The sequence below is a fragment of the Mustelus asterias genome, unplaced genomic scaffold (assembly GCF_964213995.1).
Source record: "Mustelus asterias unplaced genomic scaffold, sMusAst1.hap1.1 HAP1_SCAFFOLD_1870, whole genome shotgun sequence".
NCBI lineage: Eukaryota > Metazoa > Chordata > Chondrichthyes > Carcharhiniformes > Triakidae > Mustelus > Mustelus asterias.
In genome coordinates this window covers 490-71,993 of record NW_027591815.1, presented here as the reverse complement: position 1 = coordinate 71,993, position 71,504 = coordinate 490, and the positions used below count along the sequence as shown (strand labels likewise).

Below are 71,504 nucleotides of genomic sequence, written 5' to 3'. Positions count from 1 at the left end.
TTTGGGGGGGGTGCGGCGGCGGGGGGGGGCACAGTTTCCAACGTGACAAACTATTTCCTAGATTTTTGTTTTAAAAAAATTTAAATTTGAAAAAAAAAAACCTCCTTGGGCATTTGAACTTCTGCGGGCTGGACAGCAGAAGCTTGGGGGAACAGGCTGGGCGTCAGAAGCCTGAGGAGCAGGCCAGACAGCAGACGCCTGAGGAGCAAGTCACACAGTGGAAGCTTGAGGAACGGGCCTGGGCGCCAGAAGCCTGAGGAACGGGCCTGGGTGCCAGAAGCCTGAGGAACGGGCCTAGAAGCCTGAGGAACGGGCCTGGGCGCCAGAAGCCTGAGGAACGGGCCTGGGCGCCAGAAGCCTGAGGAACAGGCCGAGCACCAGAAGCCTGAGGAACAGGCCGAGCACCAGAAGCCTGGCATGGGCCGGAACAACAGAACACTTCACGCTGGATGTTTCCTCTTTTACCGGGGGCGAGGAAAGGGGGCACACGACAATGAAATATCGTACCCATGTAGCCAGCAGAAGCGCACCCATCCACGGGGCACGCACACAAGCACCACAGCAAGATTTAAAACGACTTGAGTTCCTCGGAAACCCTGTGCTCGGGAATGCATGCCAACTGCAGGGAAACTTAAAACTTGTACAGTGTGTGAATTGCTTGGCGCGAGGGGGGATTGTACATGAATGGGGTGGGCAGGGGAAGAAGAGACTGGGATCACTTGAATCTTTTAACATCTGTCTGATCTGGGGCAGAAAAAATAAGTACTGCTGACGTAGGGGAGAGCCTGTATGGGGGGGGGGGGGAACGGCAGGTCCAACACGAAGATCGGGGCACCCACGGGATTACCCAGTTACGCCCCTCCGGACTTTGTGGTGGTTGGGTCAACCCTTGCGGATCTGTCATCTGGGGCCAGAGCTTGGCACGCTTTGGTTAAATGATCTGTGTGTATCCCCCCCCCTCCAACGTGTACGGCCGGCAACCCACTGCACACCGGCTCGCATCTTTTCTCTGACCACTTGTTTTTGTTTTCACACTGCTGCTTGTCGCCTGTGTAAAAAAAAAAACTTTTGTTGCTACTTGTCACCTCTTATTAAATCTGTATTTTAAAAGACAGGGAATTTTGAGCTTCCAGTGTGAGTGGAGAAAATGTCAAACTATCAAAGCATCGACCCAACAAGAGCGACTGAGCTTGGAACGCGGTTAGATTTGGCCTGTCACATGCAGGAGGCTGAGCGTTGCGTGTGGGGGGGCGTTGCAGGGGGGGGGTGGGGATATTGGTTGGGGTCGTTCTGGTTGACGAGGCATTTTCCAGATGACATATTTCATAGAGCATCCCCACAGTGCGGAAGGAGGCCATTTGGCTCATCAGGTCTGCACCGACCGCAGTCCCACCCAAGCCCCATTCCAGTAGCCGCTCATATTTGGAATCATAGAATCCCTGTCGTGCAGAAGGAAGCCATTCGGCCCATCGCGTCTGCCCCGACCACAATCCCACCCAGGCCCTATCCCCACAACTCCATGTATTTACCCTTTACATCTTTGGACACTAAGGGGCAATTTAGCATGGCCAATCCACCTAACCTACACATCTTTGGACACTAAGGGGCAATTTAGCATAACCAATCCACCTAGCCTACACATCTTTGGACACTAAGGGGCAATTTAGCATGGCCAATCCACCTAACCTGCACATCTTTGGACACTAAGGGGCAATTTAGCATGGCCAATCCACCTAACCCGCACATCTTTGGACACTAAGGGGCAATTTAGCATGGCCAATCCACCTAACCCGCACATCTTTGGACACTAAGGGGCAATTTAGCATGGCCAATCCACCTAACCCGCACATCTTTGGACACTAAGGGGCAATTTAGCATGGCCAATCCACCTAACCCGCACATCTTTGGACACTAAGGGGCAATTTAGCATGGCCAATCCACCTAACCTGCGCATCTTTGGACACTAAGGGGCAATTTAGCATGGCCAATCCACCTAACCTACACATCTTTGGACACTAAGGGACAATTTAGCACGGCCAATCCACCTAACCTACACATCTTTGGACACTAAGGGACAATTTAGCACGGCCAATCCACCTAACCTACACATCTTTGGACACTAAGGGACAATTTAGCACGGCCAATCCACCTAACCTACACATCTTTGGACACTAAGGGACAATTTAGCACGGCCAATCCACCTAACCTACACATCTTTGGACACTAAGGGACAATTTAGCACGGCCAATCCACCTAACCTACACATCTTTGGACACTAAGGGACAATTTAGCACGGCCAATCCACCTAACCTACACATCTTTTAACCCACTAATTCCCCCTGACACTAGAGTTAATGGAACGTGGCCAATCAAACCTAACCAGCTCACCTTTGTTCTGTGGGAAGAAACCAGAGCAACTGGAGAAAATCCACGCAGACACGGGGAGAACGCGCAGACTCCTCACAAACCCACCCAAGCTGGGAATCGAACCCGGGTCCCTGGCGCTGTGAGGCAGCAGTGCTAACCCACCGTGCCCCCCACGCGTTCCACAGGCAGGATGAAGCGATGCAGGGTGGGTAAATCACCTGTCCAAACACACGAGAGCTATGGCGGCACGGTAGCACAGTGGTTAGCACTGCTGCTTCACAGCTCCAGGGAGCCGGGTTCGATTTCCGGCTTGGGTCACTGTCTGTGTGGAGTTTACACGTTCTCCCTGTGTCTGCGTGGGTTTCCTCCGGGTGCTCCGGTTTCCTCCCACAGTCCAAAGATGTGCGGGTTAGGTCGATTGGCCACGCTAAAATTGCCCCTTAGTGTCCTGGGATGCGTAGATTAGAGGGATTAACGGGTAAAATATGTAGGGATATGGGGGTAGGGTCTGGGTGGGATTGTGGTCGGTGCAGACTCGATGGGCCGAATGGCCTCTTTCTGTACTGTAGGGATTCTATGATGACCACAAGCCCGCGTGGTTAAATGCAACCAAATAAAGGTCATCACCCACTGGGGGAGGACACACAGGCACTGAAAGCGGGACTGTTACCTCACGACCAAAGCATTCCATGAGGCATCCGATTCCATGACACTTGAACTCAACCAGACACCCCTGCAGGTGCGCACAGGGATAGTGCAGATCGCTCCTCGTGGTTAGCACTGCTGCCTCACAGCACCAGGGACCCGGGTTCGATTCCCAGCTCGGGGTCACTGTCTGTGCGGAGTCTGCACGTTCTCCCCGTGTCTGCGTGGGTTTCCTCCGGGTGCTCCGGTTTCCTCCCACAGTGCGAAAGACGTGTTGGTTAGGGTGTATTGGCCGTGCTAAATTCTCCCTCAGTGTTACCCGAACAGGCGCCGGAGTGTGGCCACTAGGGGGATTTTCACAGTAACTTCATTGCAGCGTTAATGTAAGTCTTACTTGTGACACTAATAAATAAACTTTGAAAACTTGGCTAATTTATCCTTGCGAAGCATCTGGGAAAAAGAGAATCCTAACTGGGGACAGCAGTTCAGAGAAAGGGAGTTGGCGTTTATCGTAATTGCTGTCTGTAGGTATATTGGAGTTTAAAGCAAATCCGTATTACCCTTTGTTATAAAGCGGAGGCGGATTCCCCCCTCCGAGAATGAACACAAAGAACAATACAGCACAGGAACAGGCCCTTCGGCCCTCCAAGCCCGTGCCGCTCCCTGGTCCAAACTAGACCATTCTTTTGTATCCCTCCATTCCCACTCCGTTCATATGGCTGTCTAGATAAGTTTTAAACGTTCCCAGTGTGTCCGCCTCCACCACCTTGTCCGGCAGCGCATTCCAGGCCCCCACCACCCTCTGTGTAAAATACGTCCTTCTGATATCCGTGTTAAACCTCCCCCCCCCCCCCCTTCACCTTGAACCTATGACCCCTCGTGAACGTCACCACCAACCTGGGTAAAAAGCTTCCCACCGTTCACCCTATCTATGCCTTTCATAATTTTATACACCTCTATTCGGTCACCCCTCATCCTCCGTCTTTCCAGTGAGAACCACCCCAGTTTACCCCAATCTCTCCTCGTAACTAAGCCCTTCCATACCAGGCAACATCCTGGTAAACCTCCTCTGCACTCTCTCCAAAGCCTCCACGTCCTTCTGGTACCTAACCACTCTGAGGAGTACCTCACCCTATAATCTGTTAAAGTGAGAAGGGGTAATATCTGCTCTTTAGCAACTTGTCATGGTTAAATCAAAATAACTGGGACTTGTTCTGTAAAATCAACACTCTATTTATCTAACTAACAGTGAACAAGTCCACTAAACTATTAAAAAAACGGATAAAACACAATTCTAATGAAATGTTGTTCCGATAAATAGAATTCCCACTTATTAACAAAAAAAAATAGAATTTTAGTCGCTCTCTAAATTACAACCAGGTTTTGTCTCTTTTCTGGAATATTCTGGGCCTTCTCTGTTGATTCTTCTTTGGTACCTTCGCTACGGAGATGGCGCTTTCTCTTAAGACTTAAATGAAGCTAAGAGCTGTTAGTCATGCAGTTGCTCTCTGCTTTTTGTCCCATTGCCCCCTTTTATACCTGTGATGACATATCAATATCTCCCCCCCCCCCCCCCCCCCCCACAATAGGATTGGCCCTCTGTTGCCAATGCCGTCAAATTTAAATTTAATAGGTTCTTGGTATCCAAGTGTCTAATCCAAATTGATCGGCTGAATTTTTTTTTTTAATGGGAGGGCTGTTGCCCTGGTCACACTGCTGCTTAGCCTTTCAATACAAATGTTTCAGTCTATATCCAGTTGGAATATAGTGTTCAATTCTGGTCGCCACACCACCAGAAGGATGTGGAGGCTTTGGAGAGGGTACAGAAAAGATTTACCAGGATGTTACCCGGTATGGAGGGCATAAGCTATGGAGAGGTTGAAGAAACTCGGTTTGTTCTCACTGGAACGACGGAGGTTGAGGAGCGACTTAATAGAAGTCTACAAGATTAATGAGAGGCATGGACAGAGTGGATAGTCAGAAGCTCTTTCCCCAGAGTAGAAGAGTGAATGACTAGGGGGCGCAGGTTTAAAGTGTGAGGGGCACAGGTTTAAAGGAGATATACGAGGCAAGTTTTTTTTACACAGAGGGTGGTGGGTGCCTGGAACTCGCTGCCGGGGGAGGTAGTGGAAGCGGATACGGTAGTGACTTTTAAGGTGTGTCTTGACAAATACATGAATGGGATGGGAATGGAGGGATATGGTCCCCGGAAGGGTAGGGGGGTTTTAGTTCAGACGGGCAGCATGGTTGGTCCAGGCTTGGAGGGCCGAAGGGCCTGTTCCTGTGCTGTAATTTTCTTTGTTCTTTGACTGAGTTCTCTATATGTACTTGCATTTGTTTAACTTTCGAAGCACGAAAAAAGTCCCACCTTTCAAAGGGACCATGCTTTCTCCCTAGCATTTTGTAATTTTACAAAGACCAACCTACAATTACTCTGCTCAACTTTGCAACACCTTTGCGAGGACCATAAGACATTGGAGCAGAATTAGGCCACTCGGCCCATCGAGCCTGCTCCCCCATTCAATCATGGCTGATGTTTTTCTCATCCCCATTCTCCTGCCTTTTCCCTTGATCCCCTTATTAATCAAGAACCTATCTATCTCTGTCTTAAAGACACTCAATGACCCGGCCTCCACAGCCTTCTGCGGCAAAGAGTTCCACAGATTCACCACTCTCTGGCTGAAGAAATTCCTCCTCATCTCTGTTTTAAAGGATCGTCCCTTTAGCCTGAGGTTGCGCCTGGTTCTAGTTTTTCCGACGAGTGGAAACATCCTCTCCACGTCCACTCTATCCAGGCCTCGCAGTATCCTGTAAGTTTCAATAAGATCCCCCCCCTCATCCTTCTGAACTCCAGCGAGTATAGACCCAGAGTCCTCAACCGTTCCTCATACGACAAGCTCTTCATTCCAGGGATTGTTCTTGTGAACCTCCTCTGGACCCTTTCCAAGGCCAGCACATCCTTCCTTAGATTCAGGGTCCAAAACTGCTCCCAATACTCCAAATGGGGTCTGACCAGAGCCTTAGACAGCCTCAGAAGTACACCCCTGCGCTTGTATTCCAGCCCTCTCGACATGAATGCTAACATTGCATTTGCCTTCCTAACTGCCGACTGAACCTGCACGTTAACCTTAAGAGAATCTTGAATCCCAACTCCCTTTGTGTTTCTGATTTCCTCAGCATTTTCCCATTTAGAAAATAGTCTAAGCCTCCATTCCTCCTTCCAAAGTGCCATAACCTCACACTTTCCCACATTGTATTCCATCTGCCATTTCTTTGCCCACTCTCCTAACCTGTCCTAGTCCTTCTGCAGCCCCCCTGCTTCCTCAATACTATCTGTTCCTCTGCAGGTAGTCTAGGAAATCTAAGACTGCAGCTTTGAATGATAACGTGAGATTTACTGTCTGTATCGCTTCCACCGTTCTGTGGCCCGCTGGCTGCCAAAACAGGTACCCCCCTGCCCCTGTACCACTGAGCATGATGCACAGCCCAGTCTGCTCACCCCAATGCGCCATCCTCCATCCAAGTTTATTTTTAAAGGTGTTTCTCTCTGCCCCCTCCTCCGTGTCTACCTTGTCTTGGTAAGCAGTGAGGGGATGGGGAGAGCGCAAACGGAGCTCTGACTGGTGGAGCGCTGCAATGGATGGCGAGACACTGAATTCTTTTAGAAAAAGCAGAATATGCTGCAAACACTCGGCCGGGCAGGTAGCGTCTGTGGAGAGAGAAAAGCAGAGTTAAAAGTTTCAGATCAAATCAAGAACAGCTTAACTCTTGTTTCACCCTCCACAGATGGTGCCAGCCCAGCTCAGCATGTTTTCAGACTTCATCGAATCCCTACCGTGCAGAAGGAGGCCATTCGGCCCATCGGGTCTGCTCCGCCCACAATCCCACCCAGTCCATAACCCCATGCATTTACCCGAGCTAGTCCCCCTGACTTGAAGTGGCAATTTAGCATAGCCAATCCACCTAACCCGCACATCTTTGGACACTCGGGCAATTTAGCACGGCCAATTCACCTAACCCGCACATCTTTGGACACGAAGGGGCAATTTAGCATGGCCAATCCACCTAACCCACACATCTTTGGACACGAAGGGGCAATTTAGCTCGGCCAATCCACCTAACCCACACATCTTTGGACACGAAGGGGCAATTTAGCACGGCCAATCCACCTAACCCACACATCTTTGGACACGAAGGGGCAATTTAGCACGGCCAATCCACCTAACCTGCACATCTTTGGACACTCGGACAATTTAGCACGGCCAATCCACCTAACCCGCACATCTTTGGACACTAAGGGGCAATTTAGCATGGCCAATCCACCTAACCCACACATCTTTGGACACGAAGGGGCAATTTAGCACGGCCAATCCACCTAACCCACACATCTTTGGACACGAAGGGGCAATTTAGCACGGCCAATCCACCTAACCTGCACATCTTTGGACACTCAGACAATTTAGCACGGCCAATCCACCTAACCTGCGCATCTTTGGACACTGTTGTAGGTAAATAATACCTCTGAGACTAGTCGTGAGTCAAAGCACAGTGGTTTATTTTCACAAGCTTGTGGGAGAAGTCCGATTCCTGAAGCGGTTCTCCAGACTTCTCGCCGAATACAAGTTAAGAGCAAATATTTATACATATATTTTCGCCCCTGGTCACGTCCGCATTTTCTCGCGATTATTGCTGCCTCGGCGGTTCCGTCCTTCACGTAGTCCGTGTAATCGTAGCCATCTCAAGGCTGCGACTATCTGTTCTGTCGCCTCTATGTGGCGGACATCTGTGGTTTGTTTATCCAGCACACAAGATTATAAATTTGCACAAACAAGTTAACTCAAGTACAGGGGCCTATATAACAATTTATATCGGTAAGGAAAAATAGTATATAATATATATGAATATTATTATACGATGACAGAAGGCACGCATGTAAGCTCCACGTGTTAAACAGAAGTACATAATATAAAAGAACACAAAATGGCTACCAGCCGGGTTAGCCACATTCCTGAACACAACTAGCTGGGAAAATCATAAGCTTGTGTACAGCAGCAGGGACAGCTGATTCTCTTATCTGCTTTTGGATACACGAAAACAAGTTCTACAAAGCTTTTTACAAATCTCTAAGTTATTACAAAGTTCATTAACCCGTTCCCGTCTTCAACACTAAGGGGCAATTTAGCATGGCCAATCCACCTAACCTGCACATCTTTGGACACTAAAGGGCAATTTAGCATGGCCAATCCATCTACCCTGCACATCTTTGGACACTAAAGGGCAATTTAGCATGGCCAATCCACCTAACCTGCACATCTTTGGACACTAAAGGGCAATTTAGCATGGCCAATCCACCTACCCTGCACATCATTGGTCACTAAAGGGCAATTTAGCATAGCCAATCCACCTAACCTGCACATCTTTGGACACTAAGGGGAGTTTTGGAATGGCCAATCCACCTAAACTACACATCTTTGGACACTAAGGGGCAATTTAGCTTGGCCAATCCACCTAACCAACACATCTTTGGACACTAAAGGGCAATTTAGCATGGCCAATCCACCTACCCTGCACATCTTTGGACACTGAGGGGCAATTTAGCATAGCCAATCCACCTAATCTGCACATCATTGGTCACTAAAGGGCAATTTAGCACAGCCAATCCACCTAACCTGCACATCTTTGGACTGTGGGAGGAAACCCATGCAGACACAGGGAGAACGCGCAGGCTCTGCACAGGAGGTGACCCAAGCCGGGAATCGAACCCGGGTCCCTGATGCTGTGAGGCAGCAGTGCTAACCACTGTGCCACCGTGCCGCCCATCTGTGGCGCTAACCACCAGCACGGTGGCACAGTGGTTAGCACTGCTGCCTCACAGCACCATGGACCAGGGTTCAATTATGGTCTCGGGTCACTGTCTGTGTGGAGTTTGCACGTTCTCCCCGTGTCTGCGTGGGTTTCCTCCGGGTGCTCCGATTTCCTCCCACAGTCCAAAGATGTGCAGGTTAGCTGGATTGGCCATGCTAAATTGCCCCCTAGTGTCCAAAGATGTGCGGGTTAGGTGGATTTGCCATGCTAAATTGCCCCTTAGTGTCCAAAGATGTGCAGGTTAGGTGGATTGGCCATGCTAAATTGCCCCTTAGTTTCAGTGGGACGAGCTAGGGTAAACGCATGGATTATGGAGATAGGGCCTGGGTGGGATTGTGGTCGGTGCAAACTCGATAGGCTGAATGGCCTCCTTCTGCACTGTAGAGTTTCTGTGCAGTTTAATTGTGCTTTTCTTCCCTTTTCTGTTTCCGACGAGAGACTATTTTGGGGAAGAAAAAGAACAAGTGACACTAGATGAGAGACTGTTACTTGTTATACATCATTCTCTTTCACATTCATAAAACGTTACCACAAACAAAAGTGTCACGTCCGAAGGTCTGTTTTCTTTCTAGGTCAGTGAGTGCCGGGAACTGCGATCGAGACTTGCATGTGTGAGGAGAGAGGTTGTCGGACCCACCTTGTCACCGAGTATTATCACCGCAGCCACCCAAGGAGCACATCTTCTCCCCCAAACCCCTTACCACTTCTACAGACGTGAAAGGAATGGACAATTAAAGATAGGCAGTGGCGCAGCAGTACTGCCTCTGGACTAGTAATCCAGAGAGGGAGGCACAATGGTTAGTGCCAGCGACTCTGGTTCAGTTCCAGCTTGGGTGACTGCGGAGTCTGCACATTCTCCCCGTGTCCGCATGGGTTTCCTCCGGATACTCCAACTTCCTCCCACAGTCATGGCCAATCCACCTAACCCGCACATCTTTAGACTGTGGGAGGAAACCGGAGCACCCGGAGGAAACCCGCGCAGACACGGGGAGAACGTACAAACTCCACACAGACAGTGACCCGAGCCGGGAATCGAACCCGGGTGCCTGGCGCTGTGAGATAGCAGTGCTAACCACTGTGCCACAGTGCTGCCCGGTAAGGGTGCGTAGATTTCCTCTGGGTGCTCCAGTTTCCTCCCACAGTCCAAAGACGCATAGGTTAAGTGGATTGGCCATGCTAAATTGCCCCTTATTATCCCAGGATGTGCAGGTTAGGCGGATTGGCCATGTTAAATTCTCCCCGAGTGTACCCAAACGGGCACCGGAGTGTGGCGACTGGGGGATTTCATAGAATCATGGAATCCCTACAGTGCAGAAGGAGGCCATTCGACCCATCGAGCCTGCACCGACCACAATCCCACCCAGGCACTGTTCCCGTAACCCCGCATATTTCCTGTTCTAATCTCCCTGATAGTCGCGTCGATTTAGCATGGCCAACTCACCTAACCCACACATCTGGAGTGTGGGAGGAAACCCACGCAGACATGGGGAGAATGTGCAAACTCCACATAGACAGACCCGAGGCTGGGAATCGAACCCGGATCCTTGGTGTTATGAGGCAACGATGCTAACAACTGTGCTACCGCGCTGCCCCTATTTTCACAGTAACTTCTTTGCAGTGTTAATGTAAGCCTACTTGGGACACAGGCAGTGTGGAGTGACTCAATAGATAGAGGTTGCTGCAATTAACTTTTATGGGATGTAATGGCACAGAAAGGTTCTTATTTGAGTTCTCCTTTGTATTACACGTACTTACTAACTTGGGAGAATGGCACAGGTGGGGATATCTCTGGTCATCTTTTTCTCGATCTATGATTTAGATACAGTAAGAAGTCTCACAACACCAGGTTAAAGTCCAACAGGTTTAGTTGGTAGCACGAGCTTTTGGAGCGCTGGTCCTTCATCAGATGAATCAAAGTGGAGAGGATCTCCAAGAAGAACGCGCTCCGAAAGCTCGTGATTCCAAATAAACCTGTTGGACTTTGACCTGGTGTAGTGAGACTTCTTACTCTGCCTACCCCAGTCCAACGCCGGCAACTCCACATTATAATTTCGGTGAATGGGGTCTGATATAGAACCTTAAAGCTACAGGCTGGTTGAAAAGCCTAGTTTAACAGAAGCAGCCTGCCAGTGGCCCTTATGAATAGAACAGAATCCCCACAGTGCGGAAGGAGGCCATTCAGCCCATCAAGTCTGCACCGACCACAATCCCACCCAGGCCCTATCCCCGTAACCCCACGTATATCCCCTGCTAATCCCCCAAACACTAAGGGACAAATCAACCTAACCCACACATAGAAACATAGAAAAACTACAGCACAAAACAGGCCCTTCGGCCCCACAAGTTGTGCCGAACACATCCCTACCTTCTAGGCCTACCTATAACCCTCCATCCTATTAAGTCCCATGTACTCATCCAGGAGTCTCTTCAAAGACCCTATTGAGTTTGCCTCCACCACCACTGACGGCAGCTGATTCCACTCGCCCACCACCCTCTGTGTGAAAAACTTCCCCCTAACATTTCCCCTGTACCTACCCCCCAGCACCTTAAACCTGTGTCCTCTCGTAGCAGACATTTCCACCCTGGGAAAAAGCCTCTGAGAGTCCACCCGATCTATGTCATGCTAAATTGCCCCTTAGTGTCCAAAGATCTGTAGGTGAGATGGATTGGCCATGCTAAATTGCCCCTTAGTGTCCAAAGATGCGCGGGTTAGGGGGATTGGCCATGCTAAATTGTCCCTTAGTGCCCAAAGATGTACAGGTTAGGTGGATTGGCCATGATAAATTGCCCCTTAGTGCCCAAAGATGTACAGGTTAGGTGGATTGGCCATGATAAATTGCCCCTTAGTGCCCAAAGATGTGCAGGTTAGGTGAATTAGCCGTGCTAAATTGCCGCTTAGTGTCCAAAGATGTGCTGGTTAGTTGGATTGGCCGTGCTAAATTGCCCCTTAGTGTCCAAAGATGTGCGGGTTAGGGGGATTGGCCATGCTAAATTGCCCCTTAGTGTCCAAAGATGTGCGGGTTAGGGGGATTGGTCATGATAAATTGTCCCTTAGTGTCCAGAGATGTGCAGATTAAGTGGATTGGCCATGCTAAATTGCCCCTTAGTGCCCAAAGATGTGCATGTTAGGTGGATTGGCCATGATAAATTGCCCCTTAGTGTCCAAAGATGTGCAGGTTAGGTGAATTAGCCGTGCTAAATTGCCCCTTAGTGCCCAAAGATGTGTAGGTTAGGGGGATTGGCCATGCTAAATTGTCCCTTAGTGTCCAAAGATTTGCAGGTCAGTGGATTGGCCATGGCAAATGTGTAGGGTTACGGAGATAGGCCTGCGTAGGATGCACTGCCAGAGAGTTGGTGTAGACTCGATTGGCCGAGTAGCCTCTTCTGCACTGTAGGGTTTCTATGATTCGATGAAACCTGCTGTCCTTACCCGGCCTGGCCTGCATGTGACTCCAGACTCACAGCAACGTGGTTGAGTCTGAAATGGCTGAGCGAGACACGCAGTTGTATTCAACCACTACCAATGGAACAAAAAAGGAATGAAATGGGACCGACTATCCGGCATCAACCTCGGCATCGGAAACGACAATGGCAAACTCAGCCCTGTAAAGTCCTCCTTACTAACGTCAGGGACTTTTGTCAGAATTTGAAGAACTGTCTCACAGGCACACAGTCAAGCAACTCATGGAATCATACCTTCCCCCTTCAGGTTTTTAGGTGTCCAAATCACCAACAGCCTGTCCTAGGGCGGCACGGTGGCACAGTTGTTCAACCCGGGTTCGACCCCTGGCCTTGGGTCACTGTGTGGAGTTTACAGAATTCTCCCCCGTGTCTGCGCGGGTTTCCTCCGGGTGCTCCGGTTTCCTCCCACAGTCCAAAGATGTGCGGGTTAGGTGGATTGGCCATGCTAAATTGCCCCTTAGTGTCCAATGATGTGCGGCTTAGGTGGATTGGCCATGCTAAATTGCCCCTTAGTGTCCAAAGATGTGCAGGTTAGGTGGATTGGCCATGCTAAATTGCCCCTTAGTGTCCAAAGATGTGTAGGTTAGGTGGATTGGCCATGCTAAATTGCCCCTTAGTGTCCAAAGATGTGCAGGTTAGGTGCATTGGCCATGCTAAATTGTCCCTTAGTGTCCAAAGATGTGCAGGTTAGGTGCATTGGCCATGCTAAATTGTCCCTTAGTGTCCAAAGATGTGCAGGTTAGGTGGATTGGCCATGCTAAATTGCCCCTTAGTGTCCAAGGATGTGCAGGTTAGGTGGATTAGCCATGCTAAATTGCCCCTTAGTGTCTAAAGATGTGCAGGTTAGGTGGATTAGCCATGCTAAATTGCCCCTTAGTGTCCAAAGATGTGCAGGTTAGGTGGATTGGCCATGCTAAATTGCCCCTTAATGTCCAAAGATGTGCAGGTTAGTTGGTTTGGTCATGCTAAATTGCCCCTTAGTGTCCAAAGATGTGCAGGTTAGGTGCATTGGCCATGCTAAACTGTCCCTTAGTGTCCAAAGATGTGCAGGTTAGGTGGATTGGCCATGCTAAATTGCCCCTTAGTGTCCAAAGATGTGCAGGTTAGGTGGGTTAGCCATGCTAAATTGCCCCTTAGTGTCCAAAGATGTGTAGGTTAGGTGGATTGGCCATGCCAAATTGCCCCTTAGTGTCCCGGAATCTGTAGGTTAGAGGGATTAGCGGGGTAAATATGTGGGGTTACGGGGATAAGGGCTGGGTGGGTTTGTTGTCCATGCAGACTTGATGGGCCGAATGGCCTCCGGCACAGTAGGGATTCTTTGATGACGCCCCAGACACCACCATTACCATTCCTGGATATATCCTGTCCCAACGGCAAGACAGTTCCAGAAGAGGTGGCGGCACAGTGCTCTACAGTCGGGACGGAGTTGCCCTGGGAGTCCTCAACGTTTATTCTAGACCCCATGAAGCCTCATGGCACCAGGTCAAAAAAGGGGTAAGGAAATCTGTTGCTGATTATCAGCTACCGTTTCGCTCTCGCTCGCTCGCTCGCTTTCTCGCTCTCTCCCTTGCTTTCTCTCTCTCTTGGTCTTCCCCCCCCCCACAACCCCCCACCCCCGCCCCTCCCCCTTCCTGCCTCCTCACTGCCTGGGGAGAATCAGTGTTTCTCTATGTTGAACACCACTTGGAGGAAGCATTGGGGGTTGTAAGAGCGCTGAATGTACTCTGAGCAGGGTGTCTTCAATGTCCGTCACCAGGAGTGGCTCAGTAGCACCAATACTGCCCAAACTTACTGGGTCCTGAAGGACATTGCTGCTAACCTGGGACTGCGGCAGGGGGTGAGGGAGGGGCACTCAGCAACAACCTGCTCAAGGACGCCTAGTTTGTGTTTCGCCAGAGTCACCCAGCTCCTAACCTCATTACAGCCTTGGTTCTGTGGTGGACTTCAGTTGTGCCTTTGTCCTGCCTGGACCACCGTTGTGTGTTTGTCATGCCTGGACACACCCCCTGCCGGCTCGGCTCCTCCCCTTGTCACCTAGTATAAAGGTGGCTGTTCCCTCCCCCTTGTTCAGTTCGGGTCGGTTACCTGTTGGGATGTGCTCCTGGTTCTGTTATGAATAAAAGCCTACAGTTGTATTGGCACACAAGTAGTCTTTTGACTAATTGATAGCGCATCAGTGGGCGGGACGGTAGCACAGTGGTTAGCACTGCTGCTTCATAGCTCCAGGGTCCCGGGTTCGATTCCCGGCTCGGGTCACTGTCTGTGTGGAGTTTGCACATTCTCCTCGTGTCTGCGTGGGTTTCCTCCGGGTGCTCCGGTTTCCTCCCACAGTCCAAAGATGTGCGGGTTAGGTTGATTGGCCAGGTTAAAAATTGCCCCTTAGAGTCCTGGGATGCGTAGGTTAGAGGGATTAGCGGGTAAATATGTGGGGGTAGGGCCTGGGTGGGATTGTGGTCGGTGCAGACTCGATGGGCCGAATGGCCTCCTTCTGCACTGTCAGGTTTCTATGAATTCTTCTATGAATCAGGTTCAAACATGGACAAAAGAGCTGAATGCCAGAGGGTGAGGTGAGAGTGACAGCCCTTGACATCAAGGCCATGTTCGACCGAGTGTGGCTTCAAGGAGCCTTAGCGAAACTGGAATCAATGGGTATCGGGGGACAAACCCTCCGCTGTTTGGAGTCATACCTGGCACATCGGAAGATGACCGTGGTGGTTGAATCATTTCAGTTCCGGGAGATCTCTGCAGGAATTCCTCAGGGTTAGTGTCCGAGGCCCAGCGATCTCCAGCTGCTTCATCAATGATCTTCCTTCCATCATAAGGTCAGGAGTGGGGATGTTCGCCGATGATTGCACAATGTCCAGTACCATTCGCGACTCCTCAGATACTGAAACAGTCCATGTCCAAACGCAGCGAGACCGGGACAATATCCAGGCTCGGGCAAGTAACATTCGCTCTGCACAAGTGTCATACAATGACCATCACCAACAAGAGGGAATCTAACTATCAGGCGTTGACATTTAATGACATAACCATCACAGAATGAGTTGAGGCCAAAACGTCTGATTTGAAGAAGGAATTAGACATAGGATATATTGGCCTTGGAGGGAGTACAGAGAAGGTTCACCAGGTTGATACCGGAGATGAGGGGGCTAGCTTATGAGGAGGGATTGAGTAGACTGGGCCTGTACTCATTGGAGTTTAGAAGGCTGAGGGGAGATCTTATAGAGACCTATAAGATAATGAAGGGGCTAGACAGGGTAGAAGCAGAGAGATTCTTTCCACTTAGAAAGGAAACAAGAACTAGAGGACACAGCCTCAAAATAAGGGGGAATCAGTTTAGGACAGAGTTGAGGAGGAACTTCTTCTCTCAGAGGGTAGTGAATCTCTGGAATTCTCTGCCCATTGAAGCAGTGGAGGCTACCTCGTTAAATATGTTTAAGTCACAGATAGATAGATTTAAGAACATAAGAACATAAGAAATAGGAGCAGGAGTAGGCCATCTAGCCCCGCCATTCAATAAGATCATGGCTGATCTGACGTGGATCAGTACCACTTACCCGCCTGATCCCCATAACCCTTAATTCCCTTACCGATCAGGAATCCATCCATCCGCGCTTTAAACATATTCAGCGAGGTAGCCTCCACCACCTCAGTGGGCAGAGAATTCCAGAGATTCACCACCCTCTGGGAGAAGAAGTTCCTCCTCAACTCTGTCTTAAACCGACCCCCCTTTATTTTGAGGCTGTGTCCTCTAGTTTTAACTTCCTTACTAAGTGGAAAGAATCTCTCCGCCTCCACCCTATCCAGCCCCCGCATTATCTTATAAGTCTCCATAAGATCCCCCCTCATTTCTGATCAATAAGGGAATTAAGGGTTATGAGGAGCGGGCGGGTAAGTGGAACTGAACCCACTATCAGATCAGCCATGATCTTATTGAATGGCGGGGCAGGCTCGAGGAGCTAGATGGCCTACTCCTGCTCCTATTTCTTATGTTCTTATAGCTCTTGGGGCGAAAGGGATCGAGGGATATGGGGGAAAGAGGGGATCAGGATATTGAATTTGATGATCAACCATGATCAAAATGAATGGTGGAGCAGGCTCGAAGGGCCGAATGGCCTACTCCTGCTTCTAGTTTCTATGAATCCCCCCACTATCAACATCCTGGGGGTTACCATTGACCAAAAACTGAACTGGACTAGTTATGTAAATTTATTAGTGTCACAAGTAGGATTACATTAACACTGCAATGAAGTTACAGTGAAAATCCCCTAGTCGCCACACTCCGGCGCCTGTTCGGGTCACACTGAGGGAGAATTTAGCAGGGCCAATGCCCCCTAACCAGCGCGTCTTTCAGATTGTGTGAGGAAACCGGAGCACCCGGAGGAAACCCACGCAGACACGGGGAGAATGTGCAGACTCCGCACAGACAGTGACCCGAGCCGGGAATCGAACCCGGGTCCCTGGCGCTGTGGGGCAGCAGTGCTAACCACTGTGCCACCATGCATTCAGTTGACACAAGAGCAGGTCAGAGGCTGGGAATCTTGCGGTGAGTAACTCACCACCTGACTTCCCAAAGCCTGTCCTTCATCGACAAGACACAAGTCAGGGGTGTGATGAAAGAATCCTCACTTATCTAGACTTCAACAACACTCAAGAAGTTTGACACCATCCAAGATAAAGCTGCCCACTTCATTGCTACCCTTTCCACAAACATCCACTCCCTCCACCACCGATGCACAGTGGCAGCCGTGTGTACCATCTACAAGATGCACTGCAGGAACTTAACAAGGTTCCTGAGGCAGCACCTTCCAAACATGCAACCACTGCCATCTAAGACTAAGGAAATTTGGCATGTCAGCTACAACTCTCACCAACTTTTACCGATGCACCATAGAAAGCATTCTTTCTGGTCGTATCACAGCTTGGTCTGGGGCTCCTGCTCTGCCCAAGACCACAAGGAAACTACAAAAGGTCGTGAATGTAGCCCAATCCATCACGCAAACCCAGCCTCCCATCCATTGACTCTGTCTACACTTCCCGCTGCCTCGGGGAAAAGCAGCCGGCATAATCAAGGACCCCACGCACCCCCGGACATTCTCTCTTCCACCTTCTTCCGTCGGGAAAAAGATACAAAAGTCTGAGGTCACATACCGACCGACTCAAGAACAGCTTCTTCCCTGCTGCTGTCAGACTTTTGAATGGACCTACCTCGCATTAAGTTGATCTTTCTCTACACCCGAGCTATGACTGTAACACTACATTCTGCACTCTCATTTCCTTCTCTATGAACGGTATGTTTTGTCTGTATAGCGCGCAAGAGACAATACTTTTCACTGTATCCCAATACAGGGGACAATAATAAATCAAATCCTTCTCCCCTATGTACTCTATGAATGGTATGCTTTGTAGAGAGTGCAAGAAACAATACTTTTCACTCTATCCCAATACATGTGACAATAATAAATCAAATCCTTCTCCCCTATGTACTCTATGAACGGTATACTTTGTCTGTATAGCGCGCAAGAAACAATACTTTTCACTCTATCCCAATACATGTGACAATAATAAATCAAATCCTTCTCCCCTATGTAGTCTATGAATGGTATGCTTTGTATAGCGTGCGAGAAACAATACTTTTCACTGCATCCCAATACATGTGACAATAATAAATCAAATCCTTCTCCCCTATGTACTCTATGAATGGTATGCTTTGTATAGCGTGCAAGAAACAATACTTTTCATTGTATGTAAATACATGTTGTGGAAATGCCGGCGTTGGACTGGGGTAAACACAGTAAGGAGTCTAACAACACCAGGTTAAAGTCCAACCGGTTTATTGCTCCAACAAGGTGCAGAGCTCCGAAAGCTTGTGTGGCTTTTGCTACCAAATAAACCTGGTGGACTTTAACCTGGTGTTGTTAAACTTCTTACTGTGTTAATACATGTGACAATAATAAATCAAACAAATCAAATCAAATCTGGAAGAAAAGGGCAGCAGATACCTGGGAATATCGCCACCCGGAGGTTCCCCTCCAAGTCACTCACCATCCCGACTTGGAAATTTATCCGCCGTTCCTTCACTGTGGCTGGGGTCAAAATCCCGGGTCTCCCTCCCTAACGGCACTGTGGGTGTACCTACACCACACGGGGACTGCAGCGGGTTCGAGAAGGGGGCTCACCCACCGCCTATCGAAGGGCAACTAGGGATGGGCAATAACTGCTGGCCTTGCCAGCGACACCCACAACCCACAAATGAATTTTTAGAAATTTCCTGGAGTTGAGAAGAATGAGTGATGACCTCATTCGGACCTACAAGATTCTGAAGGGGTTTGACATGTTGGGCACTGAGAGATTCTTACCCTCTGGCCGGGGAATCTAGAACATGGAGGGCACAGTCTCAGGGGAAGGGGGGGCTGATCACTTTGGACTGAGATGAGGAATCATAGAATCTTACAGTGCACAAGGAGGCCATTCGGACTATTGAGTCTGCACCAGCGACAATCCCACCCAAACTCTATCCGCATAGCTCCATGCATTTACCCAAGCTAGTCCCCCTGACACTAAGGGGCAATTCAGCATGGCCAATCCACCTAACCCGCACATCTTTGGACTGTGGGAGGAAACTGGAGCACCCACGCAGACACGGGGGAGAATGTGCAAACTCCATACAGAGAGTGACCCAAGCCGGGAATCAAACCCGGGTCCCTGGCACTGTGGGGCAGCAGTGCTAACCACTGTGCCCCTGGATAGTACTTCGCTCAGGGTTTTGAATTCTTGACAACCTCAACCCCAGAGGTTGGTGGATGCATCATCACTGAACATTTAAGTTTCACGCTGACAGTTTTTGATTTGATTTGATTTGATTTATTATTGTCACATATATTGGGATAGAGTGAAAAGTATTGTTTCTTGCGCGCTATACAGACAAAGCATGCCGTTCATAGAGAAGGAAAGGAGAGGGTGCAGAATGTAGTGTTACAGTCATAGCTAGGGTGCAGAGAAAGATCAACTTAATGCGAGGTAGGTCCATTCAAAAGTCTGACAGCAGCAGGGAAGAAGCTGTTCTTGAGTCGATTGGTACGTGACCTCAGACTTTTGTATCTTTTTCTCGACGGACGAAGGTGGAAGAGAGAATGTCCGGGGTGCGTGGGATCCTTGATTATGCTGGCTGCTTTTCCCCGAGGCAGCGGGAAGTGTAGACAGAGTCAATTGATGGGAGGCTGGTTTGCGTGATGGATTGGGCTACATTCACGACCTTTTGTAGTTCCTTGCGGTCTTGGGCAGAGCAGGAGCCCCATACCAAGCTGTGATACAACCAGAAAGAATGCTTTCTATGGTGCATCTGTAAAAGTTGGTGAGAGTCGTAGCTGACATGCCAAATTTCCTTTGTCTTCTGAGAAAGTAGAGGCGTTGGTGGGGCTTTCTTAACTATAGTGTCGGCGTGGGGGGGGACCAGGACAGGTTGTTGGTGATCTGGACACCGAAAAACCCGAAGCTCTCGACCCTTTCTAGTTCGTCCCTGTTGATGTAGACAGGGGCATGTTCTCCTCTACGCTTCCTGAAGCCGATGACAATCTCCTTCAATTTGTTGACATTGAGGGAGAGATTATTGTCGCCGCACCAGTTCACCAGATGGTGCCTTAATCAAAGAGCATTGGGAGAGGGCAGGAACATGAAGTCCATTTTGTTCTTTCACAGGATGTAGGCATCGCTGACTAGACCAGCATTCATTGCCCATCTCCAATTGCCCATTGAGAAAGTGGTGGTGAGCCACCATCTTGAACCCACTGCAGTCCCTGAGATGATAGGTACACCCACAGTGCTGTTAGGGAGGGAGTTCCATGATTCTGACCCAGCAACAGTGAAGGAATGGCTGATATATTTCCAAGTCAGGAAGATGTGTGACTTGAAGGGGAACTTGAATTGAAGCACAAGATTATAAGGCAACATGGTGGCACAGTGGTTAGCACCACTGCCTCACAGCACCAGGGACCTGGGTTCAATACCAGCCCTAGGTGACTGAGTTCAGTTTGTACGTTCTCCCCTTGTCTGCACGGGTTTCCTCTGGGTGCTCCAGTTTCCACTCTCAGAAAAAAAAATGCGGAGGGGAAGTGAATTGGCCATACTAAATTGCCCCTTCGTGCCCAAAGATGTGTGGGGTAGGTGGATTGGCCATGCTAAATTGCCCCTTAATGCCCAAAGATGTGTGGGGTAGGTGGATTGGCCATGCTAAATTGCCCCTTAGTGCCCAAAGATGTGTGGGGTAGGTGGATTGGCCATGCTAAATTGCCCCTTAGTGCCCAAAGATGTGCAGGTTAGGTGGATTGGCCATGCTAAATTGCCACTTAGTGTCCAAAGATGTGCAGGTTAGGTGGATTGGCTGTGCTAAATTTCCCCTTAGTGTCCAAAGATGTGTAGGTCAGGTGGATTGGCCATGCTAAATTGCCCCTTAGTGTCCAAAGATGTGCAGGTTAGGTGGATTGGCCATGCTAAATTGCCCCTTCGTGTCCAAAGATGTGCAGGTTAGGTGGATTGGCCATGCTAAATTGCCACTTAGTGTCCAAAGATGTGCAGGTTAGGTGGATTGGCCATGCTAAATTGCCCCTTAGTGTCCAAAGATGTGTGGGTTAGGTGGATTGGCCATGTTAAATTGCCCCTTAGTGTCAGGGGGATCAGCAGGGAAATACATGGGGTTATGGGGATAGGGCCTGGGTGGGATTGTTGTCAGTGCAGGTTCGGTGGGCCGAGTGGCCTCTTTCTGTACTGTCGGGATTCCATGATTAGTCCTGATGGTATTGAACGGGAGAGTATGCTGGATGGGCTGAATGGTCTGCTCCTCTTGTGTTGAACAGGTCCTCTCTCAACAGAACACATTCAGCCAAAGGCAGCACCTTTTAATACATTTTTAATCAGAGAAATTTCAAAACCAACATGAAATCTGGTGATTCTCTCGGACGAAGATGGCCTTTTCAGCCCTTGGGCCTTGGCTATTGCCGGAAATGCCCGACGTCTCTTGGGCGGGGGGAGATCGGCTGCCTCCGGAAACTGCCGAAGTCTCTATGGCGGGAAAGATCGGCTGGCTCCGGACACTGCGGGAGTTCTCACACGGAGTTGCGGCTGCCTCCGGAAGTTGCCGAAGTCTCTCTGGCGGGAAAGATCGGCTGGCTCCGGAAACCGCCAAAGTCTCTCTGGCGGGAAAGATCGGCTGGCTCCGGAAACCGCCGAAGTCTCTGGTGGGAAGGATCGGCTGGCTCCGGAAACTGCGCGCGCAATGCCTTAAGGCCCTTGCCACCTCCTCTTTCTCTCTCTCTCTCTGGGCGCCGACAAGATGGTGGGAGTGCGCATTTCGGCTTCCCTTCTGAATCCATCGGCATCCTCCTTCCCAGAGCCCCAGACCCAGCCGCAAGCAGTTGGTAACGACGGCCACCACTCCGCTCGGTAAGGTTTCGCCAAGATTTGGTTGAAAAATAATGATGTGACGTTCCAAATCCTTTGACTAAATGATGTGCTTCTCAGCCTAGAATGGCGAGTCATCTCAATCCATCCTGATCTTCCAGACCCGCTGAGCCCTTAAAGGTGGGCTGTTAACCAGTGCCTGTCTTATTTTGTTCGCCTATTTATGCATCTTGATCTGGAACATTTATTTATCTGCAGGCAGCATTATTGTTTTAGATAAGTTTAACAGACAAATGGACCCATTATTCCCCCAAATGGGAGCATTCTGATCATAATGATGTTATGATCACTATTTCCCACTGGATCTTTTTGCTGCAATATCACCAATTATAGAGGTTTACAGCTTGGAAACAGAGACCCTTCGGCCCAACTTGTCCATGCTGCCCCTTTTTAAAATGGTTGTGGAGTTGCCAGCGTTCGACTGGGATAAACACAGTAAGAAGTTTAACACCTCCAGGTTAAAGTCCAACTGGGTTTATTTTGTAGCAAAAGTCACACAAGCTTTCGGAGCCTTAAGCCCCTTCTTCAGGTGAGTGGGAATTCTGTTCACAAACAGGGCATATAAAGACACAGACTGAATTTACATGAATAATGGTTGGAATGCGAATACTTGTGAACAGAATTCCCACTCACCTGAAGAAGGGGCTTGGGGCTCCGAAAGCTTGTGTGGCTTTTGCTACCAAATAAACCTGTTGGACTTTAACCTGGTGTTGTTAAACTTCTTACTGTGTTTACCCCAGTCCAACGCCGGCATCTCCACATCATGAAAAGCGCAGTAACACAGTGGTTAGCACTGCTGCTTCACAGCTCCAGGGAGCCGGGTTCGATTCCCGGCTTTGCGGGGGGGGGGGGGGGGTGTCACTGTCTGCGGAGTCTGCACATTCTCTCCCCCCACCTCTGCCCCCGTGTCTGCGTGGGGTTTCCTCCCACAGTCCGAAAGATGTGTGGGTTAGGTCGATTGGCCATGCTAAAATTGTCCCAACAATAAAGTTTTTTAAAAAGGCTATACGGACAAAGCATACCGTTCAGAGAGAAGGCAAGGAGAGAGTGCAGAATGTAGTGTTACAGTCATAGCTAGGGTGTAGAGAAAGATCAACTTAATGCGAGGTAGGTCCATTCAAAAGTCTGACGGCAGCAGGGAAGAAGCTGTTCTTGAGTCGGTTGGTACGGGAGCTCAGACTTATCTTTTTCCCGATGAAGAAGGTGGAAGAGAGAATGTCCGGGGTGCGTGGGGGTCCTTAATTATGCCGGCTGCTTTTCCCCGAGGCAGCGGGAAGTGTAGACAGAGTCAATGGATGGGAGGCTGGTTTGAGTGATGGATTGGGCTGCATTCACGATCTTTTGTAGTTCCTTGCGGTCTTGGGCAGAGCAGGAGCCCAGACCAAGCTGTGATACAACCAGAAAGAATGCTTTCTATGGTGCATCTGTAATAGGCTTAGCTATTCCCTTCACAATCCTGTTTGTTTCCATAAGATCTCCCCTCATTCTTATGAGTTCCAATGAGCATAGCCCCAGTCCACTCAGTCTCTCCTCATGGTTTCAGTTACGAGGAGAGACTGGGACCTTTTTTCTCTGGAGTGTAGGAGGCTGAGGGGTGATCTTATAGAGGTCTATAAAATAATGAGGGGGACAGATCAGCGAGAAAGTCAACATCTTTTCCCAAAGGTAGGGGAGTCTTAAACTAGAGGGCATAGGTTTAAGATGAGAGGGGAGAGATACAAAAGTGTCCAGAGGGGCAATTTTTTCACACAGAGGGTGGTGAGTGTCTGGAACGAGCTGCCAGAGGTAGTAGTAGAGGCGGGTACAATTTTATCTTTTAAAAAGCATTTAGATAGTTACATGGGTACGATGGGTATAGAGGGATATGGGCCAAATGCGGGCAATTGGGATTAGCTTAGGGGTTTTCAAAACAAAAGGGCGTCATGGACAAGTTGGGCCGAAGGGCCTGTTTCCATGCTGTAAATCTCTCTGACTCCATCCTCCCCTCTGCTCACCATAGTAATGTACGTTAGGGATTGTGAAAGGGGCGACTTTTCCTCTTTATCTGGTCATTTTCTGTGTGGTTTATTACAGGTTGGAATCTGGAACAGATGTGTGAATCAACACACACGCTGACACGATTGCAATGTCACAGGTACGATTCTGACCATGTGGTGGGTCTGTCGCTGAGCCCACAGCCACGGTACCTACTCTTGTCCCATGAGTAGTTTGTACCGCCATGTGCTGGCTGAGAGGAAGAGAACCCAGTCAAGGAAGCAGTCAGTGTCTGACCCGTGACACAGCTGTGCCGAATGTACCTGGGACAAGTTCTGACTTTCTAAACCTAATATGGAGATCTTTGTATCTAACCCCATGCTGTACCTGTCCTGGGAGTGTTTGATGGGGGACAGTGTAGAGGGCGCTTTACTCTGTATCTAACCCCGTGCTGTACCTGTCCTGGGAGTGTTTGATGGGGACAGTGTAGAGGGAGCTTTACTCTGTATCTAACCCCGTGCTGTACCTGTCCTGGGAGTGTTTGATGGGGACAGTGTAGAGGGAGCTTTACTCTGTATCTAACCCCGTGCTGTACCTGTCCTGGGAGTGTTTGATGGGGACAGTGTAGAGGGAGCTTTACTCTGTATCTAACCCCGTGCTGTACGTGTCCTGGGAGTGTTTGATGGGGACAGTGTAGAGGGAGCTTTACTCTGTATCTAACCCCGTGCTGTACCTGTCCTGGGAATGTTTGATGGGGGACAGTGTAGAGGGAGCTTTACTCTGTATCTGACACTGTACTGTACCTGTTCTTGGAATGTTTGATGACAGTGTAGAGAGTGCTTTACTCCATCTAAAAGATAGTCAAGATCTTTTATCAAAGGTCAGGGAGTCTAAAACTAGAGGGCATAGGTTTAAGGTGAGGGGGGAGAGATACAGAAGTGTCCAGAGGGGCACTTTTTTCTCTCTCAGGGTGGTGAGTGTCTGGAACAAGCAGCCAGAGGCAGTAGTAGAGGCGGGTACAATTTTGTCTTTTAAAAAGCATTCAGGCAGTTACATGGGTACAGAGGGATATGGGCCAAATGCGTGCGATAGGGACTAGCTTAGGAGTTTGAAAAAAAGGGCGGCATGGACAAGTTGGGCCGAAGGGCCTGTGTCCATGCTGTAAATCTCTGACTCTATCCTCCCCTCTGCTCACCATAGTAATGTACGTTAGGGATTGTGAAAGGGGCGACTTTTCCTCTTTATCTGGTAATTTTCTGTGTGGTTTATTACAGGTTGGAATCTGGAACAGATGTGTGAATCAACACACACGCTGACACGATTGCAATGTCACAGGTACGATTCTGACCATGTGGTGGGTCTGTCGCTGAGCCCACAGCCACGGTACCTACTCTTGTCCCATGAGTAGTTTGTACCGCCATGTGCTGGCTGAGAGGAAGAGAACCCAGTCAAGGAAGCAGTCAGTGTCTGACCCGTGACACAGCTGTGCCGAATGTACCTGGGACAAGTTCTGACTTTCTAAACCTAATATGGAGATCTTTGTATCTAACCCCATGCTGTACCTGTCCTGGGAGTGTTTGATGGGGGACAGTGTAGAGGGCGCTTTACTCTGTATCTAACCCCGTGCTGTACCTGTCCTGGGAGTGTTTGATGGGGACAGTGCAGAGGGAGCTTTACTCTGTATCTGACCCTGTGCTGTACCTGTCCTGGGAGTGTTTGATGGGGACAGTGTAGCGGGAGCTTTTCTCTGAATCTCGCCCTGTGCTGTACCTGTCCTGGGAGTGTTTGATGGGGGACAGTGTAGAGGGAACTTTACTGTGTATCTAACCCCGTGCTGTACCTGTCCTGGGAGTGTTTGATCGGGACAGTGTCGAGGGAGCTTTACTCTGTATCTAACCCCGTGCTGTACCTCTCCTGGGATGTTTGATGGGGGACAGTGTAGAGGGAGCTTTACTCTGTATCTGACACTACTGTACCTGTTCTTGGAATGTTTGATGACAGTGTAGAGAGTGCTTTACTCCATCTAAAAGATAGTCAAGATCTTTTCCCAAAGGTCAGGGAGTCTAAAACTAGAGGGCACAGGTTTAACGTGAGGGGGGGAGAGAAACAGAAGTGTCCAGAGGGGCACTTTTTTCTCTCTCAGGGTGGTGAGTGTCTGGAACAAGCAGCCAGAGGCAGCAGTAGAGGCGGGTACAATTTTGTCTTTTAAAAAGCATTCAGGCAGTTACATGGGTACGGAGGGATATAGGCCAAATGCAGGCAATAGGGACGAGCTTCGGGCTTTGAAAAAAAGAGGTGGCATGGACAAGTTGGGCCGAAGGGCCTGTGTCCATGCTGTAAATCTCTGTGACTCTATCCTCCCCTCTGCTCACCATAGTAATGTACGTTAGGGATTGTGAAAGGGGCGACTTTTCCTCTTTATCTGGTAATTTTCTGTGTGGTTTATTACAGGTTGGAATCTGGAACAGATGTGTGAATCAACACACACGCTGACACGATCGCAATGTCACAGGTACGATTCTGACCATGTGGTGGGTCTGTCGCTGAGCCCACAGCCACGGTACCTACTCTTGTCCCATGAGTAGTTTGTACCGCCATGTGCTGGCTGAGAGGAAGAGAACCCAGTCAAGGAAGCAGTCAGTGTCTGACCCGTGACACAGCTGTGCCGAATGTACCTGGGACACGTTCTGACTTTCTAAACCTAATATGGAGATCTTTGTACCTAATCCCGTGCTGTACCTGTCCTGGGAGTGTTTGATGGGGACAGTGTAGAGGGAGCTTTACTCTGTATCTAACCCCGTGCTGTACCTGTCCTGGGAGTGTTTGATGGGGGACAGTGTAGAGGGAGCTTTACTCTGTATCTAACCCCGTGCTGTACCTGTCCTGGGAGTGTTTGATGGGGACAGTGTAGAGGGAGCTTGACTCTGTATCTAACCCCGTGCTGTACCTGTCCTGGGAGTGTTTGATGGGGACAGTGTAGAGGGAGCTTTACTCTGTATCTAACCCCGTGCTGTACCTGTCCTGGGAGTGTTTGATGGGGGACAGTGTAGAGGGAGCTTTACTCTGTCTCTAACCCCGTGCTGTACCTGCCCTGGGAGTGTTTGATGGGGGGCGGTGTAGATTGGAGCTTTACTCTGTAACTAAAAGATAGTCAATATCTTTTCCCAAAGGTCGGGGAGTCTAAAACTAGAAGGCATCGGTCTATGGTGAGGGAGAGAGAGATACAAAAGTGTCCAGAGGGGCAATTTATTCGCACAGAGGGTGGTGAGTGTCTGGAACAAGCTGCCCGAGGCAGTAGAAGAGGCGGGGACCATTTTATCTTTTAAAAAGGGGTTTTAGACAGTTACATGGGTACGATGGGTACAGAGGGATATGGGCCAAATGCGGGCAATTGGGACTCGCTTCGGGGTTTGAAAAAAAGGGCGGCATGGACAAGTTGGGCCGAAGGGCCTGTGTCCATGCTGTAAATCTCTGACTCTATCCTCCCCTCTGCTCACCATAGTAATGTACGTTAGGGATTGTGAAAGGGGCAACTTTTCCTCTTTATCTGGTAATTTTCTGTGTGGTTCATTACAGGTTGGAATCTGGAACAGATGTGTGAATCAACACACACGCTGACACGACCGCAATGTCACAGGTACGATTCTGACCATGTGGTGGGTCTGTCGCTGAGCCCACAGCCACGGTACCTACTCTTGTCCCATGAGTAGTTTGTACCGCCATGTGCTGGCTGAGAGGAAGAGAACCCAGTCAAGGAAGCAGTCAGTGTCTGACCCGTGACACAGCTGTGCCGAATGGAACTGGGACAAGTTCTGACTTTCTAGACCTAATATGGAGATCTTTGTATCTAACCCCATGCTGTACCTGTCCTGGGAGTGTTTGATGGGGGACAGTGGAGAGGGAGCTTTACTCTGTATCTAACCCCATGCTGTACCTGTCCTGGGAGTGTTTGATGGGGACAGTGTAGAGGGAGCTTTACTCTGTATCTAACCCCGTGCTGTACCTGTCCTGGGAGTGTTTGATGGGGACAGTGTAGAGGGAGCTTTACTCTGTATCTAACCCCATGCTGTACCTGTCCTGGGAGTGTTTGATGGGGGACAGTGGAGAGGGAGCTTTACTCTGTATCTAACCCCGTGCTGTACCTGTCCTGGGAGTGTTTGATGGGGACAGTGTAGAGGGAGCTTTACTCTGTATCTAACCCCATGCTGTACCTGTCCTGGGAGTGTTTGATGGGGGACAGTGGAGAGGGAGCTTTACTCTGTATCTAACCCCGTGCTGTACCTATCCTGGGAGTGTTTGATGGGGACAGTGTCGAGGGAGCTTTACTCTGTATCTAACCCCGTGCTGTACCTGTCCTGCGAGTGTTTGATGGGGGACAGTGTGGCGGGAGCTTTACTGTGTATCTAACTCCGTGCTGTACCTGTTCTGGGAGTGCTTGATGGGGACAGTGTGGCGGGAGCTTTACTCTGTATCTGACACAACTACCTGTTCCTGGAATGTTTGATGACAGTGTAGAGAGTGCTTTACTCGATCTAAAAGATAGTCAATAACTTTTCCCAAAGGTCGGGGAGTCTAAAACTAGAGGGCATAGGTTTAAGGTGAGGGGGGGAGATACAGAAGTGTCCAGATGGGCACTTTTTTCTCTCACAGGGTGGTGAGTGTCTGGAACAAGCTGCCAGAGGTAGTCGTAGAGGTGGGACCATTTTATCTTTTAAAAAGGGGTTTTAGACAGTTAGATGGGTACGATGGGTACAGAGGGATGTGGGCGAAATGCGGGCAATTGGGACTAGCTTAGGGGTTTGAAAAAAAGGGTGGCATGGACACGTTGGGCCGAAGGGCCGATTTCCATGCTGTAAATCTCTGTGACTCTATCCTCCCCTCTGCTCACCATAGTAATGTACGTTAGGGATTGTGAATGGGGCGACTTTTCCTCTTTATCTGGTAATTTTCTGTGTGGTTTATTACAGGTTGGAATCTGGAACAGATGTGTGAATCAACACACACGCTGACACGATTGCAATGTCACAGGTACGATTCTGACCATGTGGTGGGTCTGTCGCTGAGCCCACAGCCACGGTACCTACTCTTGTCCCATGAGTAGTTTGTACCGCCATGTGGTGGCTGAGAGGAAGAGAACCCAGTCAAGGAAGCAGTCAGTGTCTGACCCGTGACACAGCTGTGCCGAATGTACCTGGGACACGTTCTGACTTTCTAAACCGAATATGGAGATCTTTGTATCTAACCCCGTGCTGTACCTGTCCTGAGAGTGTTTGATTTGGACAGTGTGAAGGGTGCTTTACTCTGTATATAACCCCGTACTGTACCTGTCCTGGGAGTGTTTGATGGGGACAGTGTAAAGGGAGCTTTACTCTGTATCTAACCCTGTGCTGTCCCTGTCCCGCGGGTGTTTGATGGGGGACAGTGGAGAGGGAGCTTTACTCTGTATCTAACCCCGTGCTGTACCTATCCTGGGCGTGTTTGATGTGTCAGTGTCGAGGGGGCTTGACTCTGTATCAAACCCCGTTCCAGGAGCCTTTGATGGGGGATAATGTAGAGGGAGCTTTACTCCGTTTCTGACCCCGTGCTTTACCCGTCCTGGGAGTGTTTGATGGGGGACAGTGTAGAGGGAGCTTTACTCTGTATCTAACCCTGTGCTGTACCTGTCCTGGGAGTGTTTGATTTGGACAGTGTGAAGGGTGCTTTACTCTGTATCTAACCCCGTGCTGTACCTGTCCTGGGAGTGTTTGATTTGGGACAGTGTCGAGGGAGCTTTACTCTGTATCTAACCACGTGCTGCACCTGTCCTGGGTGTGTTTGATGGGGACAGTGTAGAGGGAGCTTTACTCTGTATCTATCCCCAAGCTGTACCTGTCCTGGGAGTGTTTGATGGGGGACAGTGTCGAGGGAGCTTTACTCTGTATCTAACCACGTGCTGCACCTGTCCTGGGAGTGTTTGATGGGGGACAGTGTAGAGGGAGCTTTACTCTGTACCTAATCCCGTGCTGTACCTGTCCTGAGAGTGTTTGATGGGGACAGTGTAGAGGGAGCTTGACTCTGTATCTAACCCGGTGCTGTACCTGCCCTGGGAGTGTTTGATGTGGGACGGTGTAGAGGGAGCTTTACTCTGTAACTAAAAGATAGTCAATATCTTTTCCCAAAGGTCGGGGAGTCTAAAACTAGAGGGCATCGGTCTATGGTGAGAGGAGAGAGATACAAAAGTGTCCAGAGGGGCAATTTATTCGCACAGAGGGTGGTGAGTGTCTGGAACAAGCTGCCCGAGGCAGTAGTAGAGGCGGGGACCATTTTATCTTTTAAAAAGGGGTTTTAGACAGTTACATGGGTACGATGGGTATAGAGGGATATGGGCCAAATGTGGGCAATTGGGACTCGCTTCGGGGTTTGAAAATAAGGGCGGCATGGACAAGTTGGGCCGAAGGGCCTGTGTCCATGCTGTAAATCTCTGACTCTATCCTCCCCTCTGCTCACCATAGTAATGTACGTTAGGGATTGTGAAAGGGGCGACTTTTCCTCTTTATCTGGTAATTTTCTGTGTGGTTTATTACAGGTTGGAATCTGGAACAGATGTGTGAATCAACACACACGCTGACACGATTGCAATGTCACAGGTACGATTCTGACCATGTGGTGGGTCTGTCGCTGAGCCCACAGCCACGGTACCTACTCTTGTCCCATGAGTAGTTTGTACCGCCATGTGCTGGCTGAGAGGAAGAGAACCCAGTCAAGGAAGCAGTCAGTGTCTGACCCGTGACACAGCTGTGCCGAATGTACCTGGGACACGTTCTGACTTTCTGAACCTAATATGGAGATCTTTGTATCTAACCCCGTGCTGTACCTGTCCTGAGAGTGTTTGATTTGGACAGTGTGAAGGGTGCTTTACTCTGTATCTAACCCCGTACTGTACCTGTCCCGCGGGTGTTTGATGGGGGACAGTGGAGAGGGAGCTTTACTCTGTATCTAACCCCGTGCTGTACCTATCCTGGGCGTGTTTGATGTGTCAGTGTCGAGGGGGCTTGACTCTGTATCAAACCCCGTTCCAGGAGCCTTTGATGGGGGATAATGTAGAGGGAGCTTTACTCCGTTTCTGACCCCGTGCTTTACCCGTCCTGGGAGTGTTTGATGGGGGACAGTGTAGAGGGAGCTTTACTCTGTATCTAACCCTGTGCTGTACCTGTCCTGGGAGTGTTTGATTTGGACAGTGTGAAGGGTGCTTTACTCTGTATCTAACCCCGTGCTGTACCTGTCCTGGGAGTGTTTGATTTGGGACAGTGTCGAGGGAGCTTTACTCTGTATCTAACCACGTGCTGCACCTGTCCTGGGTGTGTTTGATGGGGACAGTGTAGAGGGAGCTTTACTCTGTATCTATCCCCATGCTGTACCTGTCCTGGGAGTGTTTGATGGGGGACAGTGTCGAGGGAGCTTTACTCTGTATCTAACCACGTGCTGCACCTGTCCTGGGAGTGTTTGATGGGGGACAGTGTAGAGGGAGCTTTACTCTGTACCTAATCCCGTGCTGTACCTGTCCTGAGAGTGTTTGATGGGGACAGTGTAGAGGGAGCTTTACTCTGTATCTAACCCCGTGCTGTACCTGTCCTGGGAGTGTTTGATGGGGACAGTGTAGAGGGAGCTTTACTCTGTATCTAACCCCGTGCTGTACCTGTCCTGGGAGTGTTTGATTTGGACAGTGTGAAGGGTGCTTTACTCTGTATCTAACCCCGTGCTGTACCTTTCCTTGGGAGTGTTTGATGGGGACAGTGTAGAGGGAGCTTTACTCTGTATCTATCCCCATGCTGTACCTGTCCTGGGAGTGTTTGATGGGGACAGTGTTGAGGGAGCTTTACTCTGTATCTAACCCCGTGCTGTACCTGTCCTGGGTGTGTTTGATGGGGACAGTGTAAAGGGAGCTTTACTCTGTATCTAACCCTGTGCTGTCCCTGTCCTGCGGGTGTTTGATGGGGGACAGTGGAGAGGGAGCTTTACTCTGTATCTAACCCCGTGCTGTACCTGTCCTGGGAGTGTTTGATGGGGACAGTGTAGAGGGAGCTTTACTCTGTATCTAACCCTGTGCTGTACCTGTCCTGGGAGTGTTTGATGGGGGACAGTGTCGAGGGAGCTTGACTCTGTATCTAACCCCGTGCTGTACCTTTCCTTGGGAGTGTTTGATGGGGACAGTGTAAAGGGAGCTTTACTCTGTATCTAACCCTGTGCTGTCCCTGTCCTGGGAGTGTTTGATTTGGACAGTGTAGAGGGAGCTTTACTCTGTATCTAACCCTGTGCTGTCCCTGTCCTGGGAGTGTTTGATGGGGGACAGTGTAGAGGGAGCTTTACTCTGTATCTAACCCTGTGCTGTACCTGTCCTGGGAGTGTTTGATGGGGGACAGTGTAGTGGGATCGTTACTCTGTACTTACCCTGAGAAACAAATGTCTCCTACATCTGAAAACCCTTTTGGCTCTGACCCTTGTACGTAACCTGCCTGAATTCTTGTCACGTTATTTACTGATGATTACAAATGGAGTAAATCTAATACTCTTAACCCTTTATCCCTTGGCCCTCCCAGACAACCTGTCTCCTGTCACCTTCCCCTGTTCAATTCAACCTGATCCCTCTCTGTTTTCTTCAACTCCACAGAAACCTGACAATGAAAGTATTTATGTCAGCGTCTAAGGAAAAGGCAAATGTGTTCATTCTGCCTCTGTTTGATGTCACACACTGCATCCTCCCCTCTGCTCACCATCGTAATGTACGTTAGGGATTGTGAAAGGGGCGACTTTTCCTCTTTATCTGGTAATTTTCTGTGTGGTTTATTACAGGTTGGAATCTGGAACAGATGTGTGAATCAACACACACGCTGACACGATTGCAATGTCACAGGTACGATTCTGACCATGTGGTGGGTCTGTCGCTGAGCCCACAGCCACGGTACCTACTCTTGTCCCATGAGTAGTTTGTACCGCCATGTGCTGGCTGAGAGGAAGAGAACCCAGTCAAGGAAGCAGTCAGTGTCTGACCCGTGACACAGCTGTGCCGAATGTACCTGGGACACGTTCTGACTTTCTAAACCTAATATGGAGATCTTTGTATCTAACCCCATGCTGTACCTGTCCTGGGAGTGTTTGATGGGGACAGTGTAGAGGGAGCTTTACTCTGTATCTAACCCCGTGCTGTACCTGTCCTGGGAGTGTTTGATGGGGACAGTGTAGAGGGAGCTTTACTCTGTATCTAACCCCGTGCTGCACCTGTCCTGGGAGTGTTTGATGGGGGACAGTGTAGAGGGAGCTTTACTCTGTATCTAACCCCGTGCTGTACCTGTCCTGGGAGTGTTTGATGGGGACAGTGTAGAGGGAGCTTTACTCTGTATCTAACCCCGTGCTGCACCTGTCCTGGGAGTGTTTGATGGGGGACAGTGTAGAGGGAGCTTTACTCTGTATCTAACCCCGTGCTGTACCTGTCCTGGGAGTGTTTGATGGGGGACAGTGTAGAGGGAGCTTTACTCTGTATCTGACACTACTGTACCTGTTCTTGGAATGTTTGATGACAGTGTAGAGAGTGCTTTACTCCATCTAAAAGATAGTCCAGATCTTTTCCCAAAGGTCAGGGAGTCTAAAACTAGAGGGCATCGGTTTAACGTGAGGGGGGGAGAGATACACAAGTGTCCAGAGGGGCACTTTTTTCTCTCTCAGGGTGGCGAGTGTCTGGAACAAGCAGCCAGAGGCAGCAGTAGAGGCGGGTACAATTTTGTCTTTTAAAAAGCATTCAGGCAGTTACATGGGTTTGGAGGGATATAGGCCAAATGCAGGCGATAGGGACGAGCTTCGGGCTTTGAAAAAAAGAGGTGGCATGGACAAGTTGGGCCGAAGGGCCTGTTTCCATGCTGTAAATCTCTGTGACTCTATCCTCCCCTCTGCTCACCATAGTAATGTACGTTAGGGATTGTGAATGGGGCGACTTTTCCTCTTTATCTGGTAATTTTCTGTGTGGTTTATTACAGGTTGGAATCTGGAACAGATGTGTGAATCAACACACACGCTGACACGATTGCAATGTCACAGGTACGATTCTGACCATGTGGTGGGTCTGTCGCTGAGCCCACAGCCACGGTACCTACTCTTGTCCCATGAGTAGTTTGTACCGCCATGTGCTGGCTGAGAGGAAGAGAACCCAGTCAAGGAAGCAGTCAGTGTCTGACCCGTGACACAGCTGTGCCGAATGGAACTGGGACAAGTTCTGACTTTCTAGACCTAATATGGAGATCTTTGTATCTAACCCCGTGCTGTACCTGTCCTGGGAGTGTTTGATGGGGACAGTGTAGAGGGAGCTTTACTCTGTATCTAACCCCGTGCTGTACCTGTCCTGGGAGTGTTTGATGGGGACAGTGTAGAGGGAGCTTTACTCTGTATCTAACCCCATGCTGTACCTGTCCTGGGAGTGTTTGATGGGGGACAGTGGAGAGGGAGCTTTACTCTGTATCTAACCCCGTGCTGTACCTGTCCTGGGAGTGTTTGATGGGGACAGTGTAGAGGGAGCTTTACTCTGTATCTAACCCCATGCTGTACCTGTCCTGGGAGTGTTTGATGGGGGACAGTGGAGAGGGAGCTTTACTCTGTATCTAACCCCGTGCTGTACCTATCCTGGGAGTGTTTGATGGGGACAGTGTCGAGGGAGCTTTACTCTGTATCTAACCCCGTGCTGTACCTGTCCTGCGAGTGTTTGATGGGGGACAGTGTGGCGGGAGCTTTACTGTGTATCTAACTCCGTGCTGTACCTGTTCTGGGAGTGCTTGATGGGGACAGTGTGGCGGGAGCTTTACTCTGTATCTGACACAACTACCTGTTCCTGGAATGTTTGATGACAGTGTAGAGAGTGCTTTACTCGATCTAAAAGATAGTCAATAACTTTTCCCAAAGGTCGGGGAGTCTAAAACTAGAGGGCATAGGTTTAAGGTGAGGGGGGGAGATACAGAAGTGTCCAGATGGGCACTTTTTTCTCTCACAGGGTGGTGAGTGTCTGGAACAAGCTGCCAGAGGTAGTCGTAGAGGTGGGACCATTTTATCTTTTAAAAAGGGGTTTTAGACAGTTAGATGGGTACGATGGGTACAGAGGGATGTGGGCGAAATGAGGGACCAAGGGACTAGCTTAGGGGTTTGAAAAAAAGGGTGGCATGGACACGTTGGGCCGAAGGGCCGATTTCCATGCTGTAAATCTCTGTGACTCTATCCTCCCCTCTGCTCACCATCGTAATGTACGTTAGGGATTGTGAAAGGGGCGACTTTTCCTCTTTATCTGGTAATTTTCTGTGTGGTTTATTACAGGTTGGAATCTGGAACAGATGTGTGAATCAACACACACGCTGACACGATTGCAATGTCACAGGTACGATTCTGACCATGTGGTGGGTCTGTCGCTGAGCCCACAGCCACGGTACCTACTCTTGTCCCATGAGTAGTTTGTACCGCCATGTGGTGGCTGAGAGGAAGAGAACCCAGTCAAGGAAGCAGTCAGTGTCTGACCCGTGACACAGCTGTGCCGAATGTACCTGGGACACGTTCTGACTTTCTAAACCTAATATGGAGATCTTTGTATCTAACCCCATGCTGTACCTGTCCTGGGAGTGTTTGATGGGGACAGTGTAGAGGGAGCTTTACTCTGTATCTAACCCCGTGCTGCACCTGTCCTGGGAGTGTTTGATGGGGGACAGTGTAGAGGGAGCTTTACTCTGTATCTAACCCCGTGCTGTACCTGTCCTGGGAGTGTTTGATGGGGACAGTGTAGAGGGAGCTTTACTCTGTATCTAACCCCGTGCTGCACCTGTCCTGGGAGTGTTTGATGGGGGACAGTGTAGAGGGAGCTTTACTCTGTATCTAACCCCGTGCTGTACCTGTCCTGGGAGTGTTTGATGGGGGACAGTGTAGAGGGAGCTTTACTCTGTATCTGACACTACTGTACCTGTTCTTGGAATGTTTGATGACAGTGTAGAGAGTGCTTTACTCCATCTAAAAGATAGTCCAGATCTTTTCCCAAAGGTCAGGGAGTCTAAAACTAGAGGGCATCGGTTTAACGTGAGGGGGGGAGAGATACACAAGTGTCCAGAGGGGCACTTTTTTCTCTCTCAGGGTGGCGAGTGTCTGGAACAAGCAGCCAGAGGCAGCAGTAGAGGCGGGTACAATTTTGTCTTTTAAAAAGCATTCAGGCAGTTACATGGGTTTGGAGGGATATAGGCCAAATGCAGGCGATAGGGACGAGCTTCGGGCTTTGAAAAAAAGAGGTGGCATGGACAAGTTGGGCCGAAGGGCCTGTTTCCATGCTGTAAATCTCTGTGACTCTATCCTCCCCTCTGCTCACCATAGTAATGTACGTTAGGGATTGTGAATGGGGCGACTTTTCCTCTTTATCTGGTAATTTTCTGTGTGGTTTATTACAGGTTGGAATCTGGAACAGATGTGTGAATCAACACACACGCTGACACGATTGCAATGTCACAGGTACGATTCTGACCATGTGGCGGGTCTGTCGCTGAGCCCACAGCCACGGTACCTACTCTTGTCCCATGAGTAGTTTGTACCGCCATGTGCTGGCTGAGAGGAAGAGAACCCAGTCAAGGAAGCAGTCAGTGTCTGACCCGTGACACAGCTGTGCCGAATGTACCTGGGACACGTTCTGACTTTCTGAACCTAATATGGAGATCTTTGTATCTAACCCCATGCTGTACCTGTCCTGGGAGTGTTTGATGGGGACAGTGTAGAGGGAGCTTTACTCTGTATCTAACCCCATGCTGTACCTGTCCTGGGAGTGTTTGATGGGGGACAGTGTAGAGAGTGCTTTACTCTATCGACAAGATAGTCAATATATTTTTCCCAAAGGTCGGGAAGTCTGAAACTAGAGGGCATAGGTTTCAGGTGAGGGGGGGAGATACAGAAGTGTCCAGAGGGGCACTTTTTTCTCTCACAGGGTGGTGAGTGTCTGGCACAAGCTGCTCGAGGCAGGTACAAGTTAGTCTTTTAAAAAGCATTAGGCAGTTACATGGGTAAAATTGGTCTCGAAGGATATGGGCGAAATGAGGGACCAAGGGACTAGCTTCGGGGTTTGAAAAAAAGGGCGTCATGGACACGTTGGGCCGAAGGGCCTGTGTCCATGCTGTAAATCTCTGTGACTCTATCCTCCCCTCTGCTCACCATAGTAATGTACGTTAGGGATTGTGAAAGGGGGGCGACTTTTCCTCTTTATCTGGTAATTTTCTGTGTGGTTTATTACAGGTTGGAATCTGGAACAGATGTGTGAATCAACACACACGCTGACACGATTGCAATGTCACAGGTACGATTCTGACCATGTGGTGGGTCTGTCGCTGAGCCCACAGCCACGGTACCTACTCTTGTCCCATGAGTAGTTTGTACCGCCATGTGCTGGCTGAGAGGAAGAGAACCCAGTCAAGGAAGCAGTCAGTGTCTGACCCGTGACACAGCTGTGCCGAATGTACCTGGGACACGTTCTGACTTTCTAAACCGAATATGGAGATCTTTGTATCTAACCCCGTGCTGTACCTGTCCTGGGAGTGTTTGATGGGGACAGTGTAGAGGGAGCTTTACTCTATATCTAACCCCGTGCTGTACCTGTCCTGGGAGTGTTTGATGGGGACAGTGTAGAGGGTGCTTTATTCTGTATCTAACCCCGTGCTGTACCTGTCCTGGGAGTGTTTGATGGGGACAGTGTAGAGGGAGCTTTACTCTGTATCTAACCCTGTGCTGTGCCTGTCCTGCGAGTGCTTTATGGGGGACAGTGTAGAGGGAGCTTTACTCTGTGCCTAACCCCGTGCTGTACCTGTCCTGGGAGTGTTTGATGGGGGACAGTGTCGAGGGAGCTTGACTCTGTATCTAACCCCGTGCTGTACCTTTCCTTGGGAGTGTTTGATGGGGACAGTGTAAAGGGTGCTTTACTCTGTATCTAACCCTGTGCTGTCCCTGTCCTGCGGGTGATTGATGGGGGACAGTGGAGAGGGAGCTTTACTCTGTATCTAACCCCGTGCTGTACCTGTCCTGGGAGTGTTTGATGGGGACAGTGTACAGGGAGCTTTACTCTGTATCTAACCCTGTGCTGTACCTGTCCTGGGAGTGTTTGATTTGGACAGTGTGAAGGGTGCTTTACTCTGTATCTAACCCCGTGCTGTACCTTTCCTTGGGAGTGTTTGATGGGGACAGTGTAGAGGGAGCTTTACTCTGTATCTAACCCCGTGCTGTACCTGTCCTGGGAGTGTTTGATGGGGACAGTGTAGAGGGAGCTTTACTCTGTATCTAACCCCGTGCTGTACCTGTCCTGGGAGTGTTTGATTTGGACAGTGTGAAGGGAGCTTTACTCTGTATCTAACCCCGTGCTGTACCTTTCCTTGGGAGTGTTTGATGGGGACAGTGTAGAGGGAGCTTTACTCTGTATCTAACCCCGTGCTGTACCTGTCCTGGGAGTGTTTGATGGGGACAGTGTAGAGGGAGCTTTACTCTGTATCTAACCCCGTGCTGTACCTGTCCTGGGAGTGTTTGATGGGGGACAGTGTAGAGAGTGCTTTACTCTATCGACAAGATAGTCAATATATTTTTCCCAAAGGTCGGGAAGTCTGAAACTAGAGGGCATAGGTTTCAGGTGAGGGGGGGAGATACAGAAGTGTCCAGAGGGGCACTTTTTTCTCTCACAGGGTGGTGAGTGTCTGGCACAAGCTGCTCGAGGCAGGTACAAGTTAGTCTTTTAAAAAGCATTAGGCAGTTACATGGGTAAAATGGGTCTCGAAGGATATGGGCGAAATGAGGGACCAAGGGACTAGCTTCGGGGTTTGAAAAAAAGGGCGTCATGGACACGTTGGGCCGAAGGGCCTGTGTCCATGCTGTAAATCTCTGTGACTCTATCCTCCCCTCTGCTCACCATAGTAATGTACGTTAGGGATTGTGAAAGGGGGGCGACTTTTCCTCTTTATCTGGTAATTTTCTGTGTGGTTTATTACAGGTTGGAATCTGGAACAGATGTGTGAATCAACACACACGCTGACACGATTGCAATGTCACAGGTACGATTCTGACCATGTGGTGGGTCTGTCGCTGAGCCCACAGCCACGGTACCTACTCTTGTCCCATGAGTAGTTTGTACCGCCATGTGCTGGCTGAGAGGAAGAGAACCCAGTCAAGGAAGCAGTCAGTGTCTGACCCGTGACACAGCTGTGCCGAATGTACCTGGGACACGTTCTGACTTTCTAAACCGAATATGGAGATCTTTGTATCTAACCCCGTGCTGTACCTGTCCTGGGAGTGTTTGATGGGGGACAGTGTAGAGGGAGGGAGCTTTACTCTGTATCTAACCCCGTGCTGTACCTGTCCTGGGAGTGTTTGATGGGGACAGTGTAGAGGGAGCTTTACTCTGTATCGAACCCCGTGCTGTACCTGTCCTGGGAGTGTTTCAAGGGGGCAGTGTTGAGGGAGCTTTACTCTATATCTAACCCCGTGCTGTACCTGTCCTGGGAGTGTTTGATGGGGACAGTGTAGAGGGTGCTTTATTCTGTATCTAACCCCGTGCTGTACCTGTCCTGGGAGTGTTTGATGGGGACAGTGTAGAGGGAGCTTTACTCTGTATCTAACCCTGTGCTGTGCCTGTCCTGCGAGTGCTTTATGGGGGACAGTGTAGAGGGAGCTTTACTCTGTGCCTAACCCCGTGCTGTACCTGTCCTGGGAGTGTTTGATGGGGGACAGTGTCGAGGGAGCTTGACTCTGTATCTAACCCCGTGCTGTACCTTTCCTTGGGAGTGTTTGATGGGGACAGTGTAAAGGGTGCTTTACTCTGTATCTAACCCTGTGCTGTCCCTGTCCTGCGGGTGTTTGATGGGGGACAGTGTAGAGGGAGCTTTACTCTGTATCTAACCCCGTGCTGTACCTGTCCTGGGAGTGTTTGATGGGGGACAGTGTAGTGCGATCGTTACTCTGTACCTACCCTGAGAAACAAATGTCTCCTACATCTGAAAACCCTTTTGGCTCTGACCCTTGTACGTAACCTGCCTGAATTCTTGTCACGTTATTTACTGATGATTACAAATGGAGTAAATCTAATACTCTTAACCCTTTATCCCTTGGCCCTCCCAGACAACCTGTCTCCTGTCACCTTCCCCTGTTCAATTCAACCTGATCCCTCTCTGTTTTCTTCAACTCCACAGAAACCTGACAATGAAAGTATTCATGTCAGCGTCAAGGAAAAGGCAAATGTGTTCATTCTGCCTCTGTTTGATGTCACACACTGCATCCTCCCCTCTGCTCACCATCGTAATGTACGTTAGGGATTGTGAAAGGGGCGACTTTTCCTCTTTATCTGGTAATTTTCTGTGTGGTTTATTACAGGTTGGAATCTGGAACAGATGTGTGAATCAACACACACGCTGACACGATTGCAATGTCACAGGTACGATTCTGACCATGTGGTGGGTCTGTCGCTGAGCCCACAGCCACGGTACCTACTCTTGTCCCATGAGTAGTTTGTACCGCCATGTGGTGGCTGAGAGGAAGAGAACCCAGTCAAGGAAGCAGTCAGTGTCTGACCCGTGACACAGCTGTGCCGAATGTACCTGGGACACGTTCTGACTTTCTAAACCGAATATGGAGATCTTTGTATCTAACCCCATGCTGTACCTGTCCTGGGAGTGTTTGATGGGGACAGTGTAGAGGGAGCTTTACTCTGTATCTAACCCCGTGCTGTACCTGTCCTGGCAGTGTTTGATGGGGACAGTGTCGAGGGAGCTTTACTCTGTATCTAACCCCGTGCTGTACCTGTCCTGGGAGTGTTTGATGGGGACAGTGTAAAGGGAGCTTTACTCTGTATCTAACCCTGTGCTGTCCCTGTCCTGCGGGTGTTTGATGGGGGACAGTGGAGAGGGAGCTTTACTCTGTATCTAACCCCGTGCTGTACCTGTCTTGGGAGTGTTTGATGGGGACAGTGTAGAGGGAGCTTTACTCTGTATCTAACCCTGTGCTGTACCTGTCCTGGGAGTGTTTGATTTGGACAGTGTGAAGGGTGCTTTACTCTGTATCTAACCCCGTACTGTACCTGTCCTGGGAGTGTTTGATGGGGACAGTGTAAAGGGAGCTTTACTCTGTATCTAACCCTGTGCTGTCCCTGTCCTGCGGGTGTTTGATGGGGGACAGTGGAGAGGGAGCTTTACTCTGTATCTAACCCCGTGCTGTACCTATCCTGGGAGTGTTTGATGTGTCAGTGTCGAGGGGGCTTGACCCTGTATCAAACGCCGTTCCAGGAGCCTTTGATGGGGGATAGTGTAGAGGGAGCTTTACTCTGTATCTAACCCCGTGCTTTACCTGTCCTGGGAGTGTTTGATGGGGGACAGTGTAGAGGGAGCTTTTCTCTGCATCTAACCCCGTGCTGTACCTGTCCTGGGAGTGTTTGATGGGGGACAGTGTAGAGGGAGCTTTACTCTGTATCTAACCCCGTGCTGTACCTGTCCTGGGAGTGTTTGATGGGGGACAGTGTAGTGCGATCGTTACTCTGTACCTACCCTGAGAAACAAATGTCTCCTACATCTGAAAACCCTTTTGGCTCTGACCCTTGTACGTAACCTGCCTGAATTCTTGTCACGTTATTTACTGATGATTATAAATGGAGTAAATCTAATACTCTTAACCCTTTATCCCTTGGCCCTCCCAGACAACCTGTCTCCTGTCACCTTCCCCTGTTCAATTCAACCTGATCCCTCTCTGTTTTCTTCAACTCCACAAAAACCTGACAATGAAAGTATTTATGTCAGCGTCAAGGAAAAGGCAAATGTGTTCATTCTGCCTCTGTTTGATGTCACACACTGCATCCTCCCCTCTGCTCACCATCGTAATGTACGTTAGGGATTGTGAAAGGGGCGACTTTTCCTCTTTATCTGGTAATTTTCTGTGTGGTGTGTTACAGGTTGGAACCTGGAACAGATGTGTGAATCAACACACGCTGACACGACCGCAATGTCACAGGTACGATTCTGACCATGTGGTGGGTCTGTCGCTGAGCCCACAGCCACGGTACCTACTCTTGTCCCATGAGTAGTTTGTACCGCCATGTGCTGGCTGAGAGGAAGAGAACCCAGTCAAGGAAGCAGTCAGTGTCTGACCCGTGACACAGCTGTGCCGAATGTACCTGGGACAAGTTCTGACTTTCTAAACCTAATATGGAGATCTTTGTATCTAACCCCGTGCTGTACCTGTCCTGGGAGTGTTTGATGGGGACAGTGTCGAGGGAGCTTTACTCTGTATCTAATCCCACGCAATACCTGTCCTGCTGCGAGTGTTTGATGGGGGACAGTGTAGAGGGAGCTTTACTCTGTATCTAACCCCGCGCTGTACCTGCCCTGCGAGTGTTTGATGGGGACAGTGTGGAGGGAGCTTTACTCTGTATCTAACCCCGTGCTGTACCTGCCCTGCGAGTGTTTGATGGGGACAGTGTGGAGGGAGCTTTACTCTGTATCTAACCCCGTGCTGTACCTGCCCTGGGAGTGTTTGATGGGGACAGTGTAGAGGGAGCTTTACTCTGTACCTAACCCCGTGCTGTACCTGTCCTGGGAGTGTTTGATGGGGGGCAGTTTAGTGGGATCTTTACTCTGTATCTAACGCCGTGCTGTATCTGTCCTGGGAGTGTTTGATGGGGGACAGTGTAGAGGAAGCTTTACTCTGTATCTAACCCCGTGCTGTACCTGCCCTGCGAGTGTTTGATGGGGACAGTGTGGAGGGATCTTTACTCGGTATCTAACCCTGTGCTGTACCTGTCCTGGGAGTGTTTGATGGGGACAGTGTTGAGGGAGCTTTACTCTATATCTAATCCCACGCAATACCTGTCCTGCTGCGAGTGTTTGATGGGGGACAGTGTAGAGGGAGCTTTACTCTGTATCTAACCCCGTGCTGTACCTGTCCTGGGAGTGTTTGATGGGGACAGTGTAGAGGGAGCTTTACTCTGTATCTAACCCCGTGCTGTACCTGTCCTGGGAGTGTTTGATGGGGGACAGTGTAGAGGGAGCTTTACTCTATCTAACCCCGTGCTGTACCTGTCCTGGGAGTGTTTGATGGGGGACAGTGTAGAGGGAGTTTTACTCTGTATCTAACCCCGTGTTGTACCTGTCCTGGGAGTGTTTGATGGGGACAGTGTAGAGGGAGCTTCACTCTGTACCTAACCCCGTGCTGTACCTGTCCTGGGAGTGTTTGATGGGGGACAGTTTAGTGGGAGCTTTACTCTGTATCTAACCCCGTGTTGTACCTGTCCTGGGAGTGTTTGATGGGGACAGTGTCGAGAGAGCTTTACTCTGTATCTAACCCCGTGCTGTCCCTGTCCTGGGAGTGTTTGATGGGGGACAGTGTGGAGGGAGCTTTACTCTGTATCTAACCCCGTGCTGTACCTGTCCTGGGAGTGTTTGATGGGGACAGTGTAGAGGGAGCTTTACTCTGTATCTAACCCCGTGCTGTACCTGTCCTGGGAGTGTTTGATGGGGGACAGTGTAGAGGGAGCTTTACTCTGTATCTAACCCCGTGCTGTACCTGTCCTGGGAGTGTTTGATGGGGGACAGTGTAGAGGGAGATTTACTCTGTATCTAACCCCGTGTTGTACCTGTCCTGGGAGTGTTTGATGGGACAGTGTAGAGGGAGCTTCACTCTGTACCTAACCCCGTGCTGTACCTGTCCTGGGAGTGTTTGATGGGGGACAGTTTAGTGGGAGCTTTACTCTGTATGTAACCCCGTGTTGTACCTGTCCTGGGAGTGTTTGATGGGGACAGTGTCGAGAGAGCTTTACTCTGTATCTAACCCCGTGCTGTCCCTGTCCTGGGAGTGTTTGATGGGGACAGTGTAGAGGGAGCTTTACTCTGTATCTAACCCCGTGTTGTACCTGTCCTGGGAGTGTTTGATGGGGACAGTGTAGAGGGAGCTTTACTCTGTATCTAACCCCGTGCTGTACCTGTCCTGGGAGTGTTTGATGGGGACAGTGTAGAGGGTGCTTTACTCTGTATCTAACTCCGTGCTCTACCTGTCCTGGGAGTGTTTGATGGGGGACAGTGGAGAGGGAGCTTTACTCTGTATCTAACCCCGTGTTGTACCTGTCCTGGGAGTGTTTGATTTGGACAGTGTGAAGGGTGCTTTACTCTGTATCTAACCCCGTGCTGTACCTGTCCTGCGGGTGTTTGATGGGGACTGTGTAGAGGGAGCTTTACTCTGTATCTATCCCCATGCTGTACCTGTCCTGGGAGTGTTTGATGGGGACAGTGTTGAAGGAGCTTTACTCTGTATCTAACCCCGTGCTGTACCTGTCCTGGGAGTGTTTGATGGGGACAGTGTAAAGGGAGCTTTACTCTGTATCTAACCCTGTGCTGTCCCTGTCCTGCGGGTGTTTGATGGGGGACAGTGGAGAGGGAGCTTTACTCTGTATCTAACCCTGTGCTGTCCCTGTCCTGCGGGTGTTTGATGGGGGACAGTGGAGAGGGAGCTTTACTCTGTATCTAACCCCGTGCTGTACCTATCCTGGGAGTGTTTGATGTGTCAGTGTCGAGGGGGCTTGACTCTGTATCAAACCCCGTTCCAGGAGCCTTTGATGGGGGATAGTGTAGAGGGAGCTTTACTCTGTATCTAACCCCGTGCTTTACCCGTCCTGGGAGTGTTTGATGGGGGACAGTGTAGAGGGAGCTTTACTCTGTATCTAACCCCGTGCTGTACCTGTCCTGGGAGTGTTTGATGGGGGACAGTGTAGTGCGATCGTTACTCTGTACTTACCCTGAGAAACAAATGTCTCCTACATCTGAAAACCCTTTTGGCTCTGACCCTTGTACGTAACCTGCCTGAATTCTTGTCACGTTATTTACTGATGATTACAAATGGAGTAAATCTAATACTCTTAACCCTTTATCCCTTGGCCCTCCCAGACAACCTGTCTCCTGTCACCTTCCCCTGTTCAATTCAACCTGATCCCTCTCTGTTTTCTTCAACTCCACAGAAACCTGACAATGAAAGTATTCATGTCAGCGTCAAGGAAAAGGCAAATGTGTTCATTCTGCCTCTGTTTGATGTCACACACTGCATCCTCCCCTCTGCTCACCATCGTAATGTACGTTAGGGATTGTGAAAGGGGCGACTTTTCCTCTTTATCTGGTAATTTTCTGTGTGGTTTATTACAGGTTGGAATCTGGAACAGATGTGTGAATCAACACACACGCTGACACGATTGCAATGTCACAGGTACGATTCTGACCATGTGGCGGGTCTGTCGCTGAGCCCACAGCCATGGTACCTACTCTTGTCCCATGAGTAGTTTGTACCGCCATGTGGTGGCTGAGAGGAAGAGAACCCAGTCAAGGAAGCAGTCAGTGTCTGACCCGTGACACAGCTGTGCCGAATGGAACTGGGACAAGTTCTGACTTTCTAAACCTAATATGGAGATCTTTGTATCTAACCCCGTGCTGTACCTGTCCTGGGAGTGTTTGATGGGGACAGTGTCGAGGGAGCTTTACTCTGTATCTAATCCCACGCAATACCTGTCCTGCTGCGAGTGTTTGATGGGGGACAGTGTAGAGGGAGCTTTACTCTGTATCTAACCCCGCGCTGTACCTGCCCTGCGAGTGTTTGATGGGGACAGTGTGGAGGGAGCTTTACTCTGTATCTAACCCCGTGCTGTACCTGCCCTGCGAGTGTTTGATGGGGACAGTGTGGAGGGAGCTTTACTCTGTATCTAACCCCGTGCTGTACCTGCCCTGGGAGTGTTTGATGGGGACAGTGTAGAGGGAGCTTTACTCTGTACCTAACCCCGTGCTGTACCTGTCCTGGGAGTGTTTGATGGGGGGCAGTTTAGTGGGATCTTTACTCTGTATCTAACGCCGTGCTGTATCTGTCCTGGGAGTGTTTGATGGGGGACAGTGTAGAGGAAGCTTTACTCTGTATCTAACCCCGTGCTGTACCTGCCCTGCGAGTGTTTGATGGGGACAGTGTGGAGGGATCTTTACTCGGTATCTAACCCTGTGCTGTACCTGTCCTGGGAGTGTTTGATGGGGACAGTGTTGAGGGAGCTTTACTCTATATCTAATCCCACGCAATACCTGTCCTGCTGCGAGTGTTTGATGGGGGACAGTGTAGAGGGAGCTTTACTCTGTATCTAACCCCGTGCTGTACCTGTCCTGGGAGTGTTTGATGGGGACAGTGTAGAGGGAGCTTTACTCTGTATCTAACCCCGTGCTGTACCTGTCCTGGGAGTGTTTGATGGGGGACAGTGTAGAGGGAGCTTTACTCTATCTAACCCCGTGCTGTACCTGTCCTGGGAGTGTTTGATGGGGGACAGTGTAGAGGGAGCTTTACTCTGTATCTAACCCCGTGTTGTACCTGTCCTGGGAGTGTTTGATGGGGACAGTGTAGAGGGAGCTTCACTCTGTACCTAACCCCGTGCTGTACCTGTCCTGGGAGTGTTTGATGGGGGACAGTTTAGTGGGAGCTTTACTCTGTATCTAACCCCGTGTTGTACCTGTCCTGGGAGTGTTTGATGGGGACAGTGTCGAGAGAGCTTTACTCTGTATCTAACCCCGTGCTGTCCCTGTCCTGGGAGTGTTTGATGGGGGACAGTGTGGAGGGAGCTTTACTCTGTATCTAACCCCGTGCTGTACCTGTCCTGGGAGTGTTTGATGGGGACAGTGTAGAGGGAGCTTTACTCTGTATCTAACCCCGTGCTGTACCTGTCCTGGGAGTGTTTGATGGGGGACAGTGTAGAGGGAGCTTTACTCTGTATCTAACCCCGTGCTGTACCTGTCCTGGGAGTGTTTGATGGGGGACAGTGTAGAGGGAGCTTTACTCTGTATCTAACCCCGTGTTGTACCTGTCCTGGGAGTGTTTGATGGGACAGTGTAGAGGGAGCTTCACTCTGTACCTAACCCCGTGCTGTACCTGTCCTGGGAGTGTTTGATGGGGGACAGTTTAGTGGGAGCTTTACTCTGTATGTAACCCCGTGTTGTACCTGTCCTGGGAGTGTTTGATGGGGACAGTGTCGAGAGAGCTTTACTCTGTATCTAACCCCGTGCTGTCCCTGTCCTGGCAGTGTTTGATGGGGACAGTGTAGAGGGAGCTTTACTCTGTATCTAACCCCGTGTTGTACCTGTCCTGGGAGTGTTTGATGGGGACAGTGTAGAGGGAGCTTTACTCTGTATCTAACCCCGTGCTGTACCTGTCCTGGGAGTGTTTGATGGGGACAGTGTAGAGGGTGCTTTACTCTGTATCTAACTCCGTGCTCTACCTGTCCTGGGAGTGTTTGATGGGGGACAGTGGAGAGGGAGCTTTACTCTGTATCTAACCCCGTGTTGTACCTGTCCTGGGAGTGTTTGATTTGGACAGTGTGAAGGGTGCTTTACTCTGTATCTAACCCCGTGCTGTACCTGTCCTGCGGGTGTTTGATGGGGACTGTGTAGAGGGAGCTTTACTCTGTATCTATCCCCATGCTGTACCTGTCCTGGGAGTGTTTGATGGGGACAGTGTTGAGGGAGCTTTACTCTGTATCTAACCCCGTGCTGTACCTGTCCTGGGAGTGTTTGATGGGGACAGTGTAAAGGGAGCTTTACTCTGTATCTAACCCTGTGCTGTCCCTGTCCTGCGGGTGTTTGATGGGGGACAGTGGAGAGGGAGCTTTACTCTGTATCTAACCCTGTGCTGTCCCTGTCCTGCGGGTGTTTGATGGGGGACAGTGGAGAGGGAGCTTTACTCTGTATCTAACCCCGTGCTGTACCTATCCTGGGAGTGTTTGATGTGTCAGTGTCGAGGGGGCTTGACTCTGTATCAAACCCCGTTCCAGGAGCCTTTGATGGGGGATAGTGTAGAGGGAGCTTTACTCTGTATCTAACCCCGTGCTTTACCCGTCCTGGGAGTGTTTGATGGGGGACAGTGTAGAGGGAGCTTTACTCTGTATCTAACCCCGTGCTGTACCTGTCCTGGGAGTGTTTGATGGGGGACAGTGTAGTGCGATCGTTACTCTGTACTTACCCTGAGAAACAAATGTCTCCTACATCTGAAAACCCTTTTGGCTCTGACCCTTGTACGTAACCTGCCTGAATTCTTGTCACGTTATTTACTGATGATTACAAATGGAGTAAATCTAATACTCTTAACCCTTTATCCCTTGGCCCTCCCAGACAACCTGTCTCCTGTCACCTTCCCCTGTTCAATTCAACCTGATCCCTCTCTGTTTTCTTCAACTCCACAGAAACCTGACAATGAAAGTATTCATGTCAGCGTCAAGGAAAAGGCAAATGTGTTCATTCTGCCTCTGTTTGATGTCACACACTGCATCCTCCCCTCTGCTCACCATCGTAATGTACGTTAGGGATTGTGAAAGGGGCGACTTTTCCTCTTTATCTGGTAATTTTCTGTGTGGTTTATTACAGGTTGGAATCTGGAACAGATGTGTGAATCAACACACACGCTGACACGACCGCAATGTCACAGGTACGATTCTGACCATGTGGTGGGTCTGTCGCTGAGCCCACAGCCACGGTACCTACTCTTGTCCCATGAGAAGTTTGTACCGCCATGTGCTGGCTGAGAGGAAGAGAACCCAGTCAAGGAAGCAGTCAGTGTCTGACCCGTGACACAGCTGTGCCGAATGTACCTGGGACACGTTCTGACTTTCTAAACCTAATATGGAGATCTTTGTATCTAACCCCGTGCTGTACCTGTCCTGGGAGTGTTTGATGGGGACAGTGTCGAGGGAGCTTTACTCTGTATCTAATCCCACGCAATACCTGTCCTGCTGCGAGTGTTTGATGGGGGACAGTGTAGAGGGAGCTTTACTCTGTATCTAACCCCGCGCTGTACCTGCCCTGCGAGTGTTTGATGGGGACAGTGTGGAGGGAGCTTTACTCTGTATCTAACCCCGTGCTGTACCTGCCCTGCGAGTGTTTGATGGGGACAGTGTGGAGGGAGCTTTACTCTGTATCTAACCCCGTGCTGTACCTGCCCTGGGAGTGTTTGATGGGGACAGTGTAGAGGGAGCTTTACTCTGTACCTAACCCCGTGCTGTACCTGTCCTGGGAGTGTTTGATGGGGGGCAGTTTAGTGGGATCTTTACTCTGTATCTAACGCCGTGCTGTATCTGTCCTGGGAGTGTTTGATGGGGGACAGTGTAGAGGAAGCTTTACTCTGTATCTAACCCCGTGCTGTACCTGCCCTGCGAGTGTTTGATGGGGACAGTGTGGAGGGATCTTTACTCGGTATCTAACCCTGTGCTGTACCTGTCCTGGGAGTGTTTGATGGGGACAGTGTTGAGGGAGCTTTACTCTATATCTAATCCCACGCAATACCTGTCCTGCTGCGAGTGTTTGATGGGGGACAGTGTAGAGGGAGCTTTACTCTGTATCTAACCCCGTGCTGTACCTGTCCTGGGAGTGTTTGATGGGGACAGTGTAGAGGGAGCTTTACTCTGTATCTAACCCCGTGCTGTACCTGTCCTGGGAGTGTTTGATGGGGGACAGTGCAGAGGGAGCTTTACTCTATCTAACCCCGTGCTGTACCTGTCCTGGGAGTGTTTGATGGGGGACAGTGGAGAGGGAGCTTTACTCTGTATCTAACCCCGTGTTGTACCTGTCCTGGGAGTGTTTGATGGGGACAGTGTAGAGGGAGCTTCACTCTGTACCTAACCCCGTGCTGTACCTGTCCTGGGAGTGTTTGATGGGGGACAGTTTAGTGGGAGCTTTACTCTGTATCTAACCCCGTGTTGTACCTGTCCTGGGAGTGTTTGATGGGGACAGTGTCGAGAGAGCTTTACTCTGTATCTAACCCCGTGCTGTCCCTGTCCTGGGAGTGTTTGATGGGGGACAGTGTGGAGGGAGCTTTACTCTGTATCTAACCCCGTGCTGTACCTGTCCTGGGAGTGTTTGATGGGGACAGTGTAGAGGGAGCTTTACTCTGTATCTAACCCCGTGCTGTACCTGTCCTGGGAGTGTTTGATGGGGGACAGTGTAGAGGGAGCTTTACTCTGTATCTAACCCCGTGCTGTACCTGTCCTGGGAGTGTTTGATGGGGGACAGTGTAGAGGGAGCTTTACTCTGTATCTAACCCCGTGTTGTACCTGTCCTGGGAGTGTTTGATGGGACAGTGTAGAGGGAGCTTCACTCTGTACCTAACCCCGTGCTGTACCTGTCCTGGGAGTGTTTGATGGGGGACAGTTTAGTGGGAGCTTTACTCTGTATGTAACCCCGTGTTGTACCTGTCCTGGGAGTGTTTGATGGGGACAGTGTCGAGAGAGCTTTACTCTGTATCTAACCCCGTGCTGTCCCTGTCCTGGCAGTGTTTGATGGGGACAGTGTAGAGGGAGCTTTACTCTGTATCTAACCCCGTGTTGTACCTGTCCTGGGAGTGTTTGATGGGGACAGTGTAGAGGGAGCTTTACTCTGTATCTAACCCCGTGCTGTACCTGTCCTGGGAGTGTTTGATGGGGACAGTGTAGAGGGTGCTTTACTCTGTATCTAACTCCGTGCTCTACCTGTCCTGGGAGTGTTTGATGGGGGACAGTGGAGAGGGAGCTTTACTCTGTATCTAACCCCGTGTTGTACCTGTCCTGGGAGTGTTTGATTTGGACAGTGTGAAGGGTGCTTTACTCTGTATCTAACCCCGTGCTGTACCTGTCCTGCGGGTGTTTGATGGGGACTGTGTAGAGGGAGCTTTACTCTGTATCTATCCCCATGCTGTACCTGTCCTGGGAGTGTTTGATGGGGACAGTGTTGAGGGAGCTTTACTCTGTATCTAACCCCGTGCTGTACCTGTCCTGGGAGTGTTTGATGGGGACAGTGTAAAGGGAGCTTTACTCTGTATCTAACCCTGTGCTGTCCCTGTCCTGCGGGTGTTTGATGGGGGACAGTGGAGAGGGAGCTTTACTCTGTATCTAACCCTGTGCTGTCCCTGTCCTGCGGGTGTTTGATGGGGGACAGTGGAGAGGGAGCTTTACTCTGTATCTAACCCCGTGCTGTACCTATCCTGGGAGTGTTTGATGTGTCAGTGTCGAGGGGGCTTGACTCTGTATCAAACCCCGTTCCAGGAGCCTTTGATGGGGGATAGTGTAGAGGGAGCTTTACTCTGTATCTAACCCCGTGCTTTACCCGTCCTGGGAGTGTTTGATGGGGGACAGTGTAGAGGGAGCTTTACTCTGTATCTAACCCCGTGCTGTACCTGTCCTGGGAGTGTTTGATGGGGGACAGTGTAGTGCGATCGTTACTCTGTACTTACCCTGAGAAACAAATGTCTCCTACATCTGAAAACCCTTTTGGCTCTGACCCTTGTACGTAACCTGCCTGAATTCTTGTCACGTTATTTACTGATGATTACAAATGGAGTAAATCTAATACTCTTAACCCTTTATCCCTTGGCCCTCCCAGACAACCTGTCTCCTGTCACCTTCCCCTGTTCAATTCAACCTGATCCCTCTCTGTTTTCTTCAACTCCACAGAAACCTGACAATGAAAGTATTCATGTCAGCGTCAAGGAAAAGGCAAATGTGTTCATTCTGCCTCTGTTTGATGTCACACACTGCATCCTCCCCTCTGCTCACCATCGTAATGTACGTTAGGGATTGTGAAAGGGGCGACTTTCCCTCTTTATCTGGTAATTTTCTGTGTGGTTTATTACAGGTTGGAATCTGGAACAGATGTGTGAATCAACACACACGCTGACACGATCGCAATGTCACAGGTACGATTCTGACCATGTGGTGGGTCTGTCGCTGAGCCCACAGCCACGGTACCTACTCTTGTCCCATGAGTAGTTTGTACCGCCATGTGCTGGCTGAGAGGAAGAGAACCCAGTCAAGGAAGCAGTCAGTGTCTGACCCGTGACACAGCTGTGCCGAATGGAACTGGGACAAGTTCTGACTTTCTAAACCTAATATGGAGATCTTTGTATCTAACCCCGTGCTGTACCTGTCCTGGGAGTGTTTGATGGGGACAGTGTCGAGGGAGCTTTACTCTGTATCTAATCCCACGCAATACCTGTCCTGCTGCGAGTGTTTGATGGGGACAGTGTGGAGGGAGCTTTACTCTGTATCTAACCCCGTGCTGTACCTGCCCTGCGAGTGTTTGATGGGGACAGTGTGGAGGGAGCTTTACTCTGTATCTAACCCCGTGCTGTACCTGCCCTGCGAGTGTTTGATGGGGGACAGTGTAGAGGGAGCTTTACTCTGTATCTAACCCCGTGCTGTACCTGCCCTGGGAGTGTTTGATGGGGACAGTGTAGAGGGAGCTTTACTCTGTACCTAACCCCGTGCTGTACCTGTCCTGGGAGTGTTTGATGGGGGGCAGTTTAGTGGGATCTTTACTCTGTATCTAACGCCGTGCTGTATCTGTCCTGGGAGTGTTTGATGGGGGACAGTGTAGAGGAAGCTTTACTCTGTATCTAACCCCGTGCTGTACCTGCCCTGCGAGTGTTTGATGGGGACAGTGTGGAGGGATCTTTACTCGGTATCTAACCCTGTGCTGTACCTGTCCTGGGAGTGTTTGATGGGGACAGTGTTGAGGGAGCTTTACTCTATATCTAATCCCACGCAATACCTGTCCTGCTGCGAGTGTTTGATGGGGGACAGTGTAGAGGGAGCTTTACTCTGTATCTAACCCCGTGCTGTACCTGTCCTGGGAGTGTTTGATGGGGACAGTGTAGAGGGAGCTTTACTCTGTATCTAACCCCGTGCTGTACCTGTCCTGGGAGTGTTTGATGGGGGACAGTGCAGAGGGAGCTTTACTCTATCTAACCCCGTGCTGTACCTGTCCTGGGAGTGTTTGATGGGGGACAGTGGAGAGGGAGCTTTACTCTGTATCTAACCCCGTGTTGTACCTGTCCTGGGAGTGTTTGATGGGGACAGTGTAGAGGGAGCTTCACTCTGTACCTAACCCCGTGCTGTACCTGTCCTGGGAGTGTTTGATGGGGGACAGTTTAGTGGGAGCTTTACTCTGTATCTAACCCCGTGTTGTACCTGTCCTGGGAGTGTTTGATGGGGACAGTGTCGAGAGAGCTTTACTCTGTATCTAACCCCGTGCTGTCCCTGTCCTGGGAGTGTTTGATGGGGGACAGTGTGGAGGGAGCTTTACTCTGTATCTAACCCCGTGCTGTACCTGTCCTGGGAGTGTTTGATGGGGACAGTGTAGAGGGAGCTTTACTCTGTATCTAACCCCGTGCTGTACCTGTCCTGGGAGTGTTTGATGGGGGACAGTGTAGAGGGAGCTTTACTCTGTATCTAACCCCGTGCTGTACCTGTCCTGGGAGTGTTTGATGGGGGACAGTGTAGAGGGAGCTTTACTCTGTATCTAACCCCGTGTTGTACCTGTCCTGGGAGTGTTTGATGGGACAGTGTAGAGGGAGCTTCACTCTGTACCTAACCCCGTGCTGTACCTGTCCTGGGAGTGTTTGATGGGGGACAGTTTAGTGGGAGCTTTACTCTGTATGTAACCCCGTGTTGTACCTGTCCTGGGAGTGTTTGATGGGGACAGTGTCGAGAGAGCTTTACTCTGTATCTAACCCCGTGCTGTCCCTGTCCTGGCAGTGTTTGATGGGGACAGTGTAGAGGGAGCTTTACTCTGTATCTAACCCCGTGTTGTACCTGTCCTGGGAGTGTTTGATGGGGACAGTGTAGAGGGAGCTTTACTCTGTATCTAACCCCGTGCTGTACCTGTCCTGGGAGTGTTTGATGGGGACAGTGTAGAGGGTGCTTTACTCTGTATCTAACTCCGTGCTCTACCTGTCCTGGGAGTGTTTGATGGGGGACAGTGGAGAGGGAGCTTTACTCTGTATCTAACCCCGTGTTGTACCTGTCCTGGGAGTGTTTGATTTGGACAGTGTGAAGGGTGCTTTACTCTGTATCTAACCCCGTGCTGTACCTGTCCTGCGGGTGTTTGATGGGGACTGTGTAGAGGGAGCTTTACTCTGTATCTATCCCCATGCTGTACCTGTCCTGGGAGTGTTTGATGGGGACAGTGTTGAGGGAGCTTTACTCTGTATCTAACCCCGTGCTGTACCTGTCCTGGGAGTGTTTGATGGGGACAGTGTAAAGGGAGCTTTACTCTGTATCTAACCCTGTGCTGTCCCTGTCCTGCGGGTGTTTGATGGGGGACAGTGGAGAGGGAGCTTTACTCTGTATCTAACCCTGTGCTGTCCCTGTCCTGCGGGTGTTTGATGGGGGACAGTGGAGAGGGAGCTTTACTCTGTATCTAACCCCGTGCTGTACCTATCCTGGGAGTGTTTGATGTGTCAGTGTCGAGGGGGCTTGACTCTGTATCAAACCCCGTTCCAGGAGCCTTTGATGGGGGATAGTGTAGAGGGAGCTTTACTCTGTATCTAACCCCGTGCTTTACCCGTCCTGGGAGTGTTTGATGGGGGACAGTGTAGAGGGAGCTTTACTCTGTATCTAACCCCGTGCTGTACCTGTCCTGGGAGTGTTTGATGGGGGACAGTGTAGTGCGATCGTTACTCTGTACTTACCCTGAGAAACAAATGTCTCCTACATCTGAAAACCCTTTTGGCTCTGACCCTTGTACGTAACCTGCCTGAATTCTTGTCACGTTATTTACTGATGATTACAAATGGAGTAAATCTAATACTCTTAACCCTTTATCCCTTGGCCCTCCCAGACAACCTGTCTCCTGTCACCTTCCCCTGTTCAATTCAACCTGATCCCTCTCTGTTTTCTTCAACTCCACAGAAACCTGACAATGAAAGTATTCATGTCAGCGTCAAGGAAAAGGCAAATGTGTTCATTCTGCCTCTGTTTGATGTCACACACTGCATCCTCCCCTCTGCTCACCATCGTAATGTACGTTAGGGATTGTGAAAGGGGCGACTTTCCCTCTTTATCTGGTAATTTTCTGTGTGGTTTATTACAGGTTGGAATCTGGAACAGATGTGTGAATCAACACACACGCTGACACGATCGCAATGTCACAGGTACGATTCTGACCATGTGGTGGGTCTGTCGCTGAGCCCACAGCCACGGTACCTACTCTTGTCCCATGAGTAGTTTGTACCGCCATGTGCTGGCTGAGAGGAAGAGAACCCAGTCAAGGAAGCAGTCAGTGTCTGACCCGTGACACAGCTGTGCCGAATGTACCTGGGACACGTTCTGACTTTCTAAACCTAATATGGAGATCTTTGTATCTAACCCCGTGCTGTACCTGTCCTGGGAGTGTTTGATGGGGACAGTGTAGTGGGAGCTTTACTCTGTATCTAACCCCGTGCTGTACCTGTCCTGGGAGTGTTTGATGGGGACAGTGTCGAGGGAGCTTTACTCTGTATCTAATCCCACGCAATACCTGTCCTGCTGCGAGTGTTTGATGGGGGACAGTGTAGAGGGAGCTTTACTCTGTATCTAACCCCGCACTGTACCTGCCCTGCGAGTGTTTGATGGGGACAGTGTGGAGGGAGCTTTACTCTGTATCTAACCCCGTGCTGTACCTGCCCTGCGAGTGTTTGATGGGGACAGTGTAGAGGGAGCTTTACTCTGTACCTAACCCCGTGCTGTACCTGTCCTGGGAGTGTTTGATGGGGACAGTGTAGAGGGAGCTTTACTCTGTATCTAACCCCGTGCTGTATCTGTCCTGGGAGTGTTTGATGGGGGACTGTGTAGAGGAAGCTTTACTCTGTATCTAACCCCGTGCTGTACCTGCCCTGCGAGTGTTTGATGGGGACAGTGTGGAGGGATCTTTACTCGGTATCTAACCCTGTGCTGTACCTGTCCTGGGAGTGTTTGATGGGGACAGTGTTGAGGGAGCTTTACTCTATATCTAATCCCACGCAATACCTGTCCTGCTGCGAGTGTTTGATGGGGGACAGTGTAGAGGGAGCTTTACTCTGTATCTAACCCCGTGCTGTACCTGTCCTGGGAGTGTTTGATGGGGACAGTGTAGAGGGAGCTTTACTCTGTATCTAACCCCGTGCTGTACCTGTCCTGGGAGTGTTTGATGGGGGACAGTGTAGAGGGAGCTTTACTCTATCTAACCCCGTGCTGTACCTGTCCTGGGAGTGTTTGATGGGGGACAGTGTAGAGGGAGCTTTACTCTGTATCTAACCCCGTGTTGTACCTGTCCTGGGAGTGTTTGATGGGGACAGTGTAGAGGGAGCTTCACTCTGTACCTAACCCCGTGCTGTACCTGTCCTGGGAGTGTTTGATGGGGGACAGTTTAGTGGGAGCTTTACTCTGTATCTAACCCCGTGTTGTACCTGTCCTGGGAGTGTTTGATGGGGACAGTGTCGAGAGAGCTTTACTCTGTATCTAACCCCGTGCTGTCCCTGTCCTGGGAGTGTTTGATGGGGGACAGTGTGGAGGGAGCTTTACTCTGTATCTAACCCCGTGCTGTACCTGTCCTGGGAGTGTTTGATGGGGACAGTGTAGAGGGAGCTTTACTCTGTATCTAACGCCGTGCTGTACCTGTCCTGGGAGTGTTTGATGGGGGACAGTGTAGAGGGAGCTTTACTCTGTATCTAACCCCGTGCTGTACCTGTCCTGGGAGTGTTTGATGGGGGACAGTGTAGAGGGAGCTTTACTCTGTATCTAACCCCGTGTTGTACCTGTCCTGGGAGTGTTTGATGGGACAGTGTAGAGGGAGCTTCACTCTGTACCTAACCCCGTGCTGTACCTGTCCTGGGAGTGTTTGATGGGGGACAGTTTAGTGGGAGCTTTACTCTGTATGTAACCCCGTGTTGTACCTGTCCTGGGAGTGTTTGATGGGGACAGTGTCGAGAGAGCTTTACTCTGTATCTAACCCCGTGCTGTCCCTGTCCTGGGAGTGTTTGATGGGGACAGTGTAGAGGGAGCTTTACTCTGTATCTAACCCCGTGTTGTACCTGTCCTGGGAGTGTTTGATGGGGACAGTGTCGAGAGAGCTTTACTCTGTATCTAACCCCGTGCTGTCCCTGTCCTGGGAGTGTTTGATGGGGACAGTGTAGAGGGAGCTTTACTCTGTATCTAACCCCGTGTTGTACCTGTCCTGGGAGTGTTTGATGGGGGACAGTGTCGAGAGAGCTTTACTCTGTATCTAACCCCGTGCTGTCCCTGTCCTGGGAGTGTTTGATGGGGACAGTGTAGAGGGAGCTTTACTCTGTATCTAACCCCGTGCTGTCCCTGTCCTGGGAGTGTTTGATGGGGGACAGTGTAGAGGGAGCTTTACTCTGTATCTAACACCGTGCTGTACCTGTCCTGGGAGTGTTTGATGGGGGACAGTGTAGAGGGAGCTTTACTCTGTATCTAACCCCGTGCTGTACCTGTCCTGGGAGTGTTTGATGGGGACAGTGTAGAGGGAGCTTTACTCTGTATCTAACCCCGTGCTGTACCTGTCCTGGGAGTGTTTGATGGGGACAGTGTGGAGGGAGCTTTACTCTGTATCTAACCCCGTGCTGTACCTGTCCTGGGAGTGTTTGATGGGGACAGTGTAGAGGGAGCTTTACTCTGTATCTAACCCCGTGCTGTACCTGTACTGGGAGTGTTTGATGGGGGACAGTGTGGAGGGAGCTTTACTCTGTATCTAACCCCGTGCTGTCCCTGTCCTGGGAGTGTTTGATGGGGGACAGTGTAGAGGGAGCTTTACTCTGTATCTAACCCCGTGCTGTACCTGTCCTGGGAGTGTTTGATGGGGGACAGTGTAGAGGGAGCTTTACTCTGTATCTAACCCCGTGCTGTCCCTGTCCTGGGAGTGTTTGATGGGGGACAGTGTAGAGGGAGCTTTACTCTGTATCTAACCCCGTGCTGTACCTGTCCTGGGATGGGGGACAGTGGAGGGGAAGCTTTTTATCTAACCCTGTGTGTATTACTTGGTTGTGCAGTGACTGCAGTTGCTGTCTTTTGTCTGTCGGTCCTGTGGATGTCCTGACGTTCTGAATGGACCGATATAAATGCCAGTTTTCTTCTGCCCTGTTCTCACAGAAAGCCTTCCCTGACCGGCTGTGACGCAGCGTCTGCACTTCTGGTGGCGCTCTGTGTGGATGAATTTTTGCCTTCCTGGAGCGGACGTGGAATCTGTTCGTTGTGGCTTCTCCCAACTTTGTCCGATTTTAATTAAAATATAATTCAACCAAGAGTTGTGTGTCTTCACTGCAATATCCCTCCACGCCTGGAGTTTCAATCTTCTGGTTGTTGTGCTTGCTCCCTATGCTATGAGGAGAGATTGGGTAGACTGGGGTTGTTCTCCCTGGAAAGACGGAGAATGAGGGGAGATCTAATAGAGGAGTACAAGATTCTGAACGGGATAGATAGGGTGAACAGTGGGAAGCTTTTTCCCAGATCAGAAGTGACCTTCACGGGGGCTCAAGGTGAGAGGGGCGAAGTATAACTCAGACATCAGAGGGACGTTTTTTACACAGAGGGTGGTGGGGGCCTGGAATGCGCTGCCAAGTAGGGTGGTGGAGGCAGGCACGCTGACATCGTTTAAGACTTACCTGGATAGTCACATGAGCAGCCTGGGAATGGAGGGATACAAACGATTGGTGTCGTTGGACCAAGGAGCGGCACAGGCTTGGAGGGCCGAAGGGCCTGTTTCCTGTGCTGTACTGTTCTTTGTCCCGCGTGCTTTTCCCTTCCGCATGCGCAGCAATGGTCATCCTGTTACGGGGAGCGGCTGTAATATTAAGACGGTAGCAATACCCTGAGGTTACAGGTTCCAATCTCCTCATGGCAATAAATTGTTTTAAAATTGAGTTGATAAAATCTGGAATTGAAAGCTCGTCTCGGTGTTGGGGGGCTTGCGGTGACTCCTCAATTTATTGGTACATCCGAGGGAAGGAAATCTGTCAGCTTTGCCTGGCCTGACCTGAGTGTGACTCAGCCATGCGGTTGGCTGTTAACTGCCCTCTGCAGCGGCCGAGCAAGGCACTCGGTTCAAGCACGGGGAAGGTTTTCTGGCCTTGCTGGTAATGCCCACGTACCATGGTAATAATCAGCCCTGGTTTCTCAAAGACTTGGAGCGGCTGTTCACCTTAGTTGAAGGGTCAGCCACAAGAGGGCCTAGGTTCAAGGTGGGGGGGTTTAGGAGGGATGTGAGGAAAAACCTTTTTACCCAGAGGGTGATGACGGTCTGGAAAGCGCTGTCTGGGAGGGTGGTGGGGACGGGTTGCCTCACATCCTTTTGAAAAGGGGCCCGGGTTCGATTCCGGCCTCTGGTCTGTGTGGAGTTTGCACGTTGTCCTCGTGTCAGTGTGAGAATCCTCCAGGTGCTCCGGTTTCCTCCCACAGATGTGCAGGTTAGGTGGAATGGCCATGCTAAATTGCCCCTTTTGTATCCAAAAGTGTGTATATTTGGGGGTGGGCCTGGATAAGATGCTCCTAATTTTCAGGTGTCGTACAGTCATGGTGGATCATAGAAACCCTACAGTGCAGAAAGAGGCCATTTGGCCCATTGAGTCTGCACCGACCACAATCCTACCCCCATAGCCCTACATATTTTACCCACTAATCTCTCTACGCATCTCAGGACACTAGGGGGATTTTTAGCATAGCCAATCAACCTAACCTGCGCATCTTTGGACTGTGGGAGGAAACCGGAGCACCCAGAGGAAACCCAAGCAGACATGAGGAGAATGTGCAAACTCCACACAGACTGACCCGAGCCAGGAATCGAACCCAGGTCCCTGGAGCTGTGAAGCAGCAGTGCTCACCACCATGCTGCCCAAATAGCCTCTTCTGCACTGTAGGGATCCTACGCTCATACCAACTACCTGGGTGAGCACTTGGCACATCACAACATTCAGGGCTATGGGCCCAAGTACTGGTAAATGGGATTAGGTAGGAGTTCACGTGTTTCTAATGTGTTGGTGTCGACTCGAAGGGTAGGGTCTCCTCTGCACTGTATGGTACTGAGTTTGTGAAGTTACGGTGACCAGTGTTGCGAAACTGATCCAACTCTGAAACTTTTAAAAACCCACCTCTGAAGGTTTGGTGTTTTCATGAACCCCCGGCTGTCGTTTGGTGTTGTATTTTTGCTCAATTTTGTCCTGTCGAGGTTCCTGTGATTTGCTTTTTAAATTGGGGTGGGGGTAAACAGGCCTTGTGTGTCCAGTTGCTTGTTGCGACACACTGGGAGCCATGCTCCCTCTGAGACTCATCGTACCCTTGTGACTAACTGCTTTATCCCTGAAGATTACTATCACTGGGTGGGCACGGACCCGGGTTCCATTCTTGGCTTGGGTCACCGTCTGTGTGGAGTCTGCACACTAATGTTTGTAGATTTGAGATGTATTTAGAGGGCAATGTTCTGGAAAAACTATAACCGACAATGAACCCTTCCTAAAGAGATCATCATTGTAGTTTATTGATAAATGGATGGCCTTACGAGATGTCTGCTACGAGAGGACACAGGTTTAAGGTGCTGGGGGGTAGGTACAAGGGAGATGTATGGGGTAAGTTTTTCACAGAGGGTGGTGGGCGAGTGGAATCGGCTGCCGTCAGTGGTGGTGGAGGCGAACTCAATAGGGTCTTTTAAGAGACTCCTGGATGAGTACATGGAGCTTAATAGGATGGAGGGTTATAGGTAGGTCTAGAAGGTAGGGATGTGTTGGGCACAACTTGTGGGGCCGAAGGGCCTGTTTGTGCCGTAGTTTTTCTATGTTAGATATTGATGTATCTTTCATATTTGTATTTTGAATATTTGTAATGAGAAAAAGAAATCCCTTGTGTCTGCGTGGGTTTCCTCCGGGTGCTCCGGTTTCCTCCCACAGTCTGAAAGACGTGCTGGTTAGGGTGCATTGGCCGTGCTAAATTCTCCCTCTTACTCGAACGGGCGCCAGAGTGTGGCGATGAGGGGATTTTCCCAGTAACTTCATTGCAGTGTAAGCCTTGTGACACAAATAAATAAACTTTAAACGCTAAAATGATCATTATCACATGGCTGTTCCTGCTGTCTATCCTTCCATTACCGTCAGGATGAAAACAATGCTGTATTGATGAAGTTGAGGCTGCTACACACTGGAGAGTGTTTTTATTCATTCGTGGGACCTAGGCATCACTGGCTGATCTCATTGCCCATTCCGGGTACAACTGAGTGGCTTGCTAGACCATTTCAGAGGGCAGTTGAGAGTCAACCACATTGCTAAGGCTCTGGAGTCACATATAGGCCAGACTGGGTAAGCACGGTGGATTTCCTTCCCTGAAGGGACGTTAGTGAACTAGATGGGTTTTTCTAACAATCGGTCATCAGTACATAGAACAGTACAGGCCCTTCAGCCCTCGATGTTGTGCCGAGCTTTGTCCGAAACCAAGATCAAGCTATCCCACTCCCTATCATCCTGGTGTGCTCCATGTGCCTATCCAATAACCGCTTGAAAGTTCCTAAAGTGTCTGACTCCACTATCACTGCAGGCAGTCCATTCCACACCCCAACCACTCTCTGAGTAAAGAACCAACCTCGGACCTCCCTCCTATATCTCCCACCGTGAACCCTATAGTTATGCCCCCTTGTAATAGCTCCATCCACCCGAGGAAAGTCTCTGAACGTCCACTCCATCTATCCCCCTTATCATCTTATGAACCTCTATTAAGTCGTCTTTCATCCTCCTCCGCTCTAAAGAGAAAAGCCCGAGCTCCCTCAACCTTTCCTCATAAGACCTACCCTCCAAACCAGGCAGCATCCTGGTAAATCTCCTCTGCACTCTTTCCAGCGCTTCCACATCCTTCTTATAGTGAGGTGACCAGAACTGCACACAATATTCCAAATGTGGTCTCACCAAGGTCCTGTACAGTTGCAGCATAACCCCACGGCTCTTAAACTCAAACCCCCTGTTAATAAACGCTAACACACGATAGGCCTTCTTCACAGCTCTATCCACTTGAGTGGCAACCTTTAGAGACCTGTGGATATGAACCCCAAGATCTCTCTGTTCCTCCACATTCCTCAGAATCCTACCGTTGACCCTGCAATCAACATTCAAATTTGTTCTACCAAAATGAATCACCTCACATTTATCAGGGTTAAACTCCATCTGCCATTTTTCAGCCCAGCTCTGCATCCTATCAATGTCTCTTTGCAGCCTACAACAGCCCTCCACCTCATCCACTGCTCCACCAATCTTGGTGTCATCAGCAAATTTACTGACCCACCCTTCAGCCCCCTCCTCTAAGTCATTAATAAAAATCACAAAGAGCAGAGGACCAAGCACCGATCCCTGTGGTACACCGCTAGTAACTGGTCTCCAGTCTGAAAATTTTCCATCCACCACCACCCTCTTGTCTTCCAAGAGATATGATGTGGAAATGCCGGCGTTGGACTGGAGCAAACACAGCAAGGAGTCCAACAACACCAGGTTAAAGTCCAACATGTCCACCTGGCAGCAAACGCCACCAGCCCTCGGAGCGCTGCTCCCTCACCAGATAATTCTGGATTTTCTTTTACTGGATTCAACTTCTGCCGTCTGCTGTGGAGGGATTTGAACCTGGGTCCCCAGAAAACTAGCTGAGTTTCTGGATTCGTAGTCTACTTATCACCTCCCATTTACACTCAACATTACCTCCACAGATATCAGATCTGCTGAGATTTTCTGTCTCCCGTGAAATACTTTGCAATATTGAGAAGAATCGCAGTTTCTTTCCTTGATGGACTTTCTGGATTCATAGGTGGATTGGCCATGCTAAATTGCCCCTTAGTGTTCAAAGATGTGTAGGTTAGGTGGATTGGCCATGCTAAATTGCCCCTCAGTGTCCAAAGATGTGCAGGTTAGGTGGATTGGCCGTGCTAAATTGCCCCTTAGTATCCAAAGATGTGCGGGTTAGGTGGATTGTCCATGCTAAATTGCCCCAAGATTAGGGGGGGTAAGCGTGTGGGGTGGGGGTCGGGGTGGGATGCTCTGTCAGATGGTTGGCACAGATTCCAGAGTGTGGCGACTGGGGGATTTTCACAGTAACTTCATTGCATTGTCAATGTAAGCCTTACGTGTGACTAATAAACTTTAACATAACTCAGCGAGTGACCAATAAAACTTTTTAAGGGCTATTTCTTCAACTGAAAAAGTTTTAAGAGTAAATGTTGCCAAGAGTGGGCTTCCCCAGGCAGGTCAATGGTCATTCTGCCAGGCCCTCTCCTGGGTGCCTGTCCCTTTAAACTTTTGTTGCCATTGTTGGCCCAACTGATGACATAACCCCGCCCATTGTATGACGTGAGGAAAGGGGGTGCGGTCAGTGGTGGCCCCGCCCCCTCCCTCAGCAGGGCGGGGCCTGAAGCTCAGAGTTGGGCCAGGGGAAGGTGTGCTCTGAGAAGCCCATGGAAGCCTCTCAGACCCTGGGGAAGGACCTGACCCTCCACCATCCCTGAAACTCTTCAGAGTAGAGAGAGCATCTCTTCCCTCCCACTCCCCCCCCCCCCCCACCTTCCCCCCTCCCCCAACCCTCAGACAATGGACCCCAACAAGCCAGTGAAAGGTATCTTGAAAAAGACCAGTAGTTCCGAATTTACCAAGAAGAAAAAGAAGCCACCGGAGGATGATGGGTGAGTTTGCGCCATCCCCGTTGGCGTTGGAGCGACAGAATCCACTGCCGCAGGTTCTCAAACCCAACTGAGCCTTGCCCTGTGCCAGCCATGGGCACTGCACTTGGGAACCACTCCCCGCCCCGGAACTGGGGCAGGTGGCATAAAGGGGTGCCATGGTGGCACAGTGGTTAGGGTGGCACAGTGGTTAGCACTGCTGCCCCACAGCGCCACAGACCCGGGTTCGATTCCAACCTTGGGTCACTGTCTGTGTGGAGTTTGCACGTTCCCCCTCCGTGTCGACGTGGGTTTCCTCCGGGTGCTCCGGTTTCCTCCCACACTCCAAAGATGTGAAGGTTAGGTGGATTGGCCGTGCTAAATTGCCCCTTAGTGTTCAAAGATGTGTAGGTTAGGGGGATCGGCCGTGCTAAATTGCCCCTTAGTGTCCAAAGATGTGCGGTTTACGTGGATTGGCCATGCTAAATTGCCCCTTAGTGTCCAAAGATATGTAGTCATGTGGATTGGCCATGCTAAATTGTCCCTTTGTGTCCAAAGATGTGTGGGTTGGGTGGATTGGCCATGCTAAATTGCCCCTTTGTGTCCAAAGATGTGTGGGTTGGGTGGATTGGCCATGCTAAATTGCCCCTTAGTGTCCAAAGATGTACAGGTTAGGTGGATTGGCCATGCTAAATTGTCCCTTAGTGTCCAAAGATGTGTGGGTTGGGTGGATTGGCCATGCTAAATTGCCCCTTAGAGTCCAAAGATGTACAGGTTGGGTGGATTGGCCATGCTAAATTGCCCCTTAGAGTCCAAAGATGTACAGGTTGGGTGGATTGGCCAGGCTAAATTGCCCCTTAAGTTTAAGTTTGTTTATTTATTAGTGTCACAAGTAAGGCTTACATTAACACCGCAATGAAGTTACTGTGAAAATCCCCTAGTCGCCACATTCCGGCGCCTGTTCGGGTAACACTGAGGGAGAATTTAGCACGGCCAATGCACCCTAACCAGCACGTCTTTCAGACTGTGGGAGGAAACCGGAGCACCCGGAGGAAACCCACGCAGACACGGGGAGAATGTGCAAACTCCACACAGACAGTGACCCGAGGCTGGAATCAAACCCGGGTCCCTGGCGCTGTGAGGCAGCAGTGCTAACCCGCCATGCCGCCCAGTGGCTGTGATAGTGTCCCTGGACGTGCCAGTTAGATGGATTTAGGATGTTTATGATTAAAAGCACTGTTTAAATGTTCCTTTCTGAAATGTTTTTTATACCGTAATGCCTTTGTAACAAGGTAACTCCCGCTGCGATGTCTTAGTGAGCAGAAGGGAGGGTGCAGTGGTTAGCATGGCTGCATCACAGCACCCAGGGAACCGGGTTCAATTCCGACCGACCTTGGGTGACTGTAGGGAGTTTGCGTGTTCTCCCCGTGTCTGCGTGGGTTTCCTCTGGTTGCTCCAGTTTCCTCCTCCAAAGATGTGCGGGTTAGGTGGATTGGCCATGCTAAATTGTCCCTTAGTGTCCAAAGATGTGCAGGTTAGGTGGATTGGCCATGCTAAATTGTCCCTTAGTGTCCAAAGATGTGCAGGTTAGGTGGATTGGCCATGCTAAATTGTCCCTTAGTGTCCAAAGATGTGCAGGTTAGGTGGATTGGCCATGCTAAATTGCCCCTTAGTGTCCAAAGATGTGCAGGTTAGGTGGATTGGCCATGCTAAATTGCCCCTTAGTGTCCAAAGATGTGCAGGTTAGGTGGATTGGCCATGCTAAATTGTCCCTTAGTGTCCAAAGATGTGCAGGTTAGGTGGATTGGCCATGCTAAATTGTCCCTTAGTGTCCAAAGATGTGCAGGTTAGGTGTATTGGCCGTGCTAAATTGCCCCTTAGTGTCCAAAGATGTGCGGGTTAGGTGGATTGGCCGTGCTAAATTGCCCCTTAGTGTCCAAAGATGTGCGGGTTAGGTGGATTGGCCATGCTAAATTGCCCCTTTGTGTCCAAAGATGTGTAGGTTAGGTGGATTGGCCATGCTAAATTGCCCCTTAGTGACCAAAGATGTGTAGGTTAGGTGGATTGGCCGTGCTAAATTGCCCCTTAGTGTCCAAAGATGTGCAGGTTAGGTGGATTGGCCATGCTAAATTGCCCCTTAGTGTCCAAAGATGTGTAGGTTAGGCGGATTGGCCGTGCTAAATTGCCCCTTAGTGTCCAAAGATGTGCAGGTTAGGTGGATTAGGTACCTCCCAGGACAGGTACAGCACGGGGTTAGATACAGAGTAAAGCTCCCTCGACACTGTCCCCATCAAACACTCCCAGGACAGGTACAGCACGGGGTTAGATACAGAGTAAAGCTCCCTCTACACTGCCCCCATCAAACACTCCCAGAACAGGTACAGCACGGGGTTAGATACAGAGTAAAGCTCCCTCTACACTGTCCCCCATCAAACATTCCCAGGACAGGTACAGCACGGGGTTAGATACAGAGTAAAGCTCCCTCTACACTGCCCCCATCAAACACTCCCAGAACAGGTACAGCACGGGGTTAGATACAGAGTAAAGCTCCCTCTACACTGCCCCCATCAAACACTCCCAGAACAGGTACAGCACGGGGTTAGATACAGAGTAAAGCTCCCTCTACACTGTCCCCCATCAAACACTCCCAGGACAGGTACAGCATGGGGTTAGATACAGAGTAAAGCTCCCTCTACACTGTCCCCATCAAACACTCCCAGATATATACAACAGATACATCTATAGATATTTAAGAAAGTCGGTACGGACTCAAGGGGCCGAATTGCCGCCTTCTGCACTGTAGGGATTCTATGATTCTCCATGATTTTTGAAATATATATTTGTAAATGTGACGTGGGTGTGACTGGCCAGGCTAGCATTTATTGCTGTTAGGGAGCGAGTTCCAGGATTTTGACCCAGCGACTGCGAAGGAACAGCCGATATATTTCCAAGTCAGGATGGTGAGTGGCTCGGAGGGGAACCTCCAGGTGGGGGTGTTCCCAGGTACCTGCTGCCTTTGTCCTTGGAGATGGTAGAGGTGGTGGGTTTGGAAGGTGCTGTCTAAGGAGCCTTGGTGAGTTGCTGCGGTGCATCTTGTAGATGGTACACACGGCTGCTACTGAGCGTCGGTGGTGGTGGGAATGGATGTTCGTGGATGATTCAATGGGTGGGATTGTCTGGCCGGGCTTGCCCCAAGGCCGGAGAATTCCGTCCGAGATTCGTGCCCTGAGGAATGAACCGGCAAAGAGCTGTCACTTATTTTGTTTAGCGGAAACAGGCGCAATGTGACTACCTGTCCTTCCTGTCTGCGAAGAACAGGGCCTGTGTATTGATATATGTAGTTTTCAGTTCCATGTAAATGCACCTCACTGCAAGCTCAGCTGTCAATCTTAAATTGGTTGTCAGCGTAATTCTTAATGTGCTGAGGATTATTTAGCAGATGTTGTCCCATTGCACAATCACATCTGGTGTTGAACGCTGTGTTTTGATTTTTACAAACAGGGGGCTGCTTGGCGATGGTCTGTACCTTGTCCGTTGCAAACAGCGTCTGGGACACGCTGTTTGATATAATCCATCAGTCTTTGGCCTACATAGCTGATTTGATTTGATTTATAATTGTCACATGTATTGGGATACAGTGAAAAGTATTGTTTCTTGCGCACTATACAGACAAAGCATACCGTTCATAGAGAAGGAAAGGAGAGAGTGCAGAATGTAGTGTTACAGCCATAGCTAGGGTGTAGAGAAAGATCAACTTAATGCGAGGTCGGTCCATTCAAAAGTCTGACAGCAGCAGGGAAGAAGCTGTTCTTGAGTCGGTTGGTACGTGACCTCAGACTTTCGTATCTTTTTCCCGACGGAAGAAGGTGGAAGAGAGAATGTCCGGGGTGCGTGGGGGTCCTTAATTATGCTGGCTGCTTTTTCCCGAGGCAACGGGAAGTGTAGACAGAGTCAATGGATGGGAGGCAGAGTACATCGGGGAGAAGGATTTGATTTGATTTATTATTGTCACATGTATTGGGATACAGTGAAAAGTATTGTTTCTTGCGCGCTATACAGACAAAGCATACTGTTCATAGAGTACATAGGGGAGAAGGATTTGATTTATTATTGTCACATGTATTGGGACACAGTGAAAAGTATTGTTTCTTGTGCGCTATACAGACAAAGCATACTGTTCATAGAGAAGGAAAGGAGAGAGTGCAGAATGTAGTGTTACAGCCATAGCTAGGGTGTAGAGAAAGATCAACTTAATGCGAGGTAGGTCCATTCAAAAGTCTGACAGCAGCAGGGAAGAAGCTGTTCTTGAGTCGGTCGGTACGTGACTTTTGTATCTTTATCCCGATGGAAGAAAGTGGAAGAGAGAATGTCCGGGGTGCGTGGGGGGGTCCTTGATTATGCTGGCTGCTTTTCCCCGAGGCAGCGGGAAGTGTAGACAGAGTCAATGGATGGGAGGCTGGTATCATGATGTGGAGATGCCGGCGTTGGACTGGGGTAAGCACAGTAAGAAGTCTCACAACACCAGGTTAAAGTCCAACAGGTTTATTTGGTAGCAAATACCATAAGCTTTTGGAGCAATGCTCCTTCGTCAGATGGAGTGGTCTCTGTTCTCAAACAGGGCACAGACACAGAAATCAAATTACAGAATACTGATTAGAATGCAAATCTCTACAGCCAGCCAGGTCTTAAATGCACAGACAATGTGGGTGGAGGGAGCATTCAACACAGGTTAAAGAGATGTGTATTGTCTCCAGACAGAACAGCTAGTGAAATTGTGCAAGTCCAGGAGTCAAGCTGTGGGGGTTACTGATAATGTGACATAAATCCAACATCCCGGTTTAGGCCGTCCTCATGTGTGCGGAACTTGGCTATCAGTTTCTGCTCAGCGACTCTGCGCTGTCGTGTGTCGTGAAGGCCGCCTTGGAGAACGCTTACCCGAAGATCCAAGGCTGGTATCACACAGCCATTGAAATTTATCTAATAGATTACTCATGCGTGTGATAAGCAGAATGCCCCTTTTGACTTGATTGTTAGTGGTGAGTAGCACTTGTGTTGGCACTCCATTGTCACAGTGTGAAACAGTTTGAGATGCTTTACTGTTCCAGGGTAATCTGAGGTAGGCTGGGCATCGTTCAGGGTTGAAAAGTGATGGCCAATTGAAGAGGTTGGACGATATGCAATGAGCTACGATCCAGAGTATTGTTTTTTCCGGGAAGGACTGTGTCGCTGGGCCTTGTAACTTGATACCTGATGGTTGGAGGGTCATTGATATGTTAACAGCGCCAACAGTGGTTAGCACTGCTGCCTCACAGCGCCAGGGAGCCGTGTTCGATTCCCAGCTTGGGCCACTGTCTGTGCGGAGTTTGCACATTCTCCCCGTGTCTGCGTGGGTTTCCTCCAGGTGCTCCGGTTTCACAGAACCCCTACATTGCAGAAGGAGGCCATTCGGCCCATCGAGTCTGCACCGACCACAATCCCTCCTAGGCCCTTTCCCCATGTATTTACCCTAGCTAGTGCCCTTGACACTTAGGAGCAATTTAGCACGGCCAATCCACCTAACCAGCACGACTTTTGGACTGTGGGGGGAAACCGGGGCACCCGGAGGAAACCCACGCAGACACTGAGGAGAATGTGCAGACTCCGCACAGACAGTGACCCGAGCCGGGAATCGAACCCGGGTCCCTGGCGCTGTGAGGCAGCAGTGCTAACCCACTGTGCCACCCCAGTCCGAAAGACGTGCTGGTTAGGGTGCATTGGCCCTGCTAAATTCTCCCTCCGTGTTACCCGAACAGTCGCCAGAGTGTGGGCGACTAGGGGCATTTTCACAGTAACTTCACTGCAGTGTTAATGTAAGCCTTACTTGTGACACTAATAAATAAACTTAAGCAACTCCAGTCTTTAGAAGTAGCATTGAGGCCTTGAACTTGCGTTCTAACGGACCACTAGTCTGAAATAAGACAGGAACATGGGAATTAGGAGCTGGAGGAGGCCATTCAGCCCTTCGAGCCTGCTCCCCCATTCAATCAGATCATGGCTGATCTCTCCCAATCCACCTCCCCACCTCTTCCCCATCTCCCTTTAACCCGTTTTTATATCAGAAATCTATCCATCTCCTTCTTGAAACCATTCAATGATTCAGTCTCCACCGCGCGATGGGGCAGTGAGTTCCACAAACTCACCACCCTCTGCGAGAAGTAGTTCCTCCTCATCTCAGTTTTAAATCTACCGCCTCTCAGCCTCTACCCTGTGACCTCTTGTTCTAGATTGCCCCACACGGGGGAAACATTTGGTCCACATTTACTCTATCAATCCCTTTTAGTATTTTATATCCCTCGATCAGATCCCCTCTCATCCTTCCAAACTCCAGCGAGTACAAACCCCAAACTGTTTAATCTCTCCTCATACGTCAACCCTTTCATCCCCGGAATCAATCTGGGGAACCTCCTCTGAACTGCCTCCAATGTCACCGCGTCCTTCCTCTAATAAAGAGACCAAAACTGGACACAATCCTCCAGATGTGGTCTCACCAACACCCTGTACAACTGCAACACTTCTCTACTTTTATACTCCAGTCCCTTTGCAATAAATGCCAACAATATGGGCGACAGTGGTTAGCGCTGCTGCCTCACAGCGCCAGGGACCCGGGTTCGATTCCCGGCTTGGGTCACTGTCTGTGTGGAGTTTGCACGTTCTCCCCGTGTCTGCGTGGGTTTCCTCCGGGTGCTCCGGTTTCCTCCCACAGACCAAAGATGTGTAGGGTAGGTGGATTGGCCATGCTAAATTGCCCCTTAGTGTCCAAAGATGTGCGGGTTAGGGGGATTGGCCATGCTAAATTGCCCCTTAGTGTCCAAAGATGTGCGGGTTAGGTGGATTGGCCATGCTAAATTGCCCCTTAGTGTCCAAAGATGTGCAGTTTAGGTGGATTGGCCGTGCTAAATTGCCCCTTAGTGTCCAAAGATGTGTAGGTTAGGTGGATTGGCCATGCTAAATTGCCCTTTAGTGTCCAAAGATGTGCAGGTTAGGTGGATTGGCCGTGCTAAATTGCCCCTTAGTGTCCAAAGGTGTGCAAGTTAGGTGGATTGGCCGTGCTAAATTGCCCCTTAGTGTCCAAAGATGTGCAGGTTAGGTGGATTGGCCACGCTAAATTGTCCCTTAGTGTCCAAAGATGTATGGGTTAGGTGGATTGGCCATGCTGAATTGTCCCTTAGTGTCCAAAGATGTGCAGGTTAGGTGGATTGGCCATGCTAAATTGCCCCTTAGTGTCCAAAGATGTGCAGGTTAGGTGGATTGGCCGTGCTAAACTCCCCCTTAGTGTCAGAGGGATTAGTAGGGTGGATATGTGGGGTTACGGGGATAGGGTGGGATTGTTGTCGGTGCCGGCTCAATGGGCTGAATGGCCTCCTTCTGCACCGTAGGGATTCTATTCCATGATCCCATTTGCCTTTTTTATTACGTGCTGCACCTACACACCGACTTTCTTCCATTCATGAACACAGACACCCAGATCCCTCTGCGTGGACACATTCTGAATCTGCTTTCCGTGTCGGTAATCATTTACCTTTCTAACTTTTCTGCCAAAGTAAAGTTGAAGTTTATTTATTAGTGTCACAAGTGAGGCTTACATTAACACTGCAGTGAAGTTACTGTGAAGTTCCCCTCGTCGCCACACTCCGGCGCCTGTTCGGGTCAACGCACCCCTAACCAGCACGTCTTTCAGACTGTGGGAGGAAACCGGAGCACCCGGAGGAAACCCCCGCAGACACGGGGAGAATGTACAGACTCCGCACAGATACTGACCCAAGCCGTGAATTGAACCCGGGTCCCTGGCGCTGTGAGGCAGCAGTGGATAACCTCACATTTATCCGCATTAAACTCCATCCGCCTAATTTTGGCCCACTCTCCTGGCCTATCACTAATAACGTTTCCCCTGGAACTCCGCAATTCCGTCGAATTCTTGACTTCCCATTCCTAAGAAGGAAATTATTTTAGAAATGCTTCCTGACCGCCACCTTCGATAAATATCGACTGGATTTGCCGAAATCCTTAAAATGTCCAGCCTTGCCTCACTGGGAACACGCCCCGCGAGCCAATCTTGGTTTTGTTACTGGTTCTTCAAACTGTGGAGGCTTTGGAGAGGGGACAGAAAAGATTTACCAGGATGTTGCCTGGTGTGGAGGGCATTAGCTTTGAGGAGAGGTCGGAGAAACTTGGTTTGTTCTCACTGGAACGACGGAGGTTGAGGGGCGACCTGATAGGAGTCTACAAGATTATGAGGGGCACGGACAG

General features: G+C 50.0%; 1 long non-coding RNA gene across 2 annotated transcripts; it reads left to right on the top strand.

The window, feature by feature from the left end:
• The first annotated feature begins 21,647 nt into the window (after window positions 1–21,647).
• LOC144488798 (uncharacterized) lies at window positions 21,648–57,847 on the top strand. 2 transcript variants are annotated; one of them, XR_013496655.1, is made up of 20 exons: window positions 21,648–21,780; window positions 23,872–23,932; window positions 25,047–25,107; window positions 26,224–26,284; window positions 27,349–27,409; window positions 28,740–28,800; window positions 30,338–30,398; window positions 32,602–32,662; window positions 33,780–33,840; window positions 35,101–35,161; window positions 36,210–36,270; window positions 37,042–37,102; window positions 38,777–38,837; window positions 40,153–40,213; window positions 41,720–41,778; window positions 44,955–45,015; window positions 48,192–48,252; window positions 51,429–51,489; window positions 54,666–54,726; window positions 57,698–57,847. It is a non-coding gene; the product is annotated as an uncharacterized LOC144488798 (long non-coding RNA). The 2 variants fall into 2 exon arrangements; XR_013496656.1 differs by lacking the exon at window positions 41,720–41,778.
• Window positions 57,848–71,504: the final 13,657 nt, after the last annotated feature.